Source organism: Acomys minous, assembly GCF_964271855.1.
Source record: "Acomys minous genome assembly, chromosome: 17".
Classification (NCBI taxonomy): domain Eukaryota; kingdom Metazoa; phylum Chordata; class Mammalia; order Rodentia; family Muridae; genus Acomys; species Acomys minous.
This window is the reverse complement of record NC_140500.1, coordinates 37,728,393-37,800,481: the sequence shown is the minus strand read 5'-3', so window position 1 is coordinate 37,800,481 and position 72,089 is coordinate 37,728,393. Positions and strand designations below refer to the sequence as shown.

General features: G+C 40.9%; 1 long non-coding RNA gene across 1 annotated transcript; it reads right to left on the bottom strand.

Moving 5' to 3' along the window:
• Nucleotides 1–26,145: 26,145 nt before the first annotated feature.
• LOC311588646 lies at nt 26,146–42,014 on the bottom strand. Its single transcript, XR_014776283.1, has 3 exons — nt 41,937–42,014; nt 40,729–40,792; nt 26,146–26,207 (listed from the first exon to the last, which is right to left on the bottom strand). It is a non-coding gene; the product is annotated as an uncharacterized lncRNA (long non-coding RNA).
• Nucleotides 42,015–72,089: the final 30,075 nt, after the last annotated feature.

Sequence of the window (72,089 nt, the reverse complement as noted above, 5' to 3'; positions counted from 1 at the left end):
AATCTTTCTTTTATTAGAGAGTGGCCCTGGTAGGCTTCCCATGCTTCAGTGGATGCTCCCACACCCACAAATACATAGATACCATTAAATAAATGTATTGAATTGTTTAAAAAAAAAAGAGAGAGTAAGATGTTAGAATGTGGAAGTGTAGGTGTTAGGGTAGGGAAATGGTCTGTGGATATGATTATATTTCATTGTATGTTTGTATGTGTGTATGTGTGTATGTGTGTATGTATGTATGTGTGTATGTATATATGAAGTTCTCAAAGAATTAAAAAATATAAACAACTGTCTTAGTGTTCTATTGCTGTGAAGAGACAGTATGACAAAATACCTCTTTTAATAGGTGGGTATCATGGGCTGCACACATGGTACTGGGGCACTAGCTGAGACCAATATCCTGGTTTGTAGGCAGAGAGAGAGGGGGGGAGAGGGAGAGAGAAAGAGAAAAAGAGAGAGAGAGAGAGAGAGAGAGAGAGAGAGAGAGAGAGAGAGGGGAGAGAGAGAGAGAGAGAGAGAGAGAGAGAGAGAGAGAGAGAGAGAGAGAGAGAGAGAAATAAAGGGGTGCCTTTAACTCTGTAGAATCTATGTCTGGGGAATCTATATTCTTATGACAGGTTTGGCATGAATAATTTAAGCATTCCAAAAATCATGTCATTTTCTTAGTTTATTTCACTACTTTGTGAAACTCTTTCTCAGAATCAAGAAACCATTGCTAGTATTTCATACCCCTGGGACATAGAAGTTGTAACATTGTCTAGAACAACTTTCTTTTTCCGAGATTTGCTCCAGAACTAGTAATAAATCTGAGCCTAAGTTTTCCAACATGCATCCTCCCCAGTTTCTCAAACATTACACACTGAGATCAGAAGCATAGGTCTACAGACACTCAGTCCTATTTCCCTAAACCATACATGAGGTAACCAAAGTCACTGCCTTGTGCAAGGGCACTTTTGTGGACCACGATTCCTCATTTTATTTGCAGTTCCCTTCGTGAAAATGACTTCTTTTTTATTCTTCTGCCAATAGATTTGGCTGTTATTCTTGTTGGCAAATGGTATGGAAGCATAAATGATGTGTATAATTAATTTTCAATGAGTGACTTTAGGAGTCATCAGGTGGTTCTCCTTTGCTTGTCTATGTGATCACTCTCCAAGATAGGAATTTATTCCTTTATCTTTGGTTTCAGCAGAGATAAAGGGAAGCAGAGCCACAGACAACTCCCAGCAATATAAATGAGCAGTAAAGCTTTGATAACGTGAATTACCTGTGTTGTTATTGCGTTGATCCCATTTGTTACAGTTATAGCATCATCATCTAGAAAGCTGACACTAGAGAGGCCCACCTTCAGCCTCTCAGCATGGAAAGGCAGAATACCAACAAGAAGAGAGCCACCCACCTCCTCAAAGGGTGAGCTGGTGCCACTATGAAGAGTAAGTAGATGGTGGAGGGATGGGAGAGGAAGAGAAACACTGTGGTTTGTGCTGTATGAAGAGAGGCACAAGTAGAGATGTGAAGATGGTGAGGAACAGCCTGATGTGAATAGCCTGAGCTGACACTTAAGGCCATAGTGATGTTCAGGCTGTGTTGCCACTATGGGTCATGTCTGGGTCCATGATCCTGCCACAGCAGGGATCTGTACAGATGTCCATGGCTTTTGGTACCACCAAAGGCCAAGAGGACACCTATGGTTGGGGCTGCTATCTGGGGCCATGTTGATGTCCAAGGGATGTGGCTAGCTCCCTTGCCCTTCACTGGCCATGGCATGTGGTACCAGTGGTGATGTGGGCATGGGAGAGCTGGTGCTGATCCTCACCTAGGCACCATGAGAGAGCTGGCCCTAGTGGTGTGGGCACAGGAGAGCTGGCTCTGCCCCTAACCTGGGCAGAGTGGGAGACCTGGCCCTGGTGGCATTGGCTCAGGAAAACTGGTGGGCTGAACAACTCAGCTAAGACATTGGCCCTGATCTCAGGTTTTGAGTTGGCCCACCCCAATATCTACCACACCTATGAGTTGCTAAAGCATGTGAACCAAAGCTGCAGAATCTCCATTACTCAAACAACAGTGGTATATCTGAGAGGAGTCTGGGAAGAATCCAATATTTATAGTGTAGCAGAAGTCAGAGGCCTTGAACCAGACCAATGATTCATTGCAATAAAGATTTGTAAGTAAAGCTGTTTGCAAGCATATACTGTGTGACACACCAAGACACACCACAACTTCCATGGCTAGATATTTTTTGTGGGATGTTACAAGGGTAGAGGGCTGATATGGAAGGACCGAGAAATGAATGGGATTGGGGTGCATGGTGTAAAATTCACAAAGTATCAACAACAATTTAAAAAAAGAAAGTTAACACCAAAGCTGCTATAAACCCCAGTCTTGACACCTAACATTTCATGTAAAGAAAGGGTATTTCAGCTACAATGAGCTACAAGAAGAATCTCATCATATATTTCAGTACAGTAGCCCTGGTTTTTTATACTTTTACTTACCTTAGTATTCCAGAATAATTAGACATGACTTGAGCATCAGCCATCACGTGGGTCAGTTGATCTTTCAGGCAATCAAACATAATTAAACAGAGTTTCTCAGGAAAGCCTAGTGCAAATGTACACACTTTTTTTTTCAACTTGTATTTTTCACCCATCAGAAGGTATGTCTTATCTTACATAGCTGCAAACCTATCATGTTGTTTACATAAGAAGTAAAGTAAAAGAAATATGAAACTTATTTAGTGGGTAGCAAGCAAAACATAAGTCAGAGTGATGCAAAGACAAAAAGAAATGAAAAAGAAAAAAGCAATCCCCTAAATCCTGCCTGTAATTATAAACATCATTTAGGTGTGTACATTGAGTTCATTATTTTCTACTTAATGAGTTTTCAAATAGGCTAAGAACATTCTGGTGATGACTTTACTTAACACTGTAATTTCAGGAGCTGTCATGAACGAAGAGCTCCATTGGGGTAAATGAAGATATGCTTGAATTTTCTTAATTGTCACCTTGCTGTGACTGCAAGCTCATTGTTCAGCTGTGTGACAAATGGTACTAAGTACTGTCAGAGAGCCGCAAGGGAGATGGGTTGCTACACAGTGTGCCCGTCTCATTACTGAGTGTCTGACAGCTGCAGAAGCTAAAAGGAAATAAAACTTGCTCCCGGAGTGAAGAAGCATGAGACAGGGTGGCAGTGACTGTCAAAGCGTGGGTGGTCTTCTACTGATGCATGTTAGCTATTTCTGGATGTAGCCGGTGTCCCTGGGTGAACTGTCGATATGGAGGTAAAAACCAACAACTTTGACCCCTCTACATCAGTCCTTAATAACACATCTGGCACACAGAAAAGTCTCAACAAGTGCTCGCAGAATGGGTCATGCAGTGAAGGAATGAGCACCTCTTCTCTACCGAGTCTCATCAGCTATTTCATGCCCCACGTGCCGGAAGACAGACTGAATAACTATTGACAACACAATTATAATCAAGTCTCACACATTGGATGGGTCTGTCTACCCTCAGTCTTCATAAACCACCTCTCTTCCCTGCATTCACAATCTGCCAAGTTCTCTAGCTCACCAGGGCTGACAGGGCCCTGTGAGGCAAGAGCCTGTGTCTGAGTCAACTTTTAATCCTTTTAACTGCTTAGTGAGATATTTTGTTCTCATTAGGTATTCTGTGTAGTTATTTTTTCATGTGTTTGTTGGGGTGTGTGTGTGTGTAGTCTATACATGTGTGTGTACTTGTGTGTGTGTGTGTGTATGTATTCATATGTATATATGGTTGCACATATGAGGAGGCCTGAGGCCAATGCTAGAAATCTTCCTTGGTTATTTTCTGTTGTTCATTGATGTAGATTTTCTCAGTTGAACACAGACTAAAGATATAGACTGGCCTAATTGTCAGCTTACTTCTGGTACCCTCCGTCTCTGCCTCCAAAGCAGTGGAATTATAGCTGAGCCACCATGTCCACTTGGCACTTAAGTGATTTCTGGGGATCTGAACTCTAGTCCCCACGCTTGCTGCTTCATAGCAAGTGCTTTACCCATTAAACAAATCTTCCCAGACTCAATATATTTAACTTTTAAATCAATATTTTATACTTTTAGTGTGCTGCATCTTAGAAATTTTAAATTTTTTTTTTTACAGGAGAAATGGAAGAAGAATGAAAAATGTGTACATAAGAATGAGTGACTGAAGGAGATATTTCAGATGCAAAGGTAAAGGAGTTATGTCTTGTCATCTTACTGCATGAATGAAGTTTTGGGCCTTGGGTTGCAGCCTGGCTGCCATGTGTGCTATTCAACCATAAAGGAAATGATAGTGTCCCCAAGAGGCTAAACAATGGTTATTGTAAAAGAATGGTGAAAAATTCTTATAGTATAATGTTGTGGTCCTCTCTAGAGCCACAGTACAGAAATAGATACATGGTCTATCTGTGGCATTAACAATTCATGAGTAGGTATGATCAGAAAAAAAATAGATATAATGACTCCTTGACAAAAAGGGATCTTATAACTATTTGATTATAGCATGTTTCCTAGCCTGAATGAAAATGTATGTGTATATATAAATTTGTATATAATATATAATATTTATATTATATATTCCAATGTATATTTACTTAAGAAAAAAAATCTCAAAATGAAGTTCAAGTCTGTGTTTACCCATAAAAGTCCTGTTAGCAAAATCAAACAGGTTGCTAGCCATGTCTGTCCATGCTGACAGATATATGTTTATACTTATTCCATAATGCATTTTAGTGGTATGGAAGAATGGGGGGGGATAGAAAGGCCCAGAGGGTTCAGGAGCCCCAGAAGGGGACCATAAAGGCCAGTGGCTTTGGACCCAGGGGGTCCTGCACAAACTGTTGCACCAACCAAGGACAATGCATGCAGTATACTTAGACCCCCGTTCAGATCTAGCCAATGGACAGCTCATTCTCCATGGTTGTAGGGAGAACAGGGACTTCCTCTGACACAAAATATGGTAACCGCCCCCCCATGTGATCACTTCCCCTTGGTGGGGAGGTCCAGTTGCACATAGAGGAAGGGGGATCAGGCTATCCAGATGAGACCTGATCTGCTGTGGTCATATAGTGGGGAGGAGGTTCCTTTCTGTCAGAGATCTAGGGAAGGGGAATAAGGCAGAAGAGGGAGAGAGGGTGGGAATGGGAAGATAAAAGAGAGGGGATAACAGTCAGGATATAATCTTATTAAATTATAATAAAAATTTTAAATGCACTGGAAAATCCTCTAAAACTTTCAAAAAAAACCCCATATATTATGGAATATATATTCCATATATAAACACAGACTTAAATTTCATTTTGAGATTTTTTTTCTATAAGTAAATTAAATACTAGGTAATCCCCTTGGTATGTAGGTTAAAAATAAAATGTTATTAAAAATCATATTTTTTAAAAAGAAAAAAATATTCTAGAGTCCAAGAGCTCTAATTTTGAGCAATGGGAAACTCTGTTCATTTATAAAACAAGAATAGTCAAATATTAAATAAAGTGCCCAATCTTAGAGCAAGGGGAGAGGATTGCCTCAGGCCCAGAACCAGAATTCACTTCAGAAAAAAACAAAAACACAAAAACAAAACAGGGCGCTGTAAGACCATTGGCAAGGGGTAGCTTAATCAAACTTTTCAGTTCCTGGTAAAGGATCATCAACTCTCTTGGCTGTTGGCTTGATTCACTGATTCATTAAGTCTATGCAAATCAACGCAAATGTCTTCCTCTTTCCAAATGCTAATATGGTAAGGCATACCGCGTTTATATATTATTTCCAAATGTGCTTCTTGTTATGTGAACATATTTTTAATGTATGTGTGAGCTGTAGAATCTATATTACTCCGTTTCATACTCTCTAACCCCCAATTGTTTCTGCTGGATCATGTCCCAGTGGAAGTCCTCAATGACATATCCAGAACTGTTATAGCAGCAGGTACCTAGGCATTCTAGCTCATGAGGAGCCCAAACACTGTGGTGATGAAGCTTTTAAAAATATTTTATTGTTATTTATGTGTATAGGCATATGTCTGTGTAAGGGTATATGCGTGTGTGTGCAGTGCCTGTGGGAACCAGAAAAGAGCATTAGATAATCTGGAATTGGAGTTAGAGGCAGTTTTAAGCTTCCCTACACAATTGCTGGCAGCTGAATTCTAGTCCTCTGCAAACGTGGTGTACACCGCCTCTAGTATCCATTATATCTATTGTTAGTAGCCTCAGTACCATGGTCCCTATTGTTATTTCTTTTGAATATTTTATAATAGCTTTATGGAGATATAGTTCATGTATCATAAAGTTTACTTTTCCTTAGTATAAATTTAGGGATTTGTGCACACAGCCATCACCACCATCCAGTTGCAATTAGCTAGCAGTGTGGTGGGGTCATCATGCCATTCCATGTAACCATATCTACATAGTAGGTAATCCTATTGGTATGTAGGGGACCTCCTCCCCCACTATATGACCACAGCCTATCAAGTCGCATCTGGATAGTCTGCTTCTCCTTCCTCTGTGTGCCACCTTATCTCTCCACCAAGGGGAAATGATCACATGTGGGGGGTGGGGGGGTAACCAGATTTTACATCTAGATTTACTTTATCTAGACTGCATTCTGTAGTTTGTTTACTTGCACTTCTATTTAAAACGATAATAATTTTACTCCTATATATTATCATCATTATTTGTTAATCTGTATGTATATTTACATAGGTGCATACACACCTGCACATGCCATGTAGGTGTCATGCACAGATAGAGCCCAGAGGACCTTTCTTCTACTTTTATGTGACTTTCAGAGATTTTGCTCAGGTCATCAGGTTTTTGCAGCTAGTACCTTTATCCTCTGGGCTCTTTTGTCACTCCTTCATTGTCATTTTTTTCCTTTGTAAAAACTATTTATTTTTATGTGCAAGAATGTTTTGCCTGCATGTATGTGAGTGCAGTGCATACATGCCTGGTCACATGGAGGCCAGAAGTGGAGCATGTTCGACCCTCCAGAACTAGAGTTCCATATGGTTTTAAGCTACCTCAAGGTTGCTAGGAACCAAACCTAGATCTTCTGCAAGACCATCAAATGCTTTTAACACTCTTAAGTGAGTTATCTTTCCAGCTCCAACTCATAGTCATTTTCTAATTGCTAACCTCTAATTTTTTTCTCAGGCTGATTTAGGAAGATTTCTTCTGAGTTTATTGTGACAGTTACTGGTCACAACACCAAGGTGAGGATACATATCCGCTGTTTCCTTTGATAATGTTCCCAACACTGCCTGGGCACGGTCTGTGCTCTACTGATACATCAACAAGGACATTTCCTTTCCTTGGGCAGGAGCCCCATCACCTCACTTCCCCCAAATGACAGAAACTCAGATTCTGGGAAAGTTAACACCGAAAACTTGGAGGACCCAAGGATACTGATTTCTCTGACCTATCTCCAAAGCCTCCAAAAATGTCTAGGAATGCTGGCTTAATATGTCTACTACTGTGAATCATGGAATGTTAAGAGTACGAAGAGAGGAGAGACAACATGAGGGGTTTAATCAATGTCTGCAGAGTGGAAACTATTCCTGAGCTCACCATTTTCTGTGAAGGAGCCAGAATACTCCCACCACCATCTGCAAAAGCCAAGAATCAGGGGACATTTAGAGGATTAGGAGAAAATCTGAAGCCCCAGTGTCTTGCTTTGTTCTGCAAAGACGGACAGATCTATATGCTGCAGACAGTTTGATTCAATAGAAATCTATCTAATCTCATGTCATTGACTGGGAAAGGAAAAGTTTTAAGTCTTTCTAGTCACTTTAAAACAGTGCATTTGCGAATATTTACAACAGGAATAATAATATATTATTATATGTATAAAATCTTGCAATAGGGTGACACCCTTTAAGAAACTTCCGCTCTGTTTTCCACACAATCAAATCCTTGGAAGTTCCCAATTTTAGAAAATAGATTAAAACAAACAACAACAACAAAAAGCCACAGGCAACTACATGCACTTAGACTTTCTCAGGGCCACCCAGGCCACACTTAGTGACTGCTTAGGGACACACAGATGGTGTCAGAGTAAGAATTAAAGCTAGCATTCACCCCACTACATGACTCATGTTCTTTCTATACCTCTACACCTAAAGTATGAGGCTGGGAGGAACTTTGCAGTTCACTGAAGGATGTATTCCCCAAACATGAAGGAATCACTCAGGTACCACTACCCTCAATTTTCACATACCCACATAACATGTAATCTGGGAGATGGAGCTGTATTATGTATTTAAATTGTTAAATGTCATATAAGATGTACTAATTAAAATGCTTTTTTATCACCACCCTAAGTACAAGTGTGGTATTTTCATCAGCAAGAAGTAGGTTGTAGAACTATTTTCTCACTAAACCTGTTAATAAATATCCACAAAGATAGCAGCTTATATTGTGTACTTAGCTCACATTTGTATATCTATGGTAGATCTGGCTGGACTTAGCTGGTCAGCCTCCGGATTGCATTCCTGTTCCTTGGATCTCATTCTGGGTTTAGAACAAGGGACAGAGATGTCTATCTGGTCCCAAAGTAGCAAACCATCATGTCTACACACATTGGCCAAAGCAAATCACATGACCAATATAAGTTAGATAAAAAAATGTTTTGTTTAGAGGTATTGGGGGAGAGAAATTATGTTTAACAATAATGTTATTTGCACACAATGGATACACAAGATGGTTCACTGGGTAAAAATACTTGTGGTCAGCCAGGTTGTAGTGCATGTTTTTAGTCTCAGCACCCAAGAAGCACAGGTAGGTGGGGCTCTGAGTTCACAGTCAGTGAATTTCAGGACAGCCAAGGCTATTCAGAGAAATATATTCTTGAAAAAAAAAATAGTGGCGGCTGGAGAGATGGCTCAGTGGTTAAGGGCACTGGTTTTTCTTAGGGAGGATCTGGGTTCAATTTCCAGCACCCTCAGGTCAGCTCACAACTGTCTATCCAGAGGATCTGTCATCCTTAAATAGGCACACATCAAGGCTAAACATAAAATGTATGTTGAATGAATGAATGAATGAATGAATGAATAAATAAATAAATACTGGTGGCAAAGCATAAAGATATGAATCCAATCATCAGGACCCACATTGTAGAGGGAGAAAACTGAGCCTTTTAAGTGTTCTTTGATCTGTACACATATGTGTACAATACACAAGTAAAACACACAGTTAAGAGTGCCAACACCTCAGTTAGAGGAAAAAGTGGGGAAGAGCCTGGGACACATAGGCACAGGAAACAACTTCCTGAACAGTACACCAACAGCCTAGGCCTTAAGTCAACAACTAATAAATGGGACCTCAAGAGGCTGAGAAGCTTCTGTAAGGCAGGAGACACTCTCAGTAGAACAAAGTGACAGCCTACAGACTGGGAAAAGATCTTCAACAACCCTTCATCTGACAAAGGTTTAATATCCAAAATACATAAAGAACTCAAGAAATTAAACACCACAAAACCAAACAACCCAGTTGCGAAATGGGGCTTGGAACTTAACAGAAAATTCTCAACAGAGGAATATCAAATGGCCAAGAAACACTTAAAGAAATGCTCGTCCTCGTTAGTCATCAGAGAAATGCAAATCAAAACGACACTGAGATTCCATCTTACACCCATCAGAATGGCTAAGATCAAAAACTCAAATGACACCACATATTGGCGAGGATGTGGAGAGAGAGGAACACTCCTTCATTGCTGGTGGGAATACAAACTAGTACAACCACTTTGGAAATCTATCTGGTGCTATCTCAGAAAAATGGGAATAGGGCTTCCTCAACACCCAGCTATTCCACTCCTTGGAATATACCCAGAAAATGCCCTACCACACAACAGGGACATATGCTCAACCATGTTCATAGCTGCTTTATACATAATAGCCAGAACATGGAAACAGCCGGTGTCCCTCAGTAGAAGAATGGACTAAGAAACTGTGGTACATTTACACTATGGAATACTCCTCAGCTATTAAAAACAAGGAATTCCCAAAATTTGTGGACAAATGGATTGATCTAGAAATTATCATAATGAGTGAGTTCACCCAGAAGCAAAAAGAGACAAACGGTATATACTTACTTATATCAAAACACTAGTCCAAGGGATATGTACCATGAAAAACTTTACTTACCAAGAAAGTGGATCAGAGGAAAGGTCATCCTATTGAGATTTTAGGTGAGAGTAGCATGGAAGAATGGGGAAATAGTAAGACCTACAGGGTCCTGGAAACCTACAAGAATAACTTTATGACAAGCAGATGGGTCCTGGGGTCCTCCTCAAACTAAGGCACCAGCCAAGGAGAATATAGGCCTTTTAACTTCGAACCCCTACCAAGACCTAGCCGACTAACAGGATATTCTCCACCGTTGAGTGGAGAGTGAGATCACAGACATAGTGGAGGGGAGAAGGGGGCAAGTAGGAGGGAGGGAAGAATGGGGGGGAAACAGGGGAAGGGCTAACAATCGAGATGTAATGTGAATAAATTAATCAAAAACAAAAAGAGTGCCAGCACCCTTACAGAGGTCCTGGGTTTGCTTCCCAGCACCCACATGGCAGCTCACAACTGTCCTTAACCCCAGTTATTGGGAATCCATTGTCCTCTTCTGGCTTCTACTGACACTGAAATATATGGTACCCAGGCATACATGCAGGTAAAACACCCATAGTCATAAAGTAAAAATGAATAAATAATCAAAGTTGTACTGAGCTACCATTACCTTCAGAAATAATATGCAGATGCTTAAACTTGAATTTTAGACAAGAATCGATGGTAAAATACTCATCATCATTTTATGTGTGTTTAAATGATGTGTGTAAGTAACCACAATGGCCAAAATAGGCAGCTGCACTCACTAGAGTGGAGTTACAGGTGGTTGTGAGCCACTAGCTATAGGTGATGGAAACCAAATCTCAGGCTTCTATAAGGGCAGCAAGAATTGCTGAGCCATCTCTCCAGATGTAGAAGCAATTTTCCAAACAGTTTGTTTAGACATTACACAGAATATACCATAAAATGATATGTTGTTTGTCTAAATTAAAATCTGCTTAATAGTCGATATTTTTACCTGCTAAATTAGCAACAGGGCACAAAAAAAAAGTTAGTCTAATCCTGTTTTTTCTTTCTTTTTTGTTAAAATAAAGATTAGCAAATCTTATAAACATTCCAGAATTTAATCAACCAATGGACCTCAATGCAGAAACTAAAGAATCAGATACAAGGGAACAACTTTCTTATGATGCAATTCAGTATCTTTAAAGATCCCTTCATTGTTTCGTGTAAAATCATCACACATTAGCATCACAGTGTATGCAGCATGCAGTCTGTTTTCCTCAGCCTGGGAAAACCTTCCACTTATAGAGGAGGAAGCCAAAACTAGAAGCAACCCCACTTAGCCAATGACTGAAACACATCTCAACTTGGAAGACTCCACAAAACTCCAATTTCTATTCCTTGACAAAATATCAATAGTTGGGTACATGTCTCTTTAGGATATTTGTTTATAAAAGAAGAAATGGCTGCAAGCCAACTTTATTACTCTGATCCAGGATTTGAGTTGTAAGAAATAAGATGAGAGCTTGGCAGTAATGTCTAGAAGTCTTATAATTAACTTTTGTATGTGTTTCATCCTTTCCTACTAGTGAGATAGCAAAACTTTGTGGAAATAGGCATGTTCCACCTCTTGAAGATGTTTAAAATAAATGGCTCGATGCTGGGAAATCATTAATTAAAAGTCATGGATTGTGAGTAGCTTTTTAATGGTTCTCAAACTGCTAATCACCTGTTTCCTCTTCTGTGGTACTTAGGTGGACCTGTGGGATTTGAATGCCCATGTATTTAATGAGAAATTGCCAGGACTGGGCTTCATTTTCTTGGAGCCTGCCCCTGTTCCAATTCACATCTCCAAAAGCAGTTTCAGCAGAAACTGGAGAACCTTCACAGTGCCCATAAGAATGTCCTTGGAAATTCTTTTTAACTGAATCCAAATGGCTGGGTACAGGGAAGGGTCCCCAGGAAACTATACAGAAGGTGCTTTGCCGACCAGCTGGACAAGCCTGATCCAATAGTTCTGACGGTCTGCAGGTGTGGAAGCCCTCTCCTACTGATTAACATTTCTCTCTTTTTCCCTCCCAACTTTCTCTCCATTCTTGGCTCCCTCCTGTTTTATTTTTTTTTCTCACTACTTCGGTCTTCCCCATGGTGCCTTCCCCGAATTCACCAGCTCCCAGTTCTAACATAGCTCTTGGTCTTTACTCCCTTGATTTGGCAATGAATTGGCAAAGGCTGGCAAAAGGATGCCACCAATACTGCCTGTGGGTTCCCTTCTCTGGGAGGCTGGGCTGAGACTCTGGTCACAGAGTTTTCTTCAGCCTTCTGGAGGCTAACTGAAGAAGGTTCCCTCCTGAGAAGCAGTCACAGAGAAGGCCTTCTGGGTAGGGAGGGAGTGCTGGGCAGCCACGCTCAGCTGGGTTGACACAATCTGTGTCCCTTCCAGAGGGGAAAGGGAGTCTCTGGCTTGTGAAGGGCCAGACCACACTTGATTAAAATAAAAATGGTCAAGAGTCAAAGAACTAGATTTTAATTCACTAAGCTTAATGATAAAAGAAAGACAAAGGGGAGAGAGCTATGGAGAAGTGGAGAGTGCGCTGTCAAACTTTCCAGCCTCTGGGTTTTTAAACTAAGTGTACTTGAAGAGCAGGAGATAATCCCAGGACTCTTGAAGGGATGGTGGCTTGTCTCCAGGGTACCTTTGATATTTTTTTTTCCAAAGAGCCAGCTTTTGCCACCTTTTGTGTGGGTTAGGGTCTGTAAGAAACTATCTTTTTAAAAAACACATTTGGGTCTGGTGGGTTGTTATCAGCAGGGGGTCCCACTCACCTATGTCCCAGCACCAAGCTTACCAGGAGGGAACTTCTCCTCCGCCTGCAGGCCAGGGCCCACAACTGTGTGTAGGAATGGTGGTTGACTTGGCTTATTTTTTTTTCACTTTGGTGCTGGCAAAGAGGTTTCTCTTTTAGAGCTTGATGGTATCACAGACCCACTCCATTAGACCCTGCTTTATTATCTAGCTCACTTTCATATTAAAGGGCCCGACCTGGCTTTGGACTCAGGAGGGCTTCCCTGATTCTTGAAAATAAACTCCATCACCCTAAGGGACACTTTCATGGCCCATCCAGATAGTAGTACCAAGAATCAAATATTTTCTACCAAGGCCAAGTCATGAATACTTCTTTCTGTGCTGGCCATAGAAGGTCTATGTCACAACTGCTCCAAAGTAGCTGTGGGTTCCAGCAAAGTATCCACAAACATCGAAACGTGAATTTCATAGCTAAAAGTCACTGTGAACTAATTTTGAGTTTTTTCATGCTTGACTCTTTAGTAGCTGCCAGCTCCCCTCCCCCTCAAATAGAATTCTGGATATATCCTTGCATTTACTTTGCCTACACACACACACACACACACACACACACACACACACACTTCCCCCCCCCCCACGTTTACTATATATTACTCCCTTTTGTATTGTTTATTTGAATTTTGTAAAAGTTGCCCTTGGAGCCTCCCATCTCTGTGCACATCTTGAACTTAGCTCTGTGCCTACACTGTGTGATAGAAGCTGATTTAGGCTAGTTACCGCAGTCCCTATATCTGACAACAAAATGAATAGCACTAGTGCTAGAAAAATGTCTTTCTTGTATTTAAGCTACAGATGGACTCATTGCATTTGACTACAGATGGGGGAAAAGCACATAATCAATGCAACAGGAGATTCTTAAATGGGTGTTACCTCCTTTGAGATCCTCTACGTGGAGCTCGGAAGAGACCCCAGTACTATGCTGAGCATCCTTCCATGCTTCACTCTGTCTGCTGATCTGAAAAAAAATCTCTCCTTGCTTGATGTAAAAATAAAAGTCTTTGCCATCTTAGGTAATTTCTTTCTCCTTCTCCTCCACGAAGCATCTCCAGGTCCCCACATCCTGTTTGAGGGATTCATTCTGCTTGGGGTGTTCTTCACTGTGGCTAAATTCTTTCTTGTTTTTAGATCTCAGCTATGATGCCACCTCCTCAGAAAGGCTTTCTCTATGCAGACAATGTTCATATGTCCCTTTATGCTGTTTTATGGTTCTGGTTGCTTCCTTTCCAATATATGAGGATGTCTAAGGCCTTGTCTATCTTTCTGTTTTATAATTATCTCCATAGTCCAGCACTGGTCTAAATACACAGTAGTTGCCCAGAAAATGCTGAGTAAATAAATGCTCAAAAAATTAATAAATCTGGGTGCAGTGGCATATGCCTGTACTCAGGGAAGCAGAGGCAGACAAATCTTTGTGAGTTTGAAGCTAGCCTGGTCTACAAAGAGAGTCCACGATGGACAAGGTTGCACAGAGAAACCCAGCCTCCAAACAGATAGAAATTGGCTTCAGGAGCTTCACAGCTTACATCTAAATTATGACAGCTTAGTTGCTCACTCTTTAGGAAAATATGCCATCTCAGTTATGTTATTTTTAATCTGTAAATTAAAAATAATCCTTTCATAATCTTGCACATATAAAGTGATAATAGCACAATAATGCATTTAATGTACTTAGCAATCTGGTTGACACACAGTAACAATATTTGTCCACCCATCCTTTACCCACCTACCCATACATAAACTTTTCAGCCATTATCAACTATCTTCATCATCAATGAATTCATTAGAAACCTCACAATGAATGATTTTACACCTGAGAAACTTATTAAAAGTTATAAACCAATTTATTCATCTTTGGCAATACCATTTTATTTATCTAAACACTGGCATAAACAAACCAAATCGCCAGAACCGGGTTTCTAAATGTTTACTTTCATACTGTGTATTTGATGTTGCCTTTTATAAACAGACAGGCCTCTGCTGTGGGAAGGTTCTGTCCATGGTAAGACCAAATTCTGAGCTATAATTGCATCCAGAAATACTATGCACATGAAGCATGCCATAAGTTAGCCTGTGCATACTAGAGGAAAATAGTCATTTTTAATTAAAAACATATTTCAGCCTCAACTTTTACTGCTGGTTGGAAGTGGATAACCCAAGACTGTGCTAATGAAAGCAAGACTCCCTCATTGAGAAGCAAAGGAAGGTACAAGGAGCTCATTGTTACAAGTGGATCTGGTCTGTGAATCCCTAAATATATAGATTGCTAATTGCTACTACAAGGTGATTAGGTTATATTCTCTATGTTTTCAAAATGATCTTGAGTTTCGCAGTCCTTAAAAAACAACCTGAATCAAGCAAAGGGGCAGGGAACACATTATCAGAGTATGGTGAAAACACATACACACATACAATCATAAACTCAGGACTTGATGAAAAATATTCTCATATCTTTATTCTATGCTTCCTAACATACATTATATATGTAATACATTCATTATATCACAGCATCATTTACACAATGGGAAAGTGAACATTTATAAAATGTTTAGAAATTCTGGTGGTTTTGTTTGTTTATGTATAAATTTACACATATATATGTGTGTATATACTGCATAATATTATGCCATATATTTATATTTAGTTTATTTATAATAATAAATTAATTTAATTTATGCCATATATGTGTGTGTGTATAAAACGTTTTCTATTCCAAATGGTAAATAAAGAAGAGCAATGCCTGCTGAAATTTAGACATTAACTCCTGAGACAACAATAGAGTGTTAACATTTATGGTAGGAAATAATGAGTGAGTAGTCATTTTTCATGCATGTGTCTCTCTTTTTGAGTGGTTCATTATGGTTTGCAAAGCTTTTCATAGATTCCAGCAGTTGTAGTTTGAGAATGAAATAATATTTAAGCAACATGCTTGTAAAGATGCTTCCCTGTATTTACATGACTGGCTTAGTTCTTTTGTTTGGCTTTGTTTCAACTGTGTGCTCCATGGGCACACTGAGAAGAAGCTATCGTTTCTTTTGCTTGCTTATTTCTTCAAGTATTACTATTTTGAAACAGATTCTCCTTACATAGCCCAGGTAAGAACTTGCCTCAGCCTTTCCAGTATTGGGATTACAGCAGGTGTGTGTGTGTCATCACACCTGGTTCTATAATCTGATATTTCTCTAGTTTTCTCTAATGTCCCTCACAGTTTCTATTACAGCTGAGTCAATACATGGATGCACAAATAAATGAGTGCCAGGCAACAGCATCAATTCAACAGAATGCCACTCAACATAAGAATGGCTGTCTGGTAGCATAATCTCTCAGCAGTTCTACCTCAAAAGGCAATATAGAAATGGGCTTACTTCTCCCTAAATATTTGTGCTAACAATCCATAGCAATGGGGCTGTCCAGTCAGAAGCAACAGTGTTCTTGGGGTGTACAACTTATTAGCTTCATGACAGGATTTATGCTATTACCACTGCCTTTTTAAAATACTTTTATGTGGACTAGAATAAGATAAGACAGATAGGAGGCATTTACTTTTAAATTACTTGTCAATGCTGATCATGGCGGTGGTAACCTGGCACCTATGAAGGAAAGGCAGAAGGATAAGTGCAGGTTTGGGGCCATTCTATATACATTCTCTCTCTCTCTCTCTCTCTCTCTCTCTCTCTCTCTCTCTCTCTCTCATGGTCTCTGTCTCTCTACATAAATGGGCATATATACATATGATGGCCAGAGCCATTCTGAGAAATATACATGTATGTATATATACATAGATGTCTATACATCTATGTATATGTATATTCATATGTATACACACACATATATACACACACATATATGTAGATTCTAGGCTACATAGTAAGCCCACACTTACAGAAACAAAATAACAATAATCATGACAAAAATGCTGAAAAAGAAACACCTATAAGTAAGATGCTTAATTAAAGCACTATGTGAACTCTAGACATGATGACTGGGGAAACAGCCTGCATAACCAACAAAGAAGCAGGGCTCAAAGGTCTATCATGAACCAACTTGAACTTTGGAGTCTTGTGACTGAGGTCCCACAGGGAAGATCATATTAGGTTAACAATGACTTCCAAAGGCACCAGCCCTAACCGCTGCGGTCCGTTAAGATGATCTGTATGGGAAAAGGCCACTGTACATGAGCTTATATTATCCTCGATAAGCTGCAGGGAAGCTATATTTGAGAGTCCTTTCAGGAGGGAAGAAAACAGATTTCAGAGCAGGTAGGAGGAGAATAAGGCACTACAGCACTAGATGTAAAGTGTTGTGACAATAAATCAAAAGATGAGGGCAACCACTCAAAGCTGAAGTAGGCATGAAGGAAGTCTTCCCCAGACGCTCTGCAGCTAGTATGTTTCAGAGAACATGTGAATTTGTGGGTGGTGAGACTGATTTCAGGTTTCTGGTCTCCAAGTAAATATTTTCTTTTGTTTCAAGCCAACAGGCATGCTATAATCGATTAAAGAAGTCATAAGAAACAGCTACAGCTACAGAATTTTTGCTTCTATTCTGGATAAAACTAAAATTGTGCCAGGTTTGGTAAAACTCACCATCAAAACACATTACTACTTTGTGAAAGCTTGTTACAAAGGCAGAGTTTGTGCCCTAATCTTTAGAATCAAGATTTGCGGTTTAACAAGATCCCAGATGATTCCTGCAGTTTGGTGTCTGAGAATCTCAGCTCTAAAAGAGTATGCAGTGAGAGTCAGCCGCACAATCCCATCTACTGTGAGGTTAAATGTTGTGCTATGATACATGCAGGCTACACAGAGGGTATGAGGAAAAGGAAACAAGGGCTCCCGGTACAGGTTAACCCTCTCTCAAGCTCTAAGGCAGCATTCCTCTTCGAGAAGAGACATTTATGCTGTTACTTCTTCAGAGGTGGGCCAAATAAGACCAAGATCTTTGTTTGTTTGTTTGTTTTTGGTTTTTTGAGATCTATATAGCCTTAGCTGTCCTGGGCTCTCTTTGTAGACCAGGCTGGCCCTGAACTCACAGGGATCCACCTGCCTCTGCCTCCCAAGTGCTGGGATTAAAGGCGTGTGCCACCACACCCAGCTAAGGATCTTTGATTTTAATAGTATCCAAATATCCAAAAATTTGTCCTGATGTTCATATGATCAAATGACACATTTCTCCACTGAACAATAAACAGAAAGAGACTTCTGATGGCCAGAGCCACCCTGAGAAATGAGTTCCAGCTGCACGTTACATAGGTGCACATAGTTATTGTGGAAACACTTGCTTTAAATAGTGACCAGGTGGCTGTAACTTCTCCTTCCACAAAAAATCCTTACATTTCTATGGTTCTTGATTGCTGTCAGAAATCATAATTCAAATGAAAGGGTTTTTTTATTATTTTTTTATTTTCTAACAAACCCAACAGGTTGACTTACAGCATCTGTGTAGCTAAGGACTCATTAAACAGCTTGGATGAATCTCAATAGCTGTGTACAATTATTTTCTGACCTGTAGATGAATCCAGAAGAGGACATTTACCTGCCAACTCCTGCCTTAATAAGCAACAGCAAAACGCTGGAGTCAACAACACAAGCTGTAAATGTGCACGACAGCTAATTTTTAATTGGCACTTTCTCCTGCACCTGCCATCGCAGTTTCACACATTTATCAACCCACTGAAAACGCTTACCCAGGATTTGCAACCTTGTTGCTTCCACGTGCTATCAACACTTCTCAAATGAATGTCCCTATGAATGCTCAAAGATACATGGAGTGAGGAAAAGACCGCTGTAGAGTCAAGTAGTTGGAAGAAAGCTCAGGGTTAGTTTTAAATTCCTGTTCTAAAATAAAATTTTTTATAAGTTAGAATACTGGCAGTGGATGCTTAAACTCTCAACAGTTCAGGAAGTTTCTTAAGGTGAGATGACGTACGATGAAACTCATGGAACATGAGCATGGCTAGAACAGTGTGAGGAGATGAAGTGTTCACAGCAGGAAACAGAATGCCCCAAACTGAATTGGATAGTGGTCAGATATTAACTCTCAAATCCACCTAGAATGAGACAACTATGGCTCGTTTCCTTTTCTGGAAGTAACTATTTTCAATATAACTGGTCATCTACCAATGGTTGTTTCTTTTACAGGAAAGCCAGGAAGAGAGGCAGGCAGAGGGAGACAATGCTGTCTAAAACCAGAGGCAGAATCTGGAGTGATGCTGGCACAAGCTAATGGATGTCAAGGATTTACAGCAATTCATAAAAGCCAGGGAAGAGCATGTAAGAATTCTTCCCTGGAGCCTCCCAAGAAAGCCTGGCCCTGACAATACCTGACATTTTTCTTCAAGGTCCAGACGTGAGAGTGAATAGATTTCTGTCGGTGTAAAGTACCTAGTCTGTAAGTAGTCTGTGGTGATAACGCTGAGAGATAATGCATATTTTAGCTGTAATGATTCCATTGCTGTAACAGATACCAGTGACAATCAACATATAAGGAAAAAGGTTATGATCTATATATTATTTTAGAGGTACAAGTCTAGGGGTATGTAATATAGCAAAACCGTGCATCTGTAGCTAAAATGTGAAAGAAAAGAAGAGATGCCCCTCTCTGTGTATGTGTCAAGAATCTAATCTTTCCACTGGGTCCCATCTTGAAGTTTCTAATATATATATATATACACATCAGCAGCAGCAGCAGCACCACCACCACCACCCTGGAAACTAGGCCTTTAACACATGCGTATTTAGAATGTAGGCTGCATCCAAACTCTTCCAAATTCCTTAGAGGCATCTTTGACTGTTACCCTCCTTCATGTACTCAATGCCCTATCAGCTGTAACTAGTCTCTGAGGCAGAGTTTGAAGGCTTTCAGTTCTGAACACAGGTCCAGTTCTGTAATGTCACTCTACTGTCTTCAAGAATGACAGGCAAATCCCCGTCTCCTAGAGTCAAATGTGCCCTCTTTCTTCAATTCTGTTTCTACATACATTTTGAAAGTGAACCCACAACATTGAAACAATCAAGTGGCAGCTGCTTCTGCAACAGGAAAAAAAACAAAACATCTTTTCACAAGGAAGCCTCTGTACCACCAGGTCATATTAATGCAAAAATATCATTAATACCATTTCCTTCTCTGTTATCAATATGACTATGGCAAGGTTTTGTGTTTTGAATCCAGTGGAATCATCTTAGAAACAAGAAACTGGAGGCTAGAAATGAGAAGCATTGTCTGTGATAACAAAGGCATACTAAGAAAAGGCTTTTCATTAGAACTGGTTGCTGCTTATCATTCTAAAATTCATTATAAACCACTTATTATTCACAATATATTCTTCTGTTAATGTGTCTATCCACTCATTCACTGATAGATCCACCCATCTGTACATTCATTAACTCATGTGTCCATCCATAAATCTATATATCTATCCTCCTGACTCATCCATACATTTACCTGCCCACTCGTTCATCTAGCTATCATGTATCTATTCACTTAACAATTCATTAACATCATTCACCAATTGGTCTACTATTAATAATCTACTAAGAGGAATAATTCCAGCATAATACTGGAGGAGATTCTCTTGCTCTTGCCAAGAGCCCAGTGTCCTACATCTGAACACATATCTATAAATCAGGTGTTTGAAATCCTTAGAAAGAGAAGAATCTGAGTGTGAGCGTGTGGTTAACTGTCAAAACTAGTGCCAAAGATAACAACTTTGTGTTTCTATTTAGGCTCTGTAACTCAAATTTACCCACCTATTACTTTTCTGCAATAAGAGAACAGTATCTGGAAAATGGAGTTATTAAAAACACCTAAAATTAATAAATATGTTGGCCTATGTTTGCAAGACATAAATTACTACCATGGCCCTTGTGGTTTTGTTGTGTGATATTTTTGTTTTCTTATGTAGTCCACTTAGTTGCTGAACTATTTTAAAACAGTCCGTTTGAGGGCATCTAAGGAATAAAGCAACACATAAGCATCGCTATGTTGACAAGCATGTCATATTGTCCCATTCAGTAATGACATTTGCTGCCATTATCTTTTTCTATCCCTACCCAACTGGACATAATCACACTGGGACTACGTGGTGGGCCATGGTGAAGTGCTTCAATGAGTAACTCAGATCTTTGGGTCCACTGATGACTACAGGCACACTACTTCATGCTTCAGTGTATTGAAAATTCAGGTCCAGTGGGGTTATCAATATTAACAACCATCCTCATCCTGTTTCCTAAAAGTTTGGCTTTGTAATCAAAGAGGACAACCCTCCTGCTACCTCAGGGCTCTGCAGTCTGAGGGTTTGCCCATGTCTTCACACTCAGACAGAAGGCTGGGGATGTGAGACATGTAAGGTATTAGGCAATGCATGTTGTCCCTGTCTAACTCTCAGTGGAGTGTCTCAATAGGGGCTCTAGTCCATAAAGGCGTGCCATGCTGACCTTCAGGCCCAGTAGACGTGAGAAACTCTCATCCCAGTATCTTCTACACACTACCAAAGACTGTGGACAGGTTATTAAAGGCCCATTTGCCCTCATATTTGCCAGACTTATAGTGGACAAGTCATACGTTCATAGTGCTACTCAGCCTCCCCATCCCTCTGCATGTCTGAGACATTCCTCATGGCAGATCATGTAGAACACAAAAGAAGAAGCCTTGGAGTAAGCGGAGGAGGAGGTTTGGAGTGGTGGCTCTTCTAGTTACTGTTTGTTTGTTCCTAGGCATTCTACTTCTTGATCAATCTTTGAGACAGAAGCCATTTCCACAGTGATCTACTATCAATATCACCTTTGCAGATGAAAATAACAGGATCCAAAGGGGCTGAAGTGTGTTTAAGGTCCTGTAGCTCACTGTTAATGGAACATTCTCTTTACAGCCAGTCTTAGACCAATAAGATGGTTGAAAGGGAGAGTCACTTGTGTATAAGACCATGCCTTGAGTTTAATCTCTAGATCCTGCATGGTATCAGAAGAGAACCAGTTGTTGAGAGCTGCTTTGTACTCTTTCTCTATCTCTGTCTCTGTTTGTGTATCTATAGGTTCCTATATCTGTCTGTCTGTCTGTCTCTCTCTCTCTCTGTCTCCCTCTCATGCACGCACACACACACACACACTCACACATACACACACACACACACACACACATACACACACACATATGCACACACACATGTTTGCAGGCGCATGTGCACAGGCATGTGCACATACATAAGCAAATATGCAATAAACAATTAAATAAATTTCAAAGTAATTCTTTACTCTCCAGAACATTTTGAGCTTGAAGACTTATTTTCTCTATTCTTTGGTCAGACTTTCTAAGTTGAAACCCTATTTTCTTTCTTAGCAGATATGTAACCTAGGATTAATGCCATTGTCTCTCTACAGAAAGTAAGAAAATAATAATACCGATGTTATTATGATTTTGTAAGGATTTAATAGTCTAATCCAAGGAGAGAAATTTGGACCATTGCCTGGCACTGTTACTATTAGTTTAAATTACACCATCTGTCTTCATTTGTGAAGCTTTTGATAAAGATAAAATCCTTGAACACTTAATGTCTAAACAGATCCCTAATTAAGAACAAACCTTATTTTTACGTATCATTTGTTCAGTCACTTACTGAGAATTTCTTGAATACCTGTGCCATGTAGGCACAGATGTAGGTTAAGAAACAAAACTACTAAAACACAACAGACTCCTTTAAATTCTAGTAGCCTTAGAAGAAAATAATAAAGTGATTGTGTCCTTTATGTGAATTAGATAGTGCTAAATGTCATGTAGAAAAATGAGGCTAGGAAGGGAATAATTAAGACAATACGGGTGAAGAGGATTGGGCAAGAGGGTTAATATTTTAAATAGGTGGCCAAGAAAGGTGACAGTTAAGAACTATTTAGGGACGGAGAGGACATTATTTGGGTAAAGATATGAGGGGAGAGTGTCCAACAGTGGGAAGTCTAAGGTCCCACAGCACCGAGGCCATCTCAGGCCTGGCATGCAAACAACAGCAGGGCATGCAAAACGGGTAAGCTGGAAATGAGTGTAGGATGAGTAGTGGGTAGGGAGGCCACAGAAGACACAGGAAGCAGGCCTTCCTTACAATTATGCGAATATCATTTTGTTTTATTTTGCATAAGTAAGGAAGCCGCTGGGAAGTTTGGAGCAAGATAGTGTCTAATGTGATTTTCAGTTTGCTTGGCATGAAACGCTTTAATTGCTGCCGTGTTGAGAATAGAGTTGAGGAGGTAAGAGCAGAAACAAAGTCAGAGGATGTGACATAGGGAATGCTACTGAACAGAGAGCTATGCTATCTTCCCAGGGCCACAAGAAGACTAGATTTTCCAGCCTTCTTGATCTTGGCAGAGCTGTTTGTCTTGACAGTGGACAATAGCATGTGAGTGGAAGAGACCAAAATTACACCCAGGGTACCTCTATACCTTTACACATTTCCCTCCTTTCTTTCTGTGAAAGACAAGAACTCCTAAGCAGCAGGGAGCTCTAATGGGAGAAGAATGAATGATTTTGTTTTCAGTCAAAGATGAGCTGACTGGGGGAAATCCTAGGCTTGGTTCAAATAGGGAGCCAAATGAGAAGTAAACCCTTTCATTGTTGGATTGGCTACTAGGATCTGGGGATGCTTCCTAGAGCTTTTGTTATCTGGAGAGCTTTGTCTCTCCAAAACATGAAGCTCGTACAATATGCACAGCCATGGCAAAGACTTCTATACATTGGATATGGCTGTTGCCATGGAAAGAAATATACTTGGATATTGGATAGATTTTAAAGGTAGTCGTTCCTATATTTTCTGACTGATTTGGAAAGAGGTAGGAGTTAAAACAACATGAATTCTGCGAAGAATTTTGCTCTGGGTAATTGGAAACATTAGACTGTCCTTAACAGAGACTGGGAAAACCACAGGTATAGGAGGCACCTGAGGTGTTGTGAGGGGGAAATATCAAGGTCTCAGAATTCACTTGACGAAATGTGAGATGAGAATAAAATATGGACTAAGGTTAAAAATCCATTATATTTTTTATACAGTGGTGTGCCAGTGCCTGACTGTTTCAGATTGTGAGAACCAATTGAAAAATTTCAAGAGCTGTATGAGCTAGTAACTAATTGATGGAAATGTTTACACCATTAAAACAGGCATAAGTTAGATCAGGTGAGTTAAGGCTACTGGAGGAGAAAAAGTAACCATCACTCTATCCACTGTGAACCCTGTGTGCTCCAACAATGACCAGCCTGACAAGATATGTGCACTGATAACATAGCGTCAGGAATATCATTGGAATAACAACATACTTTCTTATTGTATTTATGTCCTGCTCCACAAGATTGAAACCCATAACTGGTGTTGGAAACCCTGCTGCTAAGGTCATTACTGGAAAGCCCTGAGCTTGGTACAAAATGGAGGATGCCTTTTGTCAGCAATGCCTCTTCTTTCTTGTTTTGGGGATCCCAAGTACCCCACACCCTGTACCTGAAGAATGTCATGTAGTCCTTAGGACAATTACAGGTCCAACTCCCTTTCTGCAACTTGTTCGTTCAGCAATCACCTCAGATTCCCGGGATGCCTCTCTATGTTAATGAAACATCTCAGTAATTTATCCTTTCAGCCAATAACATTCCCCGACACTGAATATCCCCCCTCTTCCCCAAAGTTCTATATAACCCTAGGTCATTTGAAATAGAATTGATTTGCCTTCCCACAGCTGATCCTGGAAGGTCATTTCCATTTGCACTCACCGGTCACCAAACCCCCAGTTTGGTGCTGCTTGGCCAGTGACTGCAGAAACAAAGGAAAGCCCCAAACAAACAGGCAGTAATTTTGCCCTAAGGAATAACCTACTACTATTATTCTGCTAAATGGACCTAATATTAAATGAATTACCAGTCACTATTATTATAGACATAGATCGCATGCATCTTTCAACCATCACCAGAGAAACATTTACAGTAGATAGTGAGCAGCACAGCGACCCACACTGGTCAAGGTACATTAAAAAAGAGATTGCAGAGTGTTTGTCCTAAATGGAACATTTATATCACAGCCCCTCCTCCTAAGACTCAAGAATCATTGTGGAGGAGGGTGTGGAAAGAGTGTAAGAACCAGAGACATTGGATGACTACATGGCTGGGAAGATGCCCATATGGACTCACAGCAGTAGTAACAACATACATAAGCCCTGTGCAAGCTCAAGTGGGACAGAATCTTAGCATGGAGAGGGGAGGTAGACATGAAGTCTCATGCCTTGCTAAGAAGCTAGTGGCAATTGATAGCTGTTGCATGAGAGAGAAAAGGATAGTTTTCTCTAGGAGTGTATCTCCTGAGTAGTGGACTACTCCAATGGAAACCCACATATCCAAGAATATATTAGCAACATGAATTGAGTTCAATGGGTTACAAAACAGAAAGAGAACACAAAGCTAAGTGGGTAAGGACACAGAGTGGATCTGTGAGTTGATTGAGAGGGTGTGAGTATGATCAGAAGACATTGTCCAACAATCTCAAAAGCCTAATAAAAAATGGGTATAGGCTCCAGTTAGAACTTAGTGTTTTCCCCCTAGAGACCCAGATGTTAAGTATTTCCAGGGGCTCCATTAGAAAAAAAGGGGTGAGGAAAATGGCCATGTTTACAGATGACACTGTACTTCTATGATTATTTTCCCATGACAGCCTAGAATTACTCTCAGATATGTCAAGTGCCCTTCATTAATAGCATTTGTCTTGATTATCTGTTACCCAATGTTATTTTCAGATGACCAATTCAAGTGCAACCCCACTGAATATAGTTCATGGTCCATGGGAAGCTTTCACATGGGGGAGATGCTAGTTCTATTTCTTCTATGATCTAGTTTACTTAAGGCATCAAAAATACAATTAAATAATCTCACAGTCTCAAATATCAGAAATGCATGTACACATCTTTGTATATTTCCTTTTTTGTGATATATTCTTGCTTGTGAATACAATCTCTTCTAACTTCCAATTAATGATGCTTAAACCACAATCCTATTCTATGTATTTATATCACCATGGAAATGTGAAGAAAAATGGGACAATATATATACAAAAGTCATGTCACCTAGAAGGAAAGAACACATGCAATATACTGGAAATGAAATGACAGAGAAACTTTGCACTGGCTGTGCTCTTCAAAGGCTTATGAGAACTTACTTGTTCATGGAAAGGCACCATTCGGAGCCAGCTGAGATGATATAATCCTGCTAACATGACGACATGGTATGGTAATGAATTTGGATGATGCCATGTCAACCTGTATGTAATACATGCAAAAAGAACGAGTGGAAATATCTTCTTATTTCTTTATCCATTACTTTCTTATCCTGGGCACTTCTTTACCTTTGTGAAGAGTATGATTTTTAGATAAAGTTTGTTGCATAATGTTCTTCTCTCAATATTTTTATCTGTATGTAGGCATGAAGGTGTGTGTGCATGTGCATGTGCGTGTTTGTGTAGGCCAGGGCACAACCTTGGATGTACTTCCTTAAAAGGCATGTATCTTCTTAATTGCAAGAGCTCTCTCATTGTTCTTCAGATCATGAAATAAGGATACTCTGTTTGGCCTGTGGGCCATAGATATATGCCTATCTCTTTCTCCGTAACATCTGGATTACAAATGTGCACCACCATACACAAATTTAGTTTAAACATGGATCCTTGGATGGAACTCACATCTTTTTACTTGCAGAAAAGCACTTTCCTGTGTCCCCTTTGCTTTATTGTCTTCAGTTTTTTTGTGGCCTCATCTATAGTTTAGGTAATCAACATTTAAGGACTTTTCTTCAGATGGGTAACTGCATGAACCTTCTATTATACAAGAATTAGATGCATCTTGTCTTTTTCTGGGACAAAGACATCTAGAAATCTGCTGAGGATCCAATTGTACAGCTTATAAGTACAAGATAATGGCTTTCCATGGATTGAACATGGGAGAAAAAATCTTTCCTGGGTAAACCAGTACAGCCTCTTAGCCAGGCATGTCTGCGGTTACACACGGGGCAGCCAAACAGTGTTATCTTTCTGGCCTGGCTGTTTTGTCTCCTGCATCTGTGTCCTTTCCCCCTTTCTGTACTCTCTATTCCCTTTTTGGGGTCCCAGGCTAATATTATTCCTCCAAAGATTATCTCTCCTTTCTTTTGATTCCATCTCATATTACCATGAAAATTATGTTGCATGTATATTAAAAATCTTGGCTCTTTTTAAAAGTTTATTTTTTTATTTATTGTGTATGAGTGTTTGTCTGCATTCACATAAGGGTAACACATGGATGCCTGGTGCCTTCAGAGCCTGGACAAGGATGTCAGGACTGAAGTTATAGGTGGTTGTAAACAGACACAGGTTCTGCGAACTTCAAGAGCAACTCAAGTATTCTTCACTCCTGAGCCATACCTCTAGCCTCATAAGCTATGACTTTTTGATGATTCATTATGCACGAGAACTATTAATAATAGAATCCAATTATCACAGTAAAACATACATCAAACTAGACTACCTTCACCAGGGGAAACAGTTAATGACAGTAGATTATATGAACCCATCTTTCAAAGACTAAAACCCCTGTTTTGGTCTTCTATATAAGTGTGAGGGATGCAAATCCTTCTCACACACATACAAAGAAATAGTTGGTGTAGTGGGGTCAGAAAACAATATTATTAAGGGAGATATGAGCATTGTGTTCAATGAAATTCAGTAGTTTAGAAGACTGGACTCATTATATAAAAGTCCTATCATGGAGGTAAGATGTCTATGTAAACTAACAGCAGCAGCACAAATACAGCAGCACACAAGAACCCATGTGTACCAGTCAGTGTGTGAGTCAACTCTTTATGAGCATTCCCACTTGTATTCACTCCTACTTCTACTTTGCAGATGAGAAAACAAGAGACTCAGATATGTTGAGCTGGCTGGCAATAGCAAGGATGAGAACCTGGCTCAACATAACTTCCTTGATCTTAGTCATTCTGCCTTTCTGGCACCACAGAGGCATAGCTTTCAGCATGGTGCATTTAATCACCAACGGTCTGGAACATGGAACTGGCTGAGCCACAGGCATGAATTTCCTCTGTCTGGAAAAGTGACCTGACCACTAACCTGCTGGGTATGATGTGACTGAGTCTCCTGAGAATTAACATGGACCCAATATAATGCCAACTGCTCAGTTACTTCCTCCATAGGCATATAGTGGGTAGCACGAGGCAGTTATGGCATAATCCAGGGAAAACAAAGGATGAAAATGCAGCATTCAGAGGCTTTTCTATAGAGGAGTCAATGTGAGGCTAGAGAGTAGCCAGAAAGAGCAGGGCAACAGCTCGGGTATGGCAGAACTAAACATTACATCTGGGAGAGCCACTACATCTTGTTGGTAAGAATCTGTCCACACTGCTTAATATTGTTTCAAATGGAACTAACATTAGCAGGTTTCCAGAATAGCCCTCATAGTTATTAAGGAAGGCACTATCTGAATTCAGGCTTTAATCAAGAGCTGGTCAGTTTGACCTTCAAAACTCCTTCCTATGTAGAAAACACAACTAACTTACCTAGGAGGCCTAGTAAGGGTGTTAACAACACATACCTGCTAATTACCAGTTCAGAAACTGTGACAGGTTTCATAATATATTTTTAGTGAGCTTTGGAAAGCAGGAAAAATGTTAGCTTCTGTTTGAGTAAAACATGGCTTTAAATGCCATTCAAATACTCTTAATGGATGCATTTAGGATAATCCCTTTAATTCTTCCCTCAGTACTTCTCCAACCATCAAACACATGGAATATCTATTAACCATCTAACATAGATACAAGAAAATAAGCCTGTCATAAGACAGTGGACTCTCGGATAGCAGGCACATTGGGCGTGCACTGAATCACAATGTGTATTCCCACTGCCACTGAGAATTCCTTATCATTTCTTAAAGCAAGCTTCTCTGGTTTTTGTTTGTTTGTTTTTCTCAACTATGCCTCATGTGCACTTATCTCAAAACTTAATTAAATTGCTTGTTTCACAGATGTGTTTAAAGGATATTTCAGTTTCCAAGCACAGGAGGCAGGAGAATGACTGCTATTGGGTTTCAGATTAGAAGACATTAAAGAGGGTGAGGTTTTAAAGGGTGTACTAGGGTTTAACCACTTAGAACAGAAGGTAGTGTATTTTCTGAACATCCTTCAGGAGGATTTAGTTTTTGGTGAGAGGAGGAATGAAGATTAATATCAGACTGTGGGTCAAGTTTGTCTTGGCTGAAGGATGGGCAAATGTTCTAGGGCAAACCTCTCTGGCTCAGCTACTGAGGGAAACGTGGGTGATGAGAAACAGGAGGGCTCTTGGGAAAAAAGTAGGTGAGAGGATGCAGAGAGAAAGTGGTGTTGAGCTCTTAATGCAAAATGCTTTGTATAAACTCATGGTGATGGTCACTTGGTCACTAGTTGGCAGCATTGTTTTTGGATTTTCTGGAAACTTTAGAAAATGAAGCCTAGCTGAAGAAAATAGCCTACAAGGGACACGCTACAATGATTTTTCTTTGATGGTCAACTTGATTGAGAATCACCATGTGCCTTAGGTTGTTCTCTATTGCTGTGACAAACACCATGACCAAAAAATAACTTATAGCCTTTAATCCCAGCACTTGGGAGGCAGAGGCAGGTGGATTGCTGTGAGTTCGAGGCCAGCCTGGTCTACAAAGCGAGTTCAGGACAGCCAAGGCTACACAGAGAAACCCTGTCTCAAAACACAAACAAACAAAAAAATACAGCGGGAAGGGGTGGGGTGGAAATGGTTGATTTGGCTTATTCATCCACATCACAACACGTCATAAAGGAAAGCCAGGGCAGAGACCTAAAGGCCAGAACTGAAGCAGAGACCATGGAAGAGCACTGCTTACTGGCTTGCTCAGGCCTGCTGTCTTATACTACTCAGAAACACCAGCTCAGAAGTGACACCATTCACAGTGGATTGGACCCTGCCATGTCAATCACTAATCAAGAAAATGGCCCAGAGTCATGCCTAGAGGCCAGTCTGGTTGAGAGGCATTTTTTTTCTCTATTGAGGTTCCCACTTCCCTGATGACACTAGATTGTGTCAAGTTAACTAAAACTAAAAAGAATAACATAAGAGAAATCTCTAGTGGTGTCTGTGGGGGTCATCTAGCTTAGGTTAACTGCAGGAGAAAGACACATCCTAATGCATGGCTTGAGGTTCAGGAATGCATAAAATAAGCAAAGAGAGAAAGATGATCCCAAGCATCTGTCACTTTGCTCCCTTTCTCTGAACAAACCATGATTAGGAGCCTCCTGTTTCTGCCTCTACACCTCTCTGCTAAGGCAGAATGTATCTTGTTGATTTGTGAGCCAAAATAAGCCCTTTCTTTCCTAAGGTTCTTTTGTCAAGGATTTTGATATAGTAAGAAGACAAGTGACTAAAACACATGTCTTTGAGCCCTCTGCCCCCTCCTCATTCTCTGTTTCCTGTCCACCAATCAAAAGCCTCTGCCACATGCTTCAGATGTCATGTTCAGAAACATGGACACAGGAAGTTCCATGATGGCTATTCTTGGTGGTCAACTTGACTAACATCTGGAATGAACAGCAATCCAGAAATGGAGAGCACATCTGTGATTGGATCTTGAGGCAGGAAGACAACATGCCTTTGATCTGAATCTTGAGGTTGGATGACACATACCTTGATCTTGAGGTACATCTTTAATCTGGGCAGTACCTTCTTTTGGAAGCCTACACAAGAACAATGAATAGATGAAGAAGCATTCACTAGTTCTTTGCCTGCTTGCCCTCATTTGGCCAGCATACCATTCCTTCACTGGCATCAGAGTCTACTTTTTCAGGATTTCAGCTTTTAGTGATGACACCCAGCCTTATGGGACTGAGCAACCACTAGATTCTTATACTTTTAATCCACTGATAGCCATTGTTGGACTAGTTGGACCTCAACCTGTAAGTCATTCCAATAAATTACACACACACACACACACACACACACACACACACACACGTTTCAGAAGTTCTGTGACTCTAGAGAACCCTGATTGATACACTCTGAAACCATGAGATAAAATAAAATTTCCTTCCTTTAAAGTTGCTTTTCATTAATATTTGGTCACAATGACATAAAGCTAAGTGATATGTTCAGAGTCTTTCGAGACGGCTGGAAAATGGGCAAGAGGGTTGTTTCATTTGCTATCATTGTCCTCTGGACACACAATTATTTCGCAATTAATACTTTATTAACCCAGTTCTTATCTCAACCCAAATTAAACATCAACTATTAAATTAATGTAAGGGCAGATGTATGGGGGTTAAACCTCAGGAAACTCTAATATTGATATCTAAGGCTTATGTCATTGAATCCTTGTATCAAGTGAGAATCTTACAATAAAGGGTCACTTTAGAGAGTCTTCTCACCGTGCCTATAGTCATACAATAAGAGTGCAGCTGAGGGTTGAGTTAGCTGATAATGAGTCAGAAGTCAACAGTAGACCTGTTAAGATCACAGCAAAGGTATCAGTACTTATTTTGTTTTGAGAGTGAAATATCTCTTATAAGCTCATGTGTTTGAAGACTTAATTCCTACCTTGCTGGTGATACTGTTTTCTTCTTTTCTTCTCTCTCTCTCTCTCTCTCTCTCTCTCTCTCTCTCTCTCTCTCTTCTTTTTTTTTCTTTTCTTTTCTTTTTTTTTTTTTTTGACTGTGGAAACTTTAAGGGGTGGACTCTCACTGGAAGAAATGGAAGATTATGGATAAGCCTTAATGTTTTATGACCCAGATCCACTTCCCTTTGTTTCCTGCTTGGTCAAGATGGGAGGAAGTGAGGAATCTCAGCTGTATATTCCTACCACTATGAGGAGGAGGCCTGCTGCTACGCTTTGCACTCTATGACAGGACTGTGTCCTCTCACAGTGTAAGACAAAATAATCCCTTCTTTCAATAGGTTGCTCCTTGTCTGGTATTTAGTCATAGCAACAAACAGATAATCAATAAAGAGCCATATCTAGAGGTCCCACCATGATTTGGGCACTGTTTGGCACTTCCTCTGCATCCTTACCTAAACCCCAGTTCCAGCTGGCAGTAGAGTCTTCTTTTATGCTTGAGGGAATCAAAAGGTACCAGCAGTTAAATTGCTTAGCCAAGATCACCTCATTCATGAACTATGTGACTGTAATTCAAGATCATGTTTTGGCCTCAGAGTCTTAATTATTCATCTACCCACAGAGAAAACTACTAGATGTTTTAAGAACCAGAGTACTACAGGAGTCTTATAGGAGGTAATTGCTATGTTTTATTTTTATTATCTCACACTGCTAACAATGATGGTAATCATTATTTAAAAAGAAGTTGATTCACAAGAGTCAAATCACGCACTTAAAGACTAAGATTAGACAGAAAGCTGAAAAGGAGGCTGAACACATGTAGACTTGGGGAACAATTCCATATAGAAGTAACTACATCAGCAGATACAAAGGGTTCTATGGCCTGAACTGTAACGTCATGCTGGTTGTATATTGCTAAAATTAAGAGCAGAGTATGGATCCTCTTGCAGATGGAAATTTAAGTCCAAATGTGATTCTATTAGGAGGTAGGACCTAGTAGATATGGACAAATGATAAGAGCAGAGCCCTTGTGAATGGTATTACTGCCTTTGTAAAGGAGGTCCCAGAGATGCCCATCCATTCTGCTCCAAGTAAACACAATAAGAAATGTTGTCTGTGAACCACAAAGCTGGAGTTCAACCATACTGACCCCCCAGTCTTGGTTATTCAGACTTTTGAACTGTGAGGAGTGCATAGCCATCATTTATTAAAATCCCTATCCATGGCATTCTAGAACAAGATGTATGGAGCTTCAGGGCCAGAGACCTCCCTTGAGAATCACTTTCTTAAAGGACCTGAAGGAACAGTATCTAAAATGTTAAAGGTATTTTCTGTCGGTTTCAATGAGGAGAGTTTACTTAGTGATGGAATTTCTCAGTGCCAGGACATCTCCTTCTGCCATCCTCTCATTTGATCTCCTCGCTAGTGCCACTTTAGTCTCCGGCTTTTAATGGACTCAGCCAGTCTGTTTCCAAACTGATAGACCCTGTTTTATCACTGAGGCAAATCTACTTTGGCATCCTAGACAAGTTGAAAAGTAGCCCTCACATCAATCAGATTATTTTTATTTCCAAATTCACTTAGCAATGTCATTACTCCCAGGACCGACAAGTTCGCAACGGTAACTGAGAACTGTTGAATTTCAATTCTGCTGTACTGTAGGAGAACGGAGTTGTCTCTGACAGAGACCTTGTAGCAAGGTGAGGAGAGAGAGAGAAGTCAGCTCCTATCTGAGGAACCATCAGGAAATCCTCAGACAAGTCTTGAGGTGGGATTTAAGGACTGAACAGCAACAGCAGGGTACTCTGAAATACCTGCACTCAAAGCCAAGAGACTGGGACAATGAGAATGGCCCTTGTTCTGTCAAGTGCCTCTGGTTGCCCTAGGCATCTTTTCTATGTCAAACACTTGGCCAGGTCTTTTAATTTGCAGGGTCCATTGTGGTCTCTGATCAACGTCTTGGATGTAATCTTCCAGGAAGACTGGAAGGTGATATGTCTTTTGCTCGGCTCTTTCTTTAGTGCACTGATAATGTGAATATGCAAAGGGAAATATTTAAATACCCAACTCACCAGTACTTAGAAGAACCACTAGAACTCATAGACAATTTAGACCCTTTTCTCTGGAGTGGTGGTTGAATATAAATGACATTTTTCATAATTACAAATATATTAGAATTGAATATGCGTATGAGCTAAAACAGGCTCCACAATTTTTAGTAATAATGTAAGATTATGGATAAACAGAATTATTTCTGATTTTTTTAAATGGAGAGAAGCTCCCTTGAGCATTTATTAATATATGTAGCGTATGTCTGTCCTGACTTCTAATGGTAGAGATGCATTTTATTTATGCTCAAGTTTCTACAAATTATAATCTTCAGTTGTGCATGGTGGTTTTCACAAAGTATACATGAGAACTGTTTATAAAAGTATGACCAGTGGGCTGGCAAGATTGTTCACTGGATAACATTTGCTGCCAAGTTTGATCCTCAGGACCCACATGGTAGGAGAGAACTGACTTCATAAAATTGTCTTCTGGTTCACACATGTACACACACACACACACACACACACACACACACACACACACTGAACATCTTTGAATTTCTCTATAGTACAGCATTGTATGGATATGTCTTCATTTATTTCTCTATTCACTATTTGATGGACTGTTGAGAAAGCCCTAGTTTGGGACTGTAAATAATAACACAGTTCTGATAATTCTTGTGAATGTGCATTGGTGGTCATTGCAATATGTAGGGTATAAGCTGGATGCAGGTTTGTTGGGTCACAGAACATGCTAGGCCCAGCCCTTGACAGTCAAATTTCCAACAATGGTAATGTGTAGCTCCTAGTACATGAGAGCTTTTGCCGGCTGTTTCACACTCATGCAAACATTTGCTATTATTTCTTTCTTTAAAGCATACCTGTATGTACACAGCAGTATTTCATTATGATTTTACTTTTTATTTCCCTGATGACTAATGAGTTTGATACCGTGCTACATATGTTTTACATTTGACCACCTCTATTTCATGTGCTTGGTTTAAAATCTACTTATCTTACTTTTGTACTGAGTTGTAGAAATCTCTTTTTTATTCTGGGCTCACTGTCAGTTGTCAGCTTATGTGCTTATTACTTAGCTATCTCTATGCCCTGGCTTGCCCTCCTTTCTCTCTTCTTGATGTCTTCTTACAGATTGTTCATGTATTTTTAGAGAGTTTCCCCCACTAACCCCAGAATAACCTCTCTTCTACAATTATCGAAAACATATAAAAACATCCTTTCAATAAGAATGAACAAATTGAAGGGTAGGACATTCACACCTGAGTGGTGAAATTAATACTTTTTAATTCTCCTATTGGATGACCATATTACTCTTCATTAATTTATGCTCCCCCCCTCCCCCCGCATCCCAGTGCTGATTCTACACATAGCACCTGCCTATTGCAACTTCTCAGCAATGATTAAGTGTTAGTGAACTCTAGCAACAATCTATCAGATACAAACAGACTTCCAGTTGTTATTCAGTTGCACCCTTCCTGCCAGTTCGCAAGGGAGACTAAGGAAGGATGAAGAGAATGTTCAAATATAAACAAAGTGGCTTAGAGATAACTGGAGAAGAAGAGAAAGGAGGCAAGGTTTTATTGAGCTGCAGATTTGGCTCTGAATGAAGCCTTTGGAGGATGCTGGTCTTTAGGGCCAGTTTATTTTGCACATTTGCAAAGAAGACAATTTACATAAGCAGAAGACTGTTATTGGAAGTAACCATAGAAACTCCGCTCTTCCATTGTATACAGGGTGGGCATTTGTTGCCCCATTTAGTGAAATCTCCTTAAGCTCTAGAAATGTAAAGCTTTGAACGTTGATGGAAGATTTAATAAAAGGATCAGAGGCAGAGAAAACACTGGAGGAATTGTTGAGTGCATTGGGAAAAGGCAGTGGAAGACAGTTGCCAAGGTGAAGAAAATATATCCTCAGGGCTCCAGTGGAAATTGCACCTGCCCAAGAAGCTACAGCCCTAATTTATGACTCCCAGTAGTTGTTATTTTTATTCTCTAACATTAAGTAAACATAGGAAGAATTAAAGCTAGAAAGTAAAAGCATTACATTAGAATGTAATACTTAGCCTTTTATGTATTGTGTGTATGTACAGTGACGTTACACTATACTCATAAAATCATGTTACTTGTCATTTTTAAAATTCCAATAAATTGTATCTCATTACCAATCCTTAGAGACCATCCTTCCAAGCAATGAGGTGGCTGACTAACACTTCCAAGAGCCTGCAGGGGCGAGATGACCACAGCCTGTTACCAAGATCAAAGCTCATCCATGTGGGTAACTCTAGCATATTCCTTCTTGTCTGGGACTCTACCTTGGGGGAATCTTTCAAGATTCTTCTGATTACCATTAACAAAACTCAAAGTATATAATGGTGACCCCCTCAGCAATCAAAATAATAATAATTTTCTCATTTGAATGCTTGTTAGCACCAACAATGTGACTCATTATATAAGGACTGCTTTTTTCCCTGGGTGCTGTAACAGGACTGGTTTTTACTGTGAGTTCTGGCCAAGTAGATTCTATTGCATTGACTCTGTGAAGAGAAGAAAAACCAAAGACCATTATGGTATGACTTGCCAGGGTCTTGAGTTGAAAATATGGTAAAAATCCAAAAGGAGATGAGCCAAATATCGTATTTTCATCAGAGGATTCTAAATACTTTCTAGGGCCAAGAGAATGGATAAACCACCTAAGTGATATCACCCAGAAATGAAGCCATAGTTCATTTCCATAACTTAGATTCTGTGTTTGGGATTAACTAGCCCAGGACTTGTGTAGAATAATATGAGTAACATCCTTCTGACTCAAAGTCATTTTTAAAGAAATATCATCAGAAAATGCACACTCACTGCAGAAAGGAATGAGTATGGATTTTCTAGTATAAAATAGTGTCTCAGCAAAAGATATCTTGCATATGAATTTTCAAGAGAGAAGAAAAATTGCATAGTAAATAAAATTCTCTGGAGTCACCACCATGATTTAGTATCTTTTTATGGCTGCTTATTCTAAGACTTACATTCTTCTCTCACAAATAAAATCTCTCCTCATGCACTAAATTGTTTAAAACAGTGCTTTTTCTGTTTTGGAGTAGTTGCTATATTTGAAAACATAGGCTGCATTTGCATTCATGAACCAAAATATGGTTTGTGGCAGCCCTATGACACTGCTTATTAGAAATGCATGCTGCTTTTGTGGTTATTGTATAAACAAATTGGGCTTCCAGCTAATGTTTCTTCCTGATAGATGCCCACAGTGAACCTTCCATTGTGAACCCTTTCCTGACAATTTTTCATGTATAATTTTGCAGTAAATTTTATTTGTTGGGTAATGGAATTATTTCACTCAGAGAAAATTTGCTTATTAAACACATTCTTTCCACCTCCTCTTGCCATAAAAAGGAAGGAGAAATGTAAGTGATTCACCTCAATTGTGATATGCACTATACACGTGTATGTTAAGAAAATTATATTTGCATTGTCTCAGCCATTTTATAAAAGCATACCAAGGGGACCAGAATTTGACTTTCATGCTGAGAAATTGCTTGATAAGGAGTGTTATCTAATTCAATTCCATAAACATTGTGTGTTTCTGAATGACTCAAATAAAATGCAAAATAAAACTAGCTCAGACAATGCCCAACTTGGGAGTTGTGACTTGCTATTGAGTAGTATAATGCAATATTAAAAGTCACTAATTTTAAGAGTGGTCGATGGTTTATTCATATCACATAATTTCACATACTGTCTGTTTAGCAAATATATATTGGCAGATGGATGGGAGACTATAGATAGGTCAGTTAAAAATGAGATGACAGGGCTTATGGAAATAACTTTGGCTTCAAACCAAATGAAGGGATGAGCAAAGTGTAGTATCAAACTATACGGAATATTCCTCAGCCTTATAAAGAAGGAAATTCTGACACATTCTAAACCTGGATGAAATTTGAGCCCAAGGCAGTCATGAAAATTCACCCCCATGGCTATGAGGTACTTAGCCAAAATCAGAAAGGCAGACAGTAGAATAGTGGTTCCTATGTGCTAGGTTAGGGGAAATGGGGAGATAGCTTCAGTTTTACAGGTGTAGATTTCTGGGGATGGATGGTGATAATAGTTGCAGAATAGCAGGAATGTATTTAATGTCACCAGACCATGCATTTAAAAATTATTAAGACAGTCTAATTTACATGAATTTTACCTGAATACTAAAGGAGAAACAAAATGTCCATGCCCATAGCATGAAGGAGTGATAGGAGTTTATGAGAGGACATTCTCTGCAGATTCCATACAAAGAATGATCATATGAGCATTTGTATGCCACATCTACTTTAAGACAATACAATATTTACAGGAGCTCCATTAGAAATGTAAGTGCTAAGAGTACAAAATCATGAAATAATGGAAGAAGAAGAAGAAGAAGAAGAAGAAGAAGAAGAAGAAGAAGAAGAAGAAGAAGAAAGAGGTTGGGAGTGAGCTTATTTTGCCGCAGTGACTAACACAAATATGTATAACAGCTGAGTATCAGAAATATGTATCTTCATATATATATATATATATATATATATATATCATACTTTCGATCTGCCCCTGCTGTTAGACTTGATTGTTCATGAACAGGGTCTATTTCATGTTCACTGTGGTTTCCTAAACCCTTAGTACCGTTGTATACGACATAGTAGAAAACATCAAACTATTTCAGTATTAAGTAAAAGAATGAATAATATTGAATCATTCTTGGAATGAATTAATACATAACTGAATGATATAGAAACCAATGAGTTCTCCAGGTATGGTGGTGTACACTTTTAATCCCAGCACTCAGGAGGCAGAGGCAGATGGATCGCTGTGAGTTTGAGGCCAGCCTGGTCTACAAAGTTAGTCTAGGACAGCCATGACTACACAGAGAAACTCTGTCTCAAAAAAAAGAAAGAAAGAAAGAAAGGAAGGAAGGAAGGAAAAGAAAAGAAAGAAACCAGTGAGCCATTGCTGGAATGAATAAATGACAAAGTTGCACTTAAATGTTATTTAAAAAGTAAATTGAAGTTCCTTTCAGCAAGGATATGAACATACTTCCTACCCTCATAAGTTAAACAAGGTAACTAGCATTGAGCATGGTGGTGCATTCCTTTAATCCCAGCCCTTGGGAGGCAGAGGCAGGTTGCTCTCTATGAATTTGAGGCTAGCCGAGTCTACAAAGCAAGTTCCAGGACACCCAGAGCTCTGTTACACAGAGACTGCACCCAGTCTCAGAAGCAGCAACAACAATCCAAATAAATAAAAAAGAAAACAACAAAAGCCAAACAAATAAAAAAACAAAACAAAACAATAAAAACCCAAACAAATAAAAAAAGAAACCAACAACAAAACTCAAACAAACCAAAACAACAACATCAGAATCCCAAAAAACAAAACCCAAAAAAAAAAACCATGATTACTGTTATTTCCTACTGAGCAGAACGGATGGTTTGGAACCACAACATTATAAAATAAAACTCATGAAAGACATTCTGACTTCATTTTAGAGCTGAGAAAGCTGCCTCAGGCATTAATTCGGGACCCTCATCTCTTATCATTCAGATGCGTGACACCACCACTATACGGGATCCTGACTACCAATCGCTCATTATTGGTCACTTGACTGTTGGTGGAACAACAACTTGTTACTTGTACACAACCCATTGAAGAGCACACTATTTTATGACCATGCTTAAATTTTTTACAATGTTCAGGCCATTGTGCATGGCTCTTTCATCTTCGGAGCGGCTAAGAACAAGGCTATCAGGAGACCCTTTCCTCCCCATGCATTCTCTTCAATAATTGGGCAGCAGTAAGCTTAAAGGGATCCAGAGTTCTTTCCTCTCTCTCTCTCTCTCTGTCTTAGTAGTACTTGGGCTTGTTAGAATGGATGCCGAGAGCATAAAGACAGAAAAACAGTTTCATCTTTGCTTTTATCCCAGCACTATTGATCTGCTATTCGGGAATATAATTATGTTTCAAGCTTAGTGGAAAAAGACAGTTTCAGAGCAGTTACACACCATGTTTTCCAAACATCAAAACATACAGTCTGCAGCTACCTAGCTCCTGTGAGATGTTTCCAATTGTATTTGAATTTAAATTTTGCCAATGGGAACGTGAAGGTAGATAAACTGTTCGAATATCAATGTAACATGAAGTTCTCAATGTGGATGTGGCTGAGGCATAATGACATGGCTAAAAGAAAAGACGCCATACACTTTAGCAGGTCTTTGTGTCTAAGATTGAAACAGCAGTCCTGCAGCCTGTGTTCTGTAGTCTGTGCTTTGTTCTTCCATTCTCCAGACCATCTGTTCTGTGTATTGTACCAGGGTCTACTTTCTTTTTTTTTTTTTTTCCCCAGGGTCTACTTTCAAAGTCAAATATCTTGTGTCTTAATTAGGGTTATTATTGCTGTGATTAAACACCAAGAACAAATCAAGCTGGAGAAGAAAGGGTTTATTTGGGTTACACTTCCATATTGCTGTTCATCACTGAAGGAAGTCATGACAGGAACCCAAAGAGGAACAGAACCTGGAGGCAGGAACTGATGCAGAGGCCATGGAGGAGTGATGCTTACTAGCTTGCTCCTCGTGGCTTCTCATGCTGCTTTCTTGTAGAACCCAGGACCACCATCCCAGGGATGACAACATCCACAATGGGCTAGGTTCTACCCCATCAGCCACTTATTAAGAAAACGCCCAACAGGCTTGTCTACAGCCCAATCTTATGAACACATTTTCTCAGTCGAGGTTCCTTCCTCCTAGGTGATTTCAGCTTATTTGTCAAGGTGACATAAATTATCCAGCACAGCCCCTGTTCCCTATCTTAGAGGAGGCTATAATATTGTGGTGGAGGTAGCTAACTAAATTAAACAATGGTTGTGATAGAGCTTAGTGAAGATAAAGGAACAAAGTCCATAACAGAAGCTGCCATGAAGACTCAAGGAACTAAGAATGTTTATGGATTACTTCCTTTACCTACTGCTGTGACCAAATACTGAGCAAAAACAATCCACGGAGTATGTATGTTGTCTCACAGTTCAGGAGAAGACAGCACATCAAAGAAGAGAAAACAATATGAACACAAGGCAGTGGGAGGACTTACTTTTACTTGCTGGCTTGATCCCCATATCTTGCTCATCCTGCTTTCTTATAGCTCCTGGTGATCCCTGGTTCCCAAAAGGAAGCAGAGAAAAAGGAATATCAATGATCAGTGAATGTCTTATTTTGTTTTATTTTGTTTTCTTTAAATTGTGTTCCTGTTTGTTTGTTTTGTAACATAACACAAGTAGGAGTCATCTGGCGAAGCACGCCTTAGATAGGAAATCCTTTGCATCATATTCGGCCTGTGGACATAACTGTGGGGCATTTTCTTCGCTGAATATTGAAGTGGGTTGTGACACTTTGGGGCAGGTAGTCCTAGGAGCTATCAGAAAGCAGGATGATCAAGCCATGGGGATCAATCCAGTAAGTAAAAGTGAGCGTTGTTTCTCCATGGCCCCAGTATCAGTCTCTGCCTCCAGGTTCTTGCACTGAATTCTCTGTGTGATGGATTGTGATCTGGGAGCTAAAGGCTGAAATAAACCCTTCCCCCGCCAAATTGTTTTTGGCCAGTGTTTTAGGACAACAGAAAACCCTAACTTAGACATCTACATTTTTTTCTTTATCCTTTTCTATTTGAATGTGACCCCAGCCCACAGGATGACATGAACCACATTCAGGATAGCTCTTCCCTCCCTAGTAAAACCTCTACAGAAAAAACAGCAACACCCTCCACCACCCCTGAGAGTCTACCTAATTAATACCATCAAAATAAGCATAATACCTCTGTAGAAGGTGCTGCTGAGTGAGTTATTTTGAAAGGACTGAGTGAGGCATTTCAAAGGAATCAAAGTCCTCTGTCAAAGCATAGAGGCCAAACACAGTGACAGGAAGGGAGAAGAGGAAAATTAGCTGATGTGGAGTTTGTAGGAGATATGCAGACTCTGATCACTAAGTTCATCCACTCTGGTTCTTGGGAGGCATTACTAAATCCTGTGTCTTATTGCTGGTCATAAGGAATGGCCATCGTGGTCTGAATTCTTTACCTGGGGAACGCTATGTGTGTCTGTGACTGAAGCAAAAGCAGACTCTCACAAAGCACATGCTTTATGGGGACATGGTACTAATTTGCAGCGATTTTCTGTCTTTTAAATGACATTTCATTCCCTAAGCCTTTCTGACTCTGGAAGGAAGTCCCTTGAACTCTCTCATTTTGAGTCATTTATTAAACTGCTCAAACAGATTCCACGAGGAACAGCTTTGTCATTTGACCTTTAAAAATGAGTCATCATTCTTCGCGTTGGTGGCTCTCCATCCACTCAGAGGCCAGTGACTTCTGTGAACCAGACGGTGGCTCAGCAACAAATCTCTGAATCTTCCCATTCTCATCTGCCTCATGGGTTTACAATGAGTCTTGGCAACATATGACAGGTTTGAATTATACTGCACTCTGTATACAAGCATAAATAAAAGGCTGGTAGATGGAGGAATAATTGCAAGCCTCATATAAGCATTTATCTTTGTGTGAAGCCTGGAGACTCGGTGCTGTGTCTGAGAGATAATAAAAAACCGATCGTCTGAATTATGAGCATCTGAGTCTGTCTATTGGAAATAACTCAGTTACTGAAAATAACACTACTTTGTGGTACTCACAGGGAGTGTGGGCTTTGTGGGACAAGCTGGGGGTTTAAGGAGAAAGCACACTTTGCATTGTTGGTTGGCATTTCCTGATATAAAACTTCCATGGTGTTTATCTGATGATTCAGCCCAAGCTAGGAGACATGAGGTTGAGTTTACAAAGTGTGAGCATCTCCTGCCTCCCATAAACACAGTCTTCACTTTAAACTCCGGACTCAGAATCAGGTACAACAAGTGCTAAGAATATATCTTACCCAAAACATTTATCTGTTATATGTACGGACACTTCAGACTTACAGAGCTATGGGCTACAATGGTCACAACATCAAGCACAGACAGAAAGGAAAGTACAAGTGCCTAACTGTCATTTTAACACTGCAGTGAGGGAGGCACGGTACTAGGGAAAGGAGTGTCTGTTCCTTTCCTCTCTTCAGGTGAAACTACTCCAGTGACTGGCAATTTCTCTAGGCAATTCAGATTCACTGGCCTGGGTTAGGTGTCACTACAGCCATCTGCATCAATCCTTAAGCAAACACCAAAGCTATAAGGTGATGTTTCAGCCATGATTGTTTTCTACTATAGAAGATAAGGGCTACATGCAAGAAACACAGGCACACACTGCTGTTGAATTAAATCACAAGTCTTCCAGCTGTTTCTATGGCTATTACCTGTGGTGATGAGGGCCTCCTTACTCGGCTAGGCATTGCCGCTGATCTGCAGCCATGCTGCATTTGCAGTTAAAGTGTTTCATTAAATATTGTGCCCAAAACTCTGTGCATCTTTAACCGTTGGGTCTCGAATACCTGCAGTAAGAGTGTTTATAGATGAGTACTCACCTTCTACGAGAATAAGAATTACTTTTGGCAATAATAAGTGACTCCTGCAAATGTAATTCTTAAAACACCAGCATTGACATTTAATGGTCTTTTTGTTTGTTTGTTTGTTTGGCCCAAAACCATCATTGAAAATACCTTTCCAACAAGGACTATCTAAGCACACCTGAGAAAGCTGAAAGAAGAGCTCAGGAAGTAAACAGCTCAGTAAGTAAAGTGGCTGCTGTGCAAGCACGAGAACTCACACAGAAGCCTGGCACCGTGTTGCATGAGCTGTAACCATAGTGCTAGAGGGGCAGAGGTAGGAGGGTCCCTGGACGTTATTGGCTAACCAGTCTAGCAGTCACAGTGAACCCCAAGTTTACTAAGAGACCTTGTCTCAAAAATAAGGTGGGAACAACAGCGGATGAACTGATGTAAACCTCCAGCTTTAAAGTGGACATGCTTACCACCACCCCAAAAAGAACATATACCATACCACACACAGACACACATGTCAGTATCACACACACACACACACACACACATGAAAAAATAAATAAATTAAAATTCATACTTAAGGTTCCTGGAGCTGAGAAGTTCAGTGTTTTATGCTAACTGCTGAAGCTATTATCTCTAGTTAGTCAATACTATATTTTTGATAGGGTCACAATCCACAGACAAAATCAGAGAGGCCTTTGAGAAAAAGGGCAGAAAAAATGTCAAGCCCAGAAACGTCCATGTCATCCACGCTGTTCTGTGCTGGTGACAAGATTCCTATTCCAGGTGACAAGATCCTCCCAACACTGTTGTAAAAAGCAAAAGGCTCCTGTTTTCTGGATGTTTTAAAATAATTAAAAGACGTCCACACATATATTATCTGGTACAATATTATTCTGAGCTTAAAATAAAACACAAACTTCTATGATGCATAAAAAGACTTTTGGGAATTGCCTTAATAAATGACTTGTTCCTTTTAATTTGTCTTAATTAGAACTCTATTTTTGTCTACTAGGCCTAATCTCTCTCTACTTTAAATTAGTCTTCCTTCTGATGCAAGTCAAGTATATTGAAGTATAATTTGTGTGGAACAAAATTCAGCAAAACTTAATGTATATAGCCTCATGAAATTTAGCATATCGTCATATAAGTAACACTAGGGTTAAGGTATAGAGAATATCTTTCACCCCCATATATGCCCTGGTTCCCTTTATCGTTATTTACCTCCACCCCTATCTGCCCTCAGTTTTTGGCTATGCTAATTTTTTTTCTTGGATTGCTAAAATTTTTACTGTTCCACAATATTGTTGCACCTATTAGTAGCTTCGCCTTTTCTTTGTTGGGTTATATTCCCCTTCTGTTGGTATACAACAATATTAAGCTATTTACCACTAAAGTATATTTTTCACAAATGTTGGCTATCTTGAGTAATTATGGCTTCTACATGCATTTATATAGGCTATCTCCTCAACATATATTTTCATTTCAAATGTGTAAAAAAGAGTATTTCCTAGGTATATAAATACCATTCACATGTGAAGTATATGTTGTACTTTGTCAGGAATGGCCATACTGGTTTTCTGATGCTTTATGCTTATTTTTTTACCCCACCTGTCACTCATGTTACACCTCACATGGTGTCTCTTCAATTTGGCTCTGACTGAGGGGGCATGTGCTGATTCCTTTTCATTGTTTCATCTACAATCCCTACATTTACTTTGAACAACATTGATTCAAATATTTCCCATATTTTTTGGTTTTCAGTTTTCTTTCTTCCTATTTAGCTAACTAGTCCATCAGCCTAGATTCAAGTGCTTCACTGTGTGTATGTGTGTCAAATATTTTTACCAGCATGTCTTATAATATTAACAATGTTACATATTTTATTTAGTTTTTACACTTTTTAGTATTATCTTAACAGATTAAAAAACGAAAAATCTACATCTCCTTCCAAAGAAAAGTTAAAAAGGCCTTTCTTCTATTTTGTCCTACAAACTACAACTTCATAGTTTGCATTGAGGTCAGCAATCCATACTGACTCCCTTTAAAAATTATAGTTGAGATCAAGGCCAAGGTCTTCCAAGTTCAGAATCATTCAGATGCTGGGAGTTACCTGTTACCTGACATAAAGGATTTTCTAGTTACACAACACTCCCTGCAGCTTGGCCCTGCAGAACTGGGTGGCTGCCTTCTTCCTCTAGCCAGATGACTTTTTATAGAAAGTTAAAGTTATTCTTTACCAACTGCATACCTCTATATAATACATGCTGACTTCAACTGCTCACCCCACCCGCCTCTTCTCTACCTCTCACTCCTGTCAGCTCACCCTCTTCTCTACAAGTCCTTTCCCACCTTCTTTTCTTTTCGCTTTGTGTGTCTGTGATCCACAGATCATAACCAGGGCTATCTGCATGGCCATGGATGTTCAGCTAAGCACTGGAGCCTGTTGGGCTCACCATCTTCACTTTCAAACTGAAGACAATGTCTCTCCTCCCTGCAACATGCATCAATAGCCAACAGTATCTCAAGGAAGGGGAGCGTGGGATGAGCTGCTCCTGTCCCATATATCCGTGACTGACTGTTGACAGGTCTGATCTCATGCAGGTCAGTGCAGACATCTTCAGCTGCTCGGGTTCATGGTGGCAATGGCTAGTTCAGGCCCAGAAGATATTGTGTAATGGCAATTCTCCCTTTCTTCCAGCTCTTATGTTCTTTCTGTCCCACCATCTTAATCCCCCATGAGCCTTAGGTGGAGTGGTATTAATGAGTGAAATTTTTATAATTTTATACTCCTGTTCCTGTTCTCTCTCTTTCCCTCTCTCCAGTGTCTTTCGATGTAGCCCAGGCTAGCCCGAGACCCCTTGATCCTCCTCTGGTTTCAGCCTCATGAGTCAAGTGCTGGGATTCCAGGCATGTACCACCATGCTGGCCTCCATCTCTTTTTGGTTATCTTCTTTCAAAAGTTTACAGAGAAATTGGAACTACCATTCTTTCTTTTCTCAATTTTAGTTTCATGTTGTAATGCAGCACTGTGAACCTCTTCAGGATAGTCACCAAGCAGTGACAGTATCTTAGGCCATTTCCTTCTTCTGCCTAAATAGAGGTTGCTATGGTTTAGAACATAAATGTCCCCAAAGGCCCACATGCTGATGTCATTCTTTGTGGTAGCACTAATGAGAGGTGTTGGAAGCTCGGGCATATATGACATTCTTATGCCATTGGGGATTGAATACAATAGTAACCAAAAGCTGAGAAACACAGAGGTTAAAAGTTAAGTGGCTAATAATTTTCCATGAAAAATTTCTTGGTATACTCTTAAACATCTAATTTAAATAGTACTGCTAGGAAGCAATGTCACTGAAGAGCTTTGCCATGTAGTTTACCTCTGAGCATTTCAAATCTATTTTGAATATCAGGAAACTCAGCCAAGCAAACCAGGAGGCACACCACAGAGCAGATTCCCTGGAGTTTATCATGGTTCAGGACTCTGCCCTCCTGCTCCCTCCCCCCTTGCTACTGTCTTAACAGTCCATCACTTAAGTCACTTCAGCAAGGAAATTCTGAGTCACACAGCAGCTCTAACATCTCTGTCCTCGGAATATATCTCCCTCCTTTCCTCTGCTCAGCTTTAACAAGACAAAAGATGCACTGGCTACACTGCAAGGAAACTGTTAGGAAATCCCAGCACCTCCTGACTCATTTTTATTGTTTTCTCAGTCTCTAGTAGGATAAAATTTGCACTCTGACAAATACAAGAGACAGCACTTTCTTTGCTTTACAGCTCAGCTTTTCCACTTTGCACACAGCTACCCTCTCATTTGCAGTAGAGTGTTTTAACACACCCAGCAATGCTCTACAACCCCTGACTTTTCTACATTTGTTTTGGTGTAGAAATACAGACAAGGGTTTGATGGAGGGGCTGGACAGATGGTGTGGCAGTTATGGACACTTGCTGCTCTTTTACGGGGATCTCGGTTCAGTTCCCAGCACCCATATTTGACAGTTCATAACTACCAGTAACCCCAGCTTCAGAGGACTGTATACCTTTTTCTGGAGGGTGCACACACATGCAGAAAATCTTATACATGCATGTGCACACACACACACACACACAAAATTAAAATTTACATGTAAAAGCTTGATGAAAAAAGCTATAAAAGGAATAGAAAACTAAGACATTTATGAATCTCGGAAGGTCTCACTGGATAATGAACAACAACAACAGAAACAGAATGAAAAAGAGAGAGGTTTTAAATGCAGAAAGTTCTAGTCATAAGGAAGAGACAGTTTTACTGCATTTGAGTGCTCAAGGAGCTTAACAAGTGAGACTAGCAGGAGAAATAGACTGGTGTGTACAAAAGTCTGCACCAAGTGGCTATAGGCACGGTTACCTATGATGAGCATGCTGCTAAATCTACTTTCTCTTGTGTTTTCAGATTTCCCCCCATCTGCTCTGCTCCAGTCTGCTTTGGTCTCTGTTTCTGTCTCTGTCTCTGTCTCTGTCTGTCTCTCTGTCTCTGTCTCTGTCTCTCTCTCTGTCTCTCTGTCTGTCTCTCTGTCTCTGTCTCTGTCTCTGTCTCTGTCTCTCTCTCTGTCTCTCCCCTTCCATTCCCCCTCCCCCCCTCTCCCACAATCCTCTCCTTAGGCTTTTCTTCCATCTCCACAGTCATATCCTAGAGAACTTCATTCCACCTCATAGTCTACTGATGTAGGAGTAAGAATATACTTCCCCAGAAAAATCTCTATCCCAGTCCTTGAAAGCTACATAGATCTGACTTTCTAAGACAAAAAGAAATTATAGTTTCTGGTATGATTATGTCTGTAAGAAGATAAACAGAAATCTATAGCTGATTTTGATTACTGGGTGGGGGAGGGGGTCTGTATCAGCATCCTTACTAACAATATGATCTGGGTGCTTTACACTCTTTCCTAAGGGCAGGGTGCAGCTCAGTGACAGAGTTCTTGCCTAATATGTGCTAGGGCCTGGTTTCACTCCCATCTCTGTAAACAAACAAAACCATGTTCTTCTTGACAATTCATCTTCTCAATAAACTTAGATAATTTCCCTTTTTCTTTTTTAAAATATATTTTATTAATTTATTCATATTACATCTCAATTGTTATCCCATACCTTGTATCCTCCCATTCCTCCCTCCCTCCCATTTTCCCCTTACTCCCCTTCCCTATGACTGTGACTGAGGGGGACTTCCTCCCCCTATATATGCTCATAGGGTACACATCTCTTCTTGGTAGCCTGCTATACTTCCTCTGAGTGCCACCAGGCCTCTCCATCCAGGAGACCTGGTCAAATATGGGGCACCAGAGTTCCTGTGAAAGTCAGTCCCCACTCTCTACTCAACTGTGGAGAATGTCCTGTCCATTGGCTAGGTCTGAGTAGGGGTTCCAAGTTTACTGCCTGTATTGTCCTTGGCTGGTGCCATAGTTTGAGCAGGACCCATGGGCCCAGATCTGCCCATCATAATGTTTTTCTTGTAGGTTTCTAGGACCCTCTGGATCCTTCTATTTCCCCATACTGCACGCCGAGCTCAGCTAGGTTCTGTGGGCTCAAACCACAAGCCAAGTTCGGCCAGAGTCCCAAGGCCTGGACTGCCTGCCAAGCTCAGCTAGCATTTCTGGGCCCAAACTGCCTGCCAAGCCAAGCTAGGTTCTCTGGGCCCCAACCGCTAGAGTCTCAGGGGCTGAAGCAAATGGGACTCAGTGCACGAGCTGTGTGCCGCGTTGAGCTTAGGTCACAGGGCCCAAATCTTGCACTGAGTCCCCTCTCCCACAGCAATTCCCACCAGTCACCATGCCAATTACCTCTGCCAGAGTGTTCCCAGCTGCGAACCTCAGCTGCCGCCACTGCTACTCTAATCTGAGAGCATCCAAGTTCCTCCTGTGTTCAGGGTACACAGGTTTTCTGTATTTAGATCCTTTCGAATTGTGGAGTACTCCTGCTGTAGTGGGGTGAGGCATTTGGTGTTCCTGGTTAAGAATTTCATACAATTCCCTGAATCGTTTACTGGAGCTTCGAAACATGATTCAAGCTGCTTGCCGCCATCTTGGAGTCTCCCAGTTTCCCTTTTTCTAACCTAAAACAAACCAACTAACCAACCAACCAAACAAACAAACAAAAAACCAAAACAACAACAACAACAAAAAACTCCTCCACAGGCGAGAACTCATGCCTCATTCTTTTGACCTGGTCAAAAGCCTGTGGCTGGGAAGGCCTTCGCCCCTAGTGGTGAAGCTCTTGCTGCTGTATTTCTAAATGGACATGGTGTTTCATGGGGTCAGAAAGCCGTGCGACTCAGGGAGCCAGTCCAGAGCAAGAGTAAGGGTGAGATGTGTCCAAACCCTGAAAATCTAGCACCAAACTGGCAGGAGTAGGACTGTTCCCTCCTGCTCTGGGCCTGCATGTTCCAGTGCACAAAGCCTCTGCCACCCCAGCCTCTGCCACCCTTGAGGTAGCCAGGTAGTCTGGTGGCCAGGGTTTTGGTTAAACGTCCTCCCTCCTTAAAAGGATGTGTCCATCTAGCACTTGGATCTTATTGTCATGCAAATAAAGCATTCCTAGCACCTAGGCCCAAGCCAGTGATATACACTCACTCCAAAATGCCTACCCACTCCCCAAAGATTATATAGCCCCTTTCACCCCCAATAGAGAGAGCTGTTTCACTGAAAACTATCTTAGGGAGGGCTGTTTCTCTAGCACTCACTGCTGACCAAGATCCTGCTAACTCACCCAACTGGCTAAGCTTTACTCCCTGCCATCCTACTGGTGTCTGGATTCCCCGAGAGCAGAAGCAGACCCCTGGACAGCACTGTTTCTGACAAACTGCCTCCTAGATGACTATGTTGATGCTCATAAACTAGTGTTTCTGTCAGCTTTGGTCAGAGAAGTCGCTGTTTACAGTGTCCGTCAATGGCTGTAGAGAATGACTAGCCCTGACTGATATCACTCTCTCTGAGGCTCAAGTAACAAGGAGGAAGAAGTGATCGGAAGAACGAAAGACCAGAGGAAGTGCCAGAGGTGATGTCGAAAGCTGAATTCTGGGCACATCACAGCCATTGCACTCTTGAACATGCACAAGATATCTAAAAGACTAGGCCTATCAGCTCCTTTTCGTAGAAAGGGGAAGGACACAGATAGATACTTGATATGGGGAGGAGGAGATATTGTCTCCAATGGTACAGCTCCTGGTAAGGTGCGCATGCTCCACTGAGCAACCATAGTGGAACTCAATGGGTTCTTGCAGAAATCCAAAATAGAGGCCCGAGGGAGCTGCTCTTTCTACCACAAGACAACATAACAAAAAGAAGGTAGTATTGATGAGCTGAGAGACAGGACTCTGGCAAGATACTGAATCTTGACTATTGACCTACTGGCCTTTAGCACTGTAAGGAATTAACTTTTTTGTTGTTTGGATGCTATTGCTGAAACCTGATCCCCTTTCAGTGATTGATTCTCTACACTGGCTAGAGGTCAGAGTCAATTTTGGGCTTTTAAAAATTGAGCTGCCTCTAGCTTTCTGAGTCAGGAGACTCATGGAGGTGAGATGCACCTCTTCTACCAAAAAGAAGTCCAAAGATCTCTCTCTAGTCACTGTGCTGCTGTTCTGGGATTCCTTGGCAGAGACATCTGAGTATCATAAAATATCTGGAAAAGAATATGTCCCACTTAAGGGCTGTGTAGTAGTAATTGTGATCCTGATGTGCATGATACCGCAGGGAACAAGTTTGGCTTAGGAACAAATGAAAAGAATTTGAGGGTATTCAGTGCATTCTTGGGTAAAAAATGGAGCCATAGAGGAAATGGTCCAGGCTTTGTCACCAGTAGACAAAATGTGAACCAGCTCTACTGTAGCTACCTAACCTCAGTTAGCAAAGGTTGTTGAGCCTCCAGAAGCCAGCCTGGTATAAATGGTAAATTCTCAAGCAGCCAGGGATATAGAGACCTTCTCTCTGTTTCTATCTCTGTCTCTGTCTTTATCTGTGTCTCTCTCTTTCTCTTACACACACACACAAGCACACACACACAGTCAATCAACAACAACAACAACAACAACAAGAACCCTCAAGAAATATGAAATTGAGCTTACCTGCCAAAGGAAGGCTGTGATTGGATAACTTTCTCAGAATTACAAGTGGCATTTGTAGTTTTACCTTGATGTTTCCAAACTATGAAAAAAAACCCTGCAGTGTCTTTTAAGCTATACCTCCAGTACCATACACACCTCACCAAAGAGCTTCACCTAAGCTAGCCAGTTTCTTATTAACATGACCAGGAACTGTCGTAATTGCCCTTGACTAGTAACCTAATGTCAAGGGCAAAGAGAAAGTCGGCCTCAAAAGAGAGTGACTGGAAGTATACCTTGGATAATCTCTTTAGCTTTAACAAAGCACTGACTAGCAAAGCGCTCCCCGCTGTTAAATACAGAAACTATGCTGTGGCCGGAAGCATGTGTGCAGCTGGAGGAGAGTGGCAATTTAATCTTTCAGGGTGACAACCACATCACCTGTACATTTACAAGGACATCTCTGGTTTCCAAAGGGTGCCAGTCTTTGGTTATTAATGTTTGCTTCTCCAGCAATTAGATTATTGCCAATTAATCATTCGTAATTTTTCTGACTACAAACTGTTGGCAGAAAAGCCATTCTCCCTGTAGACATATTAGCATCAAGTTTGTTCTCCAGTGGAGAAGCTGAGAGTATTCCACGCTATTTATGAAAAAGTAACGGGGCCTTTCTCCTCTACCCCAGTTTTTTTTTTTTTCAAGTTGAACACAACAGTGCTGGCTTGCAGTCAGGAGAGTGGACTCCAGAGATGGCTGTCTGGAGACTACTAAAGAGAGCTCATTTCCCTGGGCTTGATGTGGTCACATCATCTGTAAATTATAGCACTCTACTATTTCTCTACTTAGTCATTATTCCGTCCTTTGCTAGCTGCAGCTATAACCCCTCCTTAAGCATGCCCTGCTACAAACTCCAGAGGCAGCTGCTTCAGGAGGGAGCTGGGTTTTGGTGGTGGAGAGAATAAATATACCCCAAATCAAACTGCATTAAAGTAGATTAGCTCTTGCTTAACATTTTTTTTACATTATCTTTTCATTACTATGACTAATCTAACTCTTTAAACAAATCTTGCTCTTAAACCGATTTAGACTAGAATGTAACTTGAATCTGCACCTTCCAATTTCAAGATTGGATAATGACCCCCCCCCTTGGAATGCTAGTCCGATTTGCTTATCCTTGGGAACAACTCTGCCTCCAGTCCTTACCCCTGTCCTTTTCTGACTCTGCAGGCTTAGAGAGTTGCTGAAAGGAGTCGGGTTATAGAGTTAAGATGCTCTCTGGCTGTTTGTTCCTAACATCCTAAGGCAGCATGAGAAGCCAGTGATGTGGAGATCACAGAGGCAGAGAAAGATCAGATATAGAGAGTCTCCTAGACTTCCTGTGATTCAGGCCCAGTGAGCCAAACAGAAGAAAGAACCTGCGTGGAGACACTCTGAGGGTTTGCTTCTATGGGGGGAGAGGTCCTTTGAGGCAGTTGAGGGGATTTAGTGTCACATGCTTATCTGTGGGTTTGTTTCTATTAGGAATTGGCTGTCTCTGTAAAATATTCTGAGCTGCAAGGAGTCTCACTCCAGATGGTCTGGTGTCAGCTTATTAAAGTGTATTTTTCACAATAGTGTAACCTTCTGATGAGAAAATGGTCCAGCCTAGAGGCATCACTTAGTGGCCTTGCTCTGAGCTCAGATGGCTCTGAGGCAACAGCAGCCTTGTTCCAAGGCTAGAAGGACTGCTGTCCAGCAGCACAGCTATTGGTCCCAGGACAGCTCCCACAGATGTTTCCTTAAAAAGTGTCTGATACTCTCTGCAAAAGTAAACCGCATTCACTGGCTGGGATGACTTCAGACCACTGTGACTGATCCACACAACTTCATAAATGAGCTGATCCCTGATCCCTGCAGTCTAAGAAAAACGGTTCTCAATGTTAACAGTGTAGAGTAGACACATGCTTTCTGTTAGCACCCAACCCTGTTCTCATAATGCTAACATTGTTTCTTTCCCTACTCTTAGTCTACTACTGAATTTACAACCCCAGCCTAGACAATCAGAGCATGCCATCTCCTGTCTGATTGGCTGATTAATGAGTATGTGACTTAAGGTAGGTGAATGTATTCAGTTCTATTTACACTGTTCTGTGCCACTGATATGTAATCAGAGAGTTGCTGGGGCTTATTTCTGCTGTTGAGTACTAATGCTGGAGATGAAGGAGAGTTAGAGGGACATAGGTAGACAAGCAAAGAGACAGCATGCTACTGTAGTGGTGGCTTTTGTTCCCAGAAGACACTGTAAAGAGAAATAGCAGGAAGTCACAGGGTATCTGAACATTATCAATAGGGAAAAGGGGAGGACTCAGGGCCTTACAAAATACTCAAGCCATTGTCAATTTAACACACTTCCACCTTAGGGACACCCTCATCCCAAAGGGATAAAGCTGCGACTGTCGCTCACTCTGTGGGCTTGGTCTTTTGCCTTCTTCTAGCATTAAGCTTTTTGTCTTTCCTAGGGAACAAGCTTGGTGGTTCCTGAGATGACCACCATCATCCTGTTGCAGAGATATAGGGCAAATAGGGACAAGAGAATGGGATCCAGAAGGCAGTAAGAGATCAGCTGACCTGGTGCAGCCATATCTAAGGGAATAATTGTATATTTAAATTCTGGGAATCAGTAAGTGCTCAGTTTCACACAAACAAGCTTGAGTTATACTTTAAGTTGTCAATGAAAAGAGTCTTTACTCCAAAACTCAAGACAAAGATACAGAACTTGGGGCCATTCTTTTCTGTCTCACTTTCTCTTATATTTGTAATTTCAAACAACCACATAATCTATTAGATATGAGTTTTGTTTTCTTACAATGTTAAATAATGGATGTGAAACCACATTATTTAGAGTACATTATGTTTCCAATCAATGATAACATCCATTATGGCTGCTGTTATTTATAAATTAGTAACAACAGCCATAACTATAGCTGGCAGCCATTCTCAGACTGCACTGGCAGCCTTGACAGGAGCTGCCAAACTTCCAACAACATGACTTTGTCACCATCAACTGATTTGCAAAAACCCCACAAACATGATCATTTATAATCTAAGTATATGAAAAAGCATGTATTATTTTTCTGGAAACCACAAAGAACTATTCACTTAACCTTAATACACATAAGCACACACATATATGCAAACATATACACACAAACACACATTTATAAAATACATAAAGAGACATACACATATCTATACACATATGTATGGACATGTATACATAAACTCACAGAGAAACAAACATATACATGTATACATACACATATAAATGCAATGAATAGCCATAATATATATACATAGAAACATAATACATACACAGTACATACACACATACATACTACACATATGTAGCTATTATAACAGTAGATGCTAGAATCCAGAGTAGTGAAAGTTCTAATTAGCTTGCATTAAGTTGCTTTGCACAGAGCTTTCCTGTAGGATGACATAAGGGGTCTTGACAATTGCAATGGTTACCCACAGTAGAGCTGCCTTCTTCGTATTGTGAGGTACAGCCTATAGTCCTGCATAGTAAAACACCAAGTCAATTTAAGAAAATGAAAAAAAAAAAAAACCAACCAAACAACAAAAAAACCCACAAAAAAACAAAAACAACAAAAGGATTGTTTGGGCTCAGGAAAACTCTGCTGGCCCTTTATCAATCAGCTTATACATCACATGGGGGTGCTTAAATCTTACAATATTAATAAAATTATTAAAATATTAAAAATTTCCAAACCTTTCTAATTACTAAGTATTAAGTTGGCTAAATATTCCCACATCCACATTAGTACAGAAAAGAGATGATTATATGTTGCAACTAAGACCTGTGACATTGATACACGACCATATACACTACATTAGCAGCCACTGTAAAGTCCTAAGTAGGCCCTGATGAATGCTAAGTTCTACACCAGGATACAAGCAGTGAACTTGAGAGACAAGAGGAGACACTGGGCTCAAGTAGACTCAATTACTCAGCAGGAAGCCCTATTCCTTTTTAAAATTTTGATAGTTTACTTGAAATTAAAAAAAAAAAAAACGACCTCAACTTTGCAGCTACTCCCTTCTTTGGCATCAGTGGAAATCTCTTCTATATTTTCAGAATTTGAGGGTCTGTGTCTGGTTCTGAGGGCAGGAACTGAAGACCACAAAAGATCTGTGATCAAGATCTTCTTTCTATAACTGAAAATAGAAGAAAGAAGAAGAAAGTCCTCATGTGCTGGGGGTGATGTCTACTCTTTTCTGAGGAGTAGGGAGGGAGTATAGAGGGAAGAGGAAGGGGTGGGACGGGAGGAGAAGAGGGAGGAGGCTACGGTCCAGATGTAAAGTGAACACATTTTTTAAAAAAGAAAAAAGAAAAAGAAAAAAAAAGACAACCTCTCTCTATGCACAGGGAAGGGCTCTTGATGTAAAAAATCAGACATTGTGGATGGAACACTGAGCTTTCCTGTGAAGGAACTGGGGCGATTCTGCTAGAGCACTGTTCTGTTGAGATGCAGTGTTGTAATTTTTCTCCCTTCCTCACCTTTCAAAACAGATGTTCTTAAAGTATGGTCAGAGTGTTGGAGGGAAACGTGCTGTGACATTGTACTTTCAAGAAGAGGTGAAGTCTGGGTTGGAGAAATGGCCAAGTGGTTAAGAGGACTGGCTTCTCTTGCAAATGAATGGGGTTCAGTTCCCAGCACCCACACAGCGACTGTCTGTAACTGTAGTTCTGGGGAGGTGATGTCCACTGTGGGTACCAGTCACTCAGGTGGTATACAAACACTCATACCCACAAAATAATAATACATCTTGGTTTTTAAAAAGGTGAATATTTCTACCCCAGCACCATGAGTGGCAAGATTGAGAAGCTAGTGACATGGGAGACCTGAATTAAAATACTGCCTTTGCCCTTTAATATCTACCAGACTCAGTTTACCTAATCCATGATCCCTCCTTCATATAGAGAAAAAATATATCTACTTAAAAAGAAACTGAAGAGAAGAATATGCAAAGGACGCTGTCTTATAGACCAGTTGCCACGTGTTATGTGTGTCCTTCAAGTCATTTCATTCTTAGCCCAGCAACTAGATTCTCAAGCAGTTGTTCAGCACTGGTCTTTAAGCTGTGCTCAAGAAGCTGCCTTTGCCGTGGAATGACCCTTTGTCTTCTTTTTTTTTTTTCACTGATTTTTTATTAATTAAACATTTTTTGTTTTTTACATATACATTTATATTATTACACATATATAAAATAGACTGCCTATAGCAAGAAGAACCATGACACAATCAGGAATTATATAAATGTTACATTCTTAGTGTTTTGGCTATTTGTATTTGACAGCCTTGAAGAAAACATCTTTCCTATCTTGGTGCATTTGAAATTCTAAATGTGGAGAGTAGGGACTACTTCATACATGCACTCTGGCTTTTTTTTTTTTTTTTTTTTTTTTTTTTTTAGATTTTTGTGTAAGAGCGCTCCGTCTGCATATACATTTCTATGCCAGGAGAGGGCATCAGATTCCAGTATTGATGGTTGTGAGCTGCCACATGGTTGCTGGGGATTGAGCTCAGGACATCTGAAAGAGCAGACAGTGCTCTTATCTGCTGAGCCATCTCTCCAGGCCCCCTTTATATTTTTTAATATCATATTTATCCATCTACATTTCATTTTTAAACTGAGATGGGGCAGGGGAGAGGAAAACTGTGGAAGCAGGGCAGGGCCCCCAATGCCAACTGACCAACTGAGCTGTTATCTGAGCCCAGATTCAGGACCTTGAGTCCGTCCACCCCAACATCTACCCCATCTACAAGCTGCTGAAGCATGTGAAAGAGCCTGTCCTGCAGAAGCAGAGCTGCAGGATGACTGTGACTCTGGCAACAGCAGGATTGCTGAAATGAGGCTCCAAGATGGTCCAGGATTTATGGTGTTTCTGAAACCAGAAACCTTGAGCCAGACTGATGACTCATTGTAATGAATATTTTCACTAAAAAGTGTCTAGACACACACACACACACACACACACACACACACACACGTATGTATGGATATTATATGTGTATTATTGTGTGACATGCCACAGTTTCAAATGCTACTACGGTGAATGAATGAATATTTGATGGAGAGGTACGAAATGGAGCAGTGAGCAAGCAGTGGAGAGGCAGAACTAGGACACCATGGTAGTGATAGGTGTAACCTGCAGTAGATAGGGAAACGCGCCATTGCCAAGTAGGGCCAACAGGGTGCTGTGCAGCAGCCTGGAACTTGCACTAGAAAGGTTTCTATGGTTTCTGCTGCCACTGAAGGCCACACTGCACAAGAGTGTGCTGAATCTCAAAGTTCATGCGAATGTTTGTGAAGCTAGGAACTGTGTTAGTGTCCCTGGTCCAAGGTACCACAAAAGGCCATACAGATGTCATTATTCCAGGCCAACACCTGAGGCTGTGCTGATGTCCTGGTTTGTGTTGCTGCTGAGGGCCATACTGATGTGAGTGATCTGCACTGCCACCTAAGGCTATGGTGATGTCTGGTCTGTGCTGGCACCAAGGGCCGGGTCTGGGTCTGTGGTCCTACTATAGCTGGGGTCTGTGTTGATGTCCCTGGTCTGTGTTATCACTGAAGGCCATGAAAATGTTTGTGGTGAGGCAGTCTAAAGCCATAATGATGTCAGTGGGCCATGTTGCTGCTGTGGGCCATACTGATGTGAATGACCTGCACTGCCACCCAAAGCCATGGTGACATCTTGGTTCATGCTGTCACTGAGGGCTCTGTCTGGGTCCAGTGTCCATGCTCTGTACTGCCACAGGAGAACATGCTAAGTACAGAGACCATGAAGAAGTCCATGGGCCATACAGTCCTTAGAAACCATGTGTATGGCCATGATATGCACTCCCACTGCCTGTAAAGGACAGGGAAGTTTCTTTTGACATGGTATTGATGACTGCAAACTCACAGATAAGGAAGAGAGACATAAAAGGATTCTGTGACAACTTCTACCCTTACCCAAAAAGTAACAGCCTAACAGAAATCACTGAAGAAAACTCTTTAGAATTATAATAAGGATGCTAAAGTGTAGCTCTCCACAACTGATAGCTTCTGCCAAGGATGGGAGTGGGGAAGGACTCAGTTTACTTTAAGGGGCTGGCCACTAGGGGTTTGACCATGCTCCAGTGAGTATATTCATTGGCACAGGAGACAATTTCCTGAACAGAACACCAACAGCCCAGGCCTTGAGGTCAATGATTAATAAATGGGATCTCATGAGGCTGAGAAGCTTCTGTAAGGCAGGAGACACTGTCAAGAGAACAAAGCGACAGCCTACAGACCGGGAAAAGATCACCAAACCTACATCTGACAAAGGTCTAATAAGCAACACAAATTAGACTCCCTCCTCCTCCTCCTCCTCCTCCTCCTCCTCCTCCTCCTCCTTTTCCTCCTCCTCCTCCCCCCTCTCCTCCCCTTCTTCTTTTTTTGGAGCAATGTGTCACAAGAGGGAGTGGACCTGCAAGGACTTGGAAGAGAGTGTGCTTAGGTTCATAACGTGAAATTCCCAAATAACCTATAAAAAATATTGGCGAGAGAGAGAGAGAGAGAGAGAGAGAGAGAGAGAGAGACAGAGAGAGAGAGACAGAGAGAGAGAGACAGAGAGAGAGAGACAGAGACAGAGAAAGCACAAGAGAGATTGAGAAGGAAGTTGAAGTAATTAAAAAGAGATACGATGGTACTGAAAAATTGAGAGAAGACTTAGACAGAAGACCTGGAATGAGGCACGGGCCCCTCACTCTTCCTACAAATGTTATTTGAAAAGGGAGGAAATTGCAATGCGTTCACACACTACTATTTAGATGATGTATCATCCTGCCAGGAGAATACTGCACCACATACATGGGACATACAAGGATGTATACGTGGAAGTTATTTTTTTAAAACTTATTAATTTATTCACTTTACATCCCAATTATAGGCCCTCCTTCCTCTCCTTCTGCTCCCATTCTCCTTCCCTCTTCCCCCTATCCCCTCCCCCAGCTCCTCAAATAAGGAGAGATTCCCCCTACCACCTCACCCCAACACATCAAGTCTCATCAGGACTGAGCACATGTTCTTCTCTTCTGATCTGGTGAGGCAGCCCCACCAGGGAGAAGTGACTGAAAAGAAGGCAACAGAGTCCATATCAGGTATGGCTAACTATTCCCTTTTTAGGGGACTCACATGTTGGCCAAACTAAGCATCATCTATCCATGTGTAAGGGGCCTAGGAGGAGTCCATGCACGGTCTTTGGTTGGTGCTCTGTAAGCCCCCTGGGCCTTGGTTAACTGGCTCTGTTGGTCTTCTTGTGAAGCCCCTGTCACTTCTAGGTCCTTCTACTCTCCCCATCCCCATTCTATCACAAGACTCCCTGTGCTCCACCTGGATTGAAATAGATGCTGAGAGTCACAGCCAAGGAAATCTTTTTACTAGAAGTTAATTGCTCTTTTCTGGTCCAGTTGCTCAGTATGGTGAAAATGCTCAAGGAAATTCTCAGAAAATGAGATGGTTCTGGGTTCTAAATATGTTCTCTACAACTCAACTTGAAACATGACACTCAGTACCCATACTGGGTGGCTCACAGCTTGAGGCAGTTGGCCACGTTGCCTGGATGGTCAATAAGCATGGGGGAAATGGACGCTGGTTTTCAACTGGCTTCTGCCTTTGTATGAAGTCTGGAGCCAAGCCTAGAAAGTGGTCTCACTTCTTTCAGGGTAGGTCTACCTTCCTCAATTAACCTAATAAGGATTATCCCTCACAGGCATGCCTATAGACTAACCTGATCTCCGTACTTCCTCAGAGGAGCACCTGGAGGCGTGTCTCCTAGGTGATCCTGGATACTGCTAAGTTGATAATATTTACTATGACAGTAACATTTTCATACTCCGTTTCTCTTCCTCTCTTCCTCCTTCCCCTCATCTTCCTCACTCCTCATGTGGTAACGTAAGTCATGTTAGGATGTGACAAGAAGTCCGTCATCATATGCAGCCCCTTGATGTTGGACTTCCCAGCTTCCAGAACCTGGACCTAAATCACCCTCTATTGTGTCTGCTTTACCTAGAATATGATATTCTGTTGTTGCCACATAAAACAGATGAAGTCTCTGGTAACGGTGTACAGACTGTGAGAATGGGCCCTGGAGTCCGGTTCCCTGAGTTTGGTTTTTGACTTGTCATTCCTTGAAATTGTAGCCTTCCACATCTCTGAGTTTGTAATTCCATGGCTATGAAATATTCTGTAATGGGGACTTGTTGCTGAATAACAAATGGTCCCCAACTTGGCTTAAAATAACCACCATCTATTATCCTATACAGACACAGAGAGCACGGAGCATGAGTCAACTTAGCTAGATGTTTCCAGTTCCATGTTTTGCGGACTAGGGCAGCAGCCATAGTTTGAATGAGTTTGGAGGACTTTTCTCATAGTGGTTGACCCACTTGGTCTCAGTCTCTCTTCATGTGAACTTCTCAAGGGGCTGGTGTGAACCCTCCTGCCATGGCCATCTTTTATAATCTTGAACATCATACAGCATCACTTTTTTCACTTTCTACGGCCCACAGATAGCAACGCTTATGCCTTATGAAAGATGACCATCAATGGGCATGAGCATGGAATTACTGGAATACGTCCCTGGGTGTGCTGTGGTAATACTGGAATGTGGAAGACGAAGAGGAGGAGGAGAAATTACTGGAATATATCTTAAGGAGCGCTTTGGTAATATTTAGCTTATGATGATTCCTAGTAAGTACAATACTGCACAGGGACTGCTGAGATGCCTCAGTAGTAAATCATTTGTCCTGCAAACATGAGGACCTGAGGTCAGATACCACAATGCACGTAACAATGCCAAGAGTGGAGGTGCACACTCTTAAGACCAGTGGTGGTGGGAAAGAGGCAGAGACAGGAGGAAATCAGCTAAGGAATAACACCCAAGGATGACCTCTGATCTCTGTATTCACACACACACACACACACACACACACACACACACACACACACACACACACACACAGAGAGAGAGAAATGGGTTGTACTCAAATTCTAGTGCCTGCTACACATGCTCTGTCAGGCTCCATTAGACACTGGCTGGCTATGAGAACAGTGCTCATGGTTCTTTATTATGAAAGTGTATACTGTGAGCATCACTTGCCGACATTATCATTGTTCCCATCAGTTCATAAAATGCTTTTGCACCATAGAAACTGCTGCTACCAGGAGATAGTGCTTCCCTGTGGGAGATTAATATTCACATTGAAAACCAAGTGCATTACGTTTAGGAGCAGAGACAAATATCTGGGGAACTTGAGTATTCTGCTCATCCACACCAACGGACATCCTTAATTCTGCCCATTAATCAATGCCTTCCTTAACTGAAGTCAAGAAGTAATCTCTCTCTCTCTCTCTCTCTCTCTCTCTCTCTCTCTCTCTCTCTCTCTCTCTCTCTCATGTCTGTCTCCCACCTGCACTGCAAGTCTTAAAATAAAAAGTGGGGTTGTGCAACATGCACACTAATTAATTGCATCCTACACTTGTATTATAGCTTTAGCAGATGGGGAGTATTATTTTTACTTTGTTTGTTACATCAGAAAACTGAGACTCAGGAAAATGAGATCACTGGTGGAAATTTCCCAGACAATGAGATGGGGATCATGGTTGAGGCCAGCTCTTTAGCCTGTAGTCCTACCTGTACCTTTCTCTTTCTCATCTGTTTACACGGTCCTGCCTTGTGTCTGGCTTATAGAGCACACTCTTTGTTTTTTGTTTTTTGTTTTTTTTATTGTCATTTTATTATGAAGTAACTAGAGACAAAGAGAACATATATATCAACCTCACTCTAGAGACAATAATGATGTCTCTTAGAACAGTCAAAGGTGACTTACATAAGAAGAGGCCCTTGGAAGTCCAGATACAGAATAGCTGGTGCTCTTTAGTGGGGAAGGATGTAGGTTCAAGGCTTTGTGTTTTGAAATAACAAAAAAGAATCTCTGTAATCCCTGGCTGGGCCAAGCAGGAAGTGGAGGAGGACAAGTGTCACAATTTCTAGAAGAAATAGCTGATATCATAACCCACAGCTTTTGGGGCTGCCTGGCCATCTGAGAAGAGCTATACATGTGTGCTAACAAAGGCTTGGGAAAATGCCTCTGAGACTGTTACTGAATTTGGGGACACCAATCTTTACCCAAGCCAGGCCCAGCCACCCATCTTCCATAAGCCAACTAAGGAAGCTAAATTAAAAGTAGAAAGCAGGGAAAAGATTTAGCGTGGCCACACTAGAAGGAGGGACAAATCCCTTGCATCTGTTTTCAGGTCCTAAATTGAGATTTAAGTGTAAATAAAGTGTAAATAAAGGGCCAAGGATTTACATATCTTAGCTGTGCTAGTGTAGGTGTAGTCTCGCCTACCATAGATCCTGTAAGGTGGTCTGATCTGACAAGTTCTTAGAACTCTGTGGAATCTCTTTCAGGGAGACAAGGTCCCCTGCTAGTTGAGCATTTACCTTCTTCCCCTGCTGGAATCCAAAAAACCAAAACAACCCAAGCAATCACAAGAGTCCATTGTTTCATTAGTATGACAGACTGAGAGACACAAGAGTCTCTTTAGAATACCTTCATTTTTGCAAGCACCATTGTAAGACATGAACCCTGTGACTCAGAAGATCAGCTCCTCTGAAGCATTTTTATAGTGTGCCTTTTCCTTGGTTGCAAGTCTCTATTTTTCCTTGGTAGACACCAAGTACCACCATCACCCTTCCTGCATGTCTAGGAATTAGTATCACTAGGAACAAGTTAACTGTCTGATGTGGAGAAGGGTAACATAGAAAAGTGTAGTTTTATTGAAATAGGCAATACTTAGTTGGCCTTCTTACTATTCTGGGGCAAGACTCATTGTTTAAATTGCACACAAGTATCTCACTGCAATTTACTTGAGTTGAGTCCTAAGTGAAAAGCAGAAGAGCCAAAGTCGGCTGATGTTGTTCCAAGCTGAATAATTCACCTTCCACTCACCAGTCCCATTCGTGAGCTGTGGTCCAATATACAGTCTAGTTTTATCTCTGCAAACACTGTCCTCAAAGCCTCAAGGTAAAACCAAGTGACATTTCTCACCCTTGTTTATAAATGAGACTAAGCCACTAAGGAGCCTGAAACCATTTCCTGCAAACTAAAGCTCCTTCTGTGTCCTCCCCTATCAATCTCTTGCCTTTTATGTATTGAGGTGTGAAGTAGGACACCCACTTCTACTGCTAAATACACAGCAAGCTGTGGGGTAAGTGAGCTATGGGACTGGGGGACAGGACTGAAACAAGAGTGGGGTCTAGATGTGTCCAAACTCAGAAAATCTCATCTTGATACCCTCCCTCCCTGTTCTGGGTCTGTATGCCTCAGTGCACATAAGCTTGTGACCCCGACCTCTGCTACCCTTGAGGCAGTCACATAGTGTAGTGGCCAAGTTTCTGGTTTCAGGATAAAACTTTCTATTTCCAATAAGGACCTGTCCAGCTAGCACCTGGAATTCCTCTCCATGCAAATGAGACCTTCCTAGCACCCCAAGCCCAGCCAATGCTGTACACTCACCCAGAAAACCCCTCCCCCTTATTCTCCCAATAAAGAAGAGCTGTTTCACTGAAAACCATCTTGGAGAATGCTGTGTCTATGTCCCCCATCCACCCAGGCATTCACTGGTGAGTCAAAATCTTTCAAGACCATCATCTGTACACAATGGTACCTGGATGGCACAAGGTAAGAAACAGACCCTCAACCCCTGAACAACACCAAGCAAAGAGGTGTAATTAGCATGCAATTGGGTATAGAAAGTAAGCCATCCCGAGACCTTCAGTTCCTAGCCTGCCCTACAGAGGGAAGACTAAAACAGTCTCTACAGCGAGGCTGTAAAACTGGGCACTTAACAGAATGAATTTGCCCTTGCTGTCTCTGTATCCTCATTACATACCAAGGGAGAGCAGCAGTAGTTGCACAATTGTGTGTGTGGCAGTTTGAGTAAGTATGGCCACCATAGACATATGTATTGAACGCTTGGCCATAGGGAGAGGCACTATTAGAAGGTATAGCCTTGTTAGAGTAGGTACGGTCTTGTTGGAAGAAATGTGTCCCTGTGGGGGAGGGCTTTGAGGTCTCCTATGCTCAAGGTACACCTAGTGTGACACAGTTTTCTCCTCCTGCCTGTGGATCAAGATGTAAGGTTCTTGGTTCCTTTCCCATTGCCATGTCTACCATGCTTTCTGCTATGACAATAATGGAATAAACCTATGAAACTGTAAGCCAGCCCCAATTAACCAGTTTCCACCGGAGGAATTGCTGGGGTCATAGTTGTCTCACCATAGCAATAAAACCCTAAAACAATGTGATTCTGTGGATAATCCTAGATAATCCTGAGCTCAAAGCCTAAAGTAACTGCTTTCATGACTGCATTTGTTTTGTTTTGTTTGATTTGATTTTTATTTTCTTTCAACTTCTGAGACAAATGAAGCCAAATCTTAAATATTGCAGTTAACTTTCCAGAATTAAAAAAACAAAACAAAACCCTAAACTCTGAGAGATATTATTTTTAAAATGAAAGCAAAAAGTAGGTTATAAATGTGGCCTAGTTACAATGGACCTCAACGATCCAATGTGTATTAAGAGTAATTCTCTTGAAAGGGTTAGTAATCATGGTTGATAGACTCAAGGTAAGCAGCTGGTAACTCATCAAGACAACGGCTACTAAATCAACAGGCACAGGTTTGAGTTCAGACTGAGTCATTATTGTCTCTAAAGCTTAATGTATGAAAATACAATGTGCTAAGCTTCTCTTTTCTTGTATTTGAGATGAGATTTAAAGGGAGAGTGCTGACAGAGTTCCTGTAATGAATATTGAAATTTCATGGGTTCAGAGTTCAAGGAACACATTGAAACACATCGTTCTCTTGGGTAAGAGATTCGTTAGAAGAAATGTTAATGTCACAAGCAGGCAGACAGACAAACAGGATAGTTCAAGCCCAGGAGACAGAATGGGGTTTCTTCTTATAGGTTTTAGAGGGCTATGAGGCTTGCTGTCTGATTCCTGAGTAGCAGTGGGAGGTGAGGGAGTTACAGAGAAGGAAGGTGCCACTATGAAAATGTAGAGGAAGAACTGCACTTTTAGTTAAAGTATGCCAAGTATATGTGCAGAGATGTGTGGCCATGCACATGTGGCCCTCTTGTGTCCTGTTGTTTGGAAGCCTGGGGTCTGTACACTTCCTTGGGCAAGTGGTACTGGTGCCTACCATTCTTTTGTGTTGAGATCTGTGCTGATCCAAGCCCTTCCATGAGATCCTGATGCATGGCAGAGCCAGTAGTGGTCTGGAAATAGGGGCTTAGGGGAGCTGGAGCTTCAGATTCAGAGAATTCAATTCTCACCATTGTGCAGGACTATGGTTATTAGTCCCAAGGTTCCTTTGTGCTTAGTCTTGAGGTGTTCTTGAGACACACAGGTTCCTCTTGTGCAGCACTTTTGGATTAGCTTCTCACTGACTTTGTTCTTTGTCAGGAAAGCCTGTATATAAGGTGCTGTACTTCTTAATAAACATGCTTGGCATAAGACCTAGCTTGTACAAGACCTCCTGACTCCACCTTTCCCATCTTCTTCTTTATCTTTTCGTCTCCTGGCCCTCCTACTTAAGATCTTGTCACTGAAGAATGATCTGCTCTTCCAGGTCACTGCTGGAATCTGGGCAGCTGGAGAGTGTGTTAGGAGGTTAGATATTCACAGACAGGCTCTAGTTAAGGAGAGGGCCATTTCCTCTATAGCATCCATAAGAAAAAGGCTAGCGGAGGAGCATGGCCTGAGTAGTCCCAGGCTCAGACCTAATAACTGCAGGTGACAATGTATACAAAGTTATAACACCAATCCTATCACATAGCATATGTTTAGTAAATCCTATATGCCTACAATGAGAGGTAGTCCAAGTTTACACAACTGATCAGTTGGGAAATTTTGCACTGAAAATCAACTCTCTTAATTTTTATGTGGCAGTCATTTTTTTTTTCTGTTGTTAATGAATGTTGAGTATGTGTTATGTCCTTTTAGATTACTGGTTTACAAAGCACAGCTATATGTCTTAAAAAGTAAATTAATTTTATGTTTGATTCTAGACTCACCAGATTAGAATCTATATTTTTAAAAATTCTTGGCCTGAAAATATTGCTCATAGAGTAGAGATGTTTGCTTACAAATATGGTGAGTCAAGTTTAAACCTTGGAAACTGTATGAAGGTAGAAGGACAGAATTGTCTCCACAAAGTTGGCTTTTGGCCTCAACATGGATGCTGTGGTATACATTTCCACACACACATACACCATGCACATGCACACAGTAATACTAGTACCTAAACATTTACAAGCACTCTCTTATGTTAAGTGATTTGGGAAGGGCAAATAGCATAGTGGCTCAAAACATCAGCCCTGGGATCAAAGACAACTGCATGTAGACTCAGCTTCTGTTGCTTTCTAGTTGTACAGCTCTTTCTCAAGGCCTCAGGTCCTTACCTCTAAAATGAGGACTGTGTGGAGTTACCTCAGCAGGTTCCTGTGAGGATCAAAGTGAACATGTTTCCAACACACAGCATTTTATCTAAAATAGAGTAATTGCAAACCAAACCAAAACAAGAAGTGAGTAAGCAAACAAAACTGGTGGTTTGCACTTTCTGAATTGGTATGGATGGGAAGAGACAAAAGCAGAGTTGAAGGGCAGATACATGGGTCTCTGTGAGGGCACCCTAGAGCCTGAGTGATAGACCCACCGGGATTCAGATAGGGATGGTTATCATTAATGTGGCCCATCTGCTAGGCTGCAGTAAGTCCCCGAGTTGTTTCCCATGAGTATTCATTTGAGCTGATTAAAGCTTTTTTAATGTGCCACTAGCATCTGGTACCTCCTGTACTATTTATATTGCTTTGCTATTATGCTGTTTGCCTTAAACAGCTTTGTTCTTTCAAAAGAAAAAATGTAACTCTCCCATGAAGGTCTACATTCCCAGTCACAGCATGACGGACAGATGTGGATGGTCCAGTGGAAAGAGCACTGAACCAGGAGTGTTCTCCTTAATGTGTGAGACTTTCTGATGCCCCGGGAGCTCCTATGATGCTCGTGTTCCTTTTAAAGTAATTCTGTGTCTGTCTGTCTATCAGTCTCTCTCTCTCTCTCTCTCTCTCTCTCTCTCTCTCTCTCTCTCTCTCTCTCTCTCTCTCTCTCTGTACAGCAAGCGTTCTTAACTGCTGAGCCATCTCTGCTGCCCTAGTTTCCAATTAAACCTTTTAAAGGGCAAGATCAAGATATGACCATTATTTTGTTCCCCTTGTACTATGAAAATGCTATGACTTGTTTGGCACACATGGCCTGTTGACGGGCAGTGTGTGTGTGAACATATTTAGTAGATATGCCATTGTCATCGCCTTTTAGACTATTCTGCAGAATGGCACACATCCCCCTTTCACACATAATGGAGCTAACAGACATTGGTTAAACAGAACAAATTTAACAAGTATATAAAATGAATAGATAGCCTTTAGGGAAGTTGATTATGAATAAAGAATGTGGTTTTCAATACCTGGTAATGTTTTGTATAATTTTTAGTACTCCTTTGTGGAATAGTACAAATACTTCTTGTATGTTTTTTTCCATGTTAAAAAAATTGGCCATATATACATGGTAGGGCATGCCTGTATTCTCAGCACTATGGAGGCAGAAAGATCATGACTACACTGTTAGGAGACTCTGTCTTATGGCATCGAAGGAAAAATAACAAGTGTAATTCTCAATTTTGTGTTTTATGCAAACCCTAAAATACTCAGAGAGAAAACGAGAAAGCAAAACAGATCCTACTCAGCTTGCTACATCAAAATGGAGGAGGATTTTCTATTGACAACTTCCAAATGACCTGTTATTTTGATACCCAGATACCCATTGCTTTTCCATCCCAACACTTGTTTTTCCATATCCTCTCACACCCCATACTCTGCCCCCACATCCCTCCTTGTGTTTTCTTTAACTACAAAAAATATCAATTATACTGCAGTGATATATCACCGTACATGCCAGGGATGAAGGTATCTCTCGCCTTCCCATATCACTTTCTGCCAACACAGGACTCTACTGTAAAGTGAAGTATGCCTCCTTCCAAATTCCCAGTCTCTCCTAGGACTCAGGAATACTCCCTCTGGCTTTCTCTAGCACTGCATCCTGTTACCAACTTCTGCTATATAATGCAAGGGTGTTTTCCTCTCTCCCTCTCTCCTTTCTTCTTCCCTTTTCCTTTCTTCTTTTTAACTTTGATTTCCTTATTTCCTCATCTTCCTTTATATCCCTTCCTTCTTTCTTCAGATCTCATGTATTTTATCACTATACAGGATTCTTTTATTTAAAATTAAGATTATGAGATATATTACTACCATTTCAGCTAATTAACCTTTCCTAAAGAAATGCCACCTTCCAAAGGCACCAGAGCCTTCATGCTCCAACTGTGAAGGCCATGCTCCCCTCTGTCATCTCAGAGCAACATCTGAATGAGTTTGCAATGTTCACCTCCACAGAGCTCCTCTCTTGGCGCTGTCAGTGTGCCCCCCAGTCTCTACTGGACATTCTTGGCTCATCCTTTCCTAAGACCTCTATGTGATGGAACTCCTCGGTGTGCAGCTCAGCATCTTTATTTTCTGTCTACATTTTGTATGGTTATGGAATGTCTATAGTATGACCATCCAAGAAACTTACATGCAGTCTCATCAGCAATGTGGGTTCCTCATCCTACTAATGGCATTGTGCACCCTAGTGTAGATCCTAGGCAAATGTTTTCTGAGCAACAAACATCTTTCTGAAACATTAGAATTGCATATGTGCAATACACCTGTTCAGCTGAGCATTAGTTTGTAGACAAGCAGCCTCAAGCTAGCTTGAAAGCTCATCAAAGCACTGAACCATAGATTTCCAGTTGAATCTGAACTTCTAGGTTCTGCGGATAGGGCTCAATCATCTATCTATATAGTTAGATGATGCTTCTTGGGAGTTATTGTCATATACTGTGACATACATCGGAGCATCATCAATAGGACGTTGTAAGTCCCTTGAAAATTTGTCAGGATGATGTAACCTGGAATAACTCTTCCAATGGGTTTGACTAATAGCCACAAACAGATGGGCCATCTGAAATATTGGACTGGAAACAAGAATATATTCTAAAATTGTATTGAATTATTATGACAATATAATGCATACAGTAACAAAACAAAATTAATCTATACAAAATAGCTGTAAGCAATTTTCAAATGATCAGAAGGGTAACATTGTGCTACCTTATAGCAGTCATTTTTTTACCCTTTGTTCACAGTGTTAATGCTGAGGTTCACTAGAAAAAACAACTCCACAATTTTGGGTCAAACTAAAACAAGCCTATTAAATATTAAATAGTGATCAAGAAATGGGCTTTCGTAAGAACCATTCCTCAGACTTTCCAGCTAAAATGGCCCCAGCTACCTGTTGCAGGGGCTTATAAGGACAAACCTATAGCCCATTCCTATGAGGTTCTGTTATTTTCCAGAACTATAGTTGCCAGCATTCCAGGAAGTTATCTAGTTCTTGGGCAGAAGGTTGGGCTTACAGGTGAATTTTGGACATTACAACACCTACCCCAGATAATCTTTGAATATAACAACATTAATATATCTGCGTGTGTATCTATATTATGTACATATATACTTGCTCTTAGTATGTTTTTAAAAAATATAAATAAATCATATATATTCTTTGTCTGGGCTAATTTTTGTCAACTTTACACATGCTAGAGTCATTTGAAAATCAGAACCTCAACTGAGAAGAGACCGCATCAGATCGGTCTATGGGCAAGCTTGTGGGTATTTTCTTGAATAATGGTTAATGTGGGTTGTGTTGTCCCTGCACAGGTGGTCCTGGGTTGTATAATAAAGTACAGTGAACAAGCCACACACGAGAAAGCCAATAAGATGCATTCCTCTACAGTTTCTGCTTTAGTTTCTGCCTTCAGGTTTCTGCCCTGCTTTCCTGCCTTGGCTTCCTCTCTGTTGTTTTCTCATAGCAATAGAAACCCTAACCTAGGACACTCTTCAGTCTCTTTTTCTTGAAAACTGTTGTTTTAAAATATGAATGGGGTGGAAGAGTGGAAAGAACCAGAGCGTTCAGGAACTCCACAAGAAGATCATCAAGGCAGGTGAATCTGGCCTCAGGGGTCCCTGCAAAAACTGTTGCACCAACCAAGGACAATGCATGCAATGAACCTAGGCCCCCCTCTTCAGATCTAGCCAATGGACAGCTCATTCTCTATGGTAGAGTGGGGGCTGCCTCTGACATGAACTCTGGTACCATCAATTTTATCACTTCCCCTTGGTGAGGAGTCCGGGTAGCAGACAGAGGAAGGGGAAGCAGGCTGTCCAGTTGAGACCTGATAAGCTGTGGTCATATGGTTGGGGAAAAGGTCCCCTTCTGTCAGAGGTCTTGGGGAGGGGAATAGGGTGAAAGAAGGAAGGAGAGTGTAAATGAGAAGATACAAGCAAAGGGGATAACAATTGTAATATAATCTGAATAAAATACAATAAAATAAAAATTTAAAAATTCATTATTTTTGCTTTATGTGTTTGAGTTCTTGCTTGCATATACAACTGTGCACACAAGTACCCAATTGCCCAACAATGTCAGAAGAGCATGTTGGATGCCCTGGAACTGGAGTTACAGATGAGTTCTGGGAACTGAACTCAGACTCTCTGCAAGAAGAGTAATCGTTCTTAAATATTGAGCCATAGCTCCAGATGCCGCTATTGTTGCTTTTGACACATTTAGATGCATCTTGTTCCCACAGCCATTTCACTGAATAAAGCTATCTTATTCATTCTGCCCACTGCTGGCTACTTGCTTCCAAGTTTTTGCTTTTGAAAGCTACGTAACAGGGAAGCATGCTTGCTCTTGGACATGTGTGTGAATAAGGCTGGGTGGTGATCATCAGCAAACAGACCTGCCACAGACTTTGTCTTACTCTCCTCACCTAACACCTTCCAGGGAACCTTTGAGGCAGCTCAGCTTAGATTTCCTCATACAGCATCATGTTTTCTGCCACATTAGAACGTGTGAACCCATGTTGATAATGGACAACACCAGGCTTTCTGACAGCAGTGGGTAAGGAAGCTCCACACTGTGCAGATGGGGGAAGGGTGTTAAGAAGTGAGAGAAGGATATGTTGTAATATAATTTCATTGGATCATAAACAATTAAATCCCTCTCAATTCCACTTCACAGTGGCTGCTTTCTTTTATAAACCTGTGTGTGGAAAGAATATGAATCCCCTCCTCCTCCCCGAGTTATCTAAACCTAAGTTGTTCTGAGACTTAACGTTTTCTCAGGTTTTCGTGTAACACGCATAAAGTAGCCTGGTGTTTTCTATCCATAATGTTTATTTTTTTTAACACATTTTTGATACCTTTTATTTGAAGTGACCCTTCAGTGTTTAGCATAACACACACAGTCACACACACACACACACACACACACACACACACACACACACACACACACACATGCCGCTGCTAAGTCTGTGTGAGAAAATCATGCAGGAGGGTTATGGGGCAAGTTTTTCTTTGCTACTAAGAAGATGGAAGACTCCCTGACAAGGTTGTATTTTCATTGTAGTAGCTGTCAGCATGGCCATTTATCATCGCCCGCATTAATAAGGGAAGAACAGAAGAAAGACGGCTTGCTGCCAAACAGCTTGGGGATGTCCCCGCTGCACAGATCAATCAGCTGGGCACACTGGCCATTGTCTGCTCATCAATTCATTTTCATGGAGTTTCAGGATGTACAACACC